This window comes from Hordeum vulgare, chromosome 7H, assembly GCF_904849725.1.
Source record: "Hordeum vulgare subsp. vulgare chromosome 7H, MorexV3_pseudomolecules_assembly, whole genome shotgun sequence".
Taxonomy (NCBI): domain Eukaryota; kingdom Viridiplantae; phylum Streptophyta; class Magnoliopsida; order Poales; family Poaceae; genus Hordeum; species Hordeum vulgare.
Window position 1 is genome coordinate 14,556,846 of NC_058524.1, and position 72,089 is coordinate 14,628,934.

At 47.8% G+C, this 72,089-nt stretch overlaps 2 protein-coding genes across 2 annotated transcripts; one reads left to right on the top strand and one right to left on the bottom strand.

Annotated features, from left to right (window-relative positions):
* The first annotated feature begins 12,241 nt into the window (after positions 1 to 12,241).
* On the top strand, positions 12,242 to 13,684 carry LOC123411321. Its single transcript, XM_045104254.1, has 2 exons — positions 12,242 to 12,784; positions 12,972 to 13,684. Exons 1-2 carry the CDS (start codon positions 12,281 to 12,283, stop codon positions 13,041 to 13,043), a joined length of 576 nt encoding a protein of 191 aa, XP_044960189.1. The 5' UTR covers positions 12,242 to 12,280; the 3' UTR covers positions 13,044 to 13,684.
* A 24,862-nt stretch (positions 13,685 to 38,546) lies between these two features.
* LOC123409715 (probable receptor-like protein kinase At4g39110) lies at positions 38,547 to 41,353 on the bottom strand. The gene has a single exon (XM_045102576.1). The coding sequence runs from the start codon at positions 41,141 to 41,143 to the stop codon at positions 38,609 to 38,611; it is 2,535 nt and encodes an 844-aa protein (XP_044958511.1). The 5' UTR covers positions 41,144 to 41,353; the 3' UTR covers positions 38,547 to 38,608.
* Positions 41,354 to 72,089: the final 30,736 nt, after the last annotated feature.

Here is a 72,089-nt window from a genome sequence, read left to right on the forward strand (position 1 = left end):
CGGTTGGGCCTTCGGTCTCTTCTCACTGGGCCTTGGGCTTCCATGCTGTCGGGTCCGGTAGTTAGCTATGATGGTGGCCCACTGGTGGCAGAGTTGCTAACACCCGCCCCTCCTTGAGTTGCGGCTTGCCCCCAAGCCGTCGCACATGGGAAACGTGATTGCAGTTCATCACGGTCTTCCCAGGTAGGATCAAGGCTATCGCTTGACCATCGTACCAGAACCTGGTCCACCACACGGTTGGCCTTGGTCTTCTGACGACTGTCAAGAACTTCCAGGGGAACAACAAATTGGTTAGAATCATGTGGTAAAATTGGGGAAACTGACACACCTGGCTGCAAAGCTTTGCGGAGTTGGGAGACATGGAACACTGGATGAATCCGAGAGGTCTTCGGTAATGCCACCCTGTAGGCAACTTGACCAATGCGCTCAAGGATGAGAAAAGGACCAAAGTACCGGAAAGACAGCTTGTGGCAAGCACGACGAGCGACAGAGCTCTGGACATAAGGTTGGAGCTTGATGTAGACAGAATCACCAATTGCAAAGGTCCGTTCAGACCGCCCTTTATCAGCTTGGTGCTTCATCCGCGTCTGTGCTCGTAGCAAGTGTTGCCGGATCAAGGAAGTCATTTCCACACGCTCAGAAAGCCAAGTGTTGAGGTCATCGACTGGGGTAGCTGCAGCTGCTTCAATCCCCCAATGCCGCGGGTCATGGCCGTATAGCACAAAGAATGGGGACTTGCCATGTGCACTATGCCAACTCGTATTAAACCAATACTCTGCCAAAGCTAACCAAGAACTCCATTTCTTGGGACAGGAATGGACAAAGCAACGTAAGAATGTCTCCAAACATTGGTACACGCGCTCTGTCTGGCCGTCCGTAGCTGGGTGATAAGGGGTGCTCATTCTCAGAGTTGTGTTGGATTGTCGGAATAATTCCTGCCAAAATCTGCTTGTGAAGATGGGGTCTCGGTCAGATAGGATGGAATCAGGAAGACCATGCAGCCTGTAAACTTGATCAATGTAAGTGCTTGCTACTTGAGACGCCGAAAACGGGTGAGCCAGAGGAAGGAAGTGGTTGTACTTGGAAAATTTGTCAACAACAACCAATATACAGTTATATCTGCCGGACTGGGGTAACCCTTCAATGAAATCCATGGAGACCATTTGCCAAGCACGATCTGGTACGGGAAGGGGTTCGAGTAAACCTGGGTATCTGCACCGCTCCGGTTTGGCTTGTTGACATACATCACAGGCTTGGACAAAGTTAGTAACCACACGCTTCATGCGAGGCCATGTGCACACAGCCTTCAAGCGTTGGTACGTAGCCGGAGCTCCCGAATGACCACCGATGGCAGACTGGTGTCCTGCGAGCAATAGTTGTTGCTGCTGGAGAAGGTTGTGGCCGATCCAAACTCTGCCCTTGTAGCGCAATAAGCCACTCTCAAAGACAAAGTGTTGGTGTGACCGTGGGTCTGATTGTAAATCATCAATGATCTTCTGTGAAGATGGGTCATGTGCATACCCTTGACGCACTTCCTCCAGCCATGCTGGCTGGCAGAGAGATATCGCATAAAGTTCATCAGTTTCAGAAATCGGACGCCGGGAAAGAGCGTCTGCTGCGCCATTGTCGGACCCCTTACGATAACACAAACGATAGCGCAAACCCAAGAGTTTATTGAACGCTTTTTGCTGCCACGGGGTGTGCAACCGCTGGTCTTCAAGATGCACCAGGCTGCGTTGATCGGTCTTGATCACGAACTCAGCAGATTGCAGGTATTGCCGCCAATGATCAACAGCCAACAAAATTGCCAACAGTTCTTTTTCATAGGTGGAAAGCCCCTTGTTGCGCGGTCCCAAAGGTTTGCTTAAGAAGGCCAATGGATGCCCATCTTGTTGCAGAACTGCCCCAACACCAAAATCGCTGGCATCGGTTTCAATGGTGAATTGTTTATGGAAATCTGGCAAGGCTAGGACAGGGGCTGTAACCAATGCTTGTTTCAACGCCTCGAATGCTGTTGTACACTCGCTAGTCCATACAAATGGAACATTCTTCTTCAGCAAATGTGTGAGTGGTTTAGCAATAATACCATAATGACGGACAAATTTACGATAGTATCCGGAAAGCCCCAAGAGCTGCCTGAGCTGCTTGACTGAGTGCGGCAATGGCCATTGTTGGACGCGCATAACTTTATCCGGCTCAGTCGAGACCCCTTGCTCACCAATGATAAATCCCAAATAGGATAGTTCCCGTTGCGCAAACGCACACTTTGATATTCTGATTTGCCATTGATCAGCTCGTAAGAGTTGCAACACTTGAGTGAGATGTTGGACATGTTCAGAGAAGGTCTTAGAGAACACCAAAATGTCGTCAAAGAAAACCAGAGCACAAACTCGTGCAACCGGCTTCAAAGTCTGATTCATAGCACCCTGGAACGTTGATGGGCCCCCCGTGACTCCAAATGGAAGCACTTTGTACTCATAGTGACCAGAATGTGTTTGGAAGGCTGTTTTATATTCTTCACCTTCAGCTAGGCGTATTTGGTGGTATCCAGCACGAAGATCCAATTTAGAGAACCAACTTGCTCCAGACAATTCATCAAGCAACTCGTCGATAACTGGCAGAGGGAATTTCGGAGTCACTGTCAAAGCATTGAGCCTGCGGTAATCAATACATAAGCGCCACTGGCCATCCTTCTTGCGCACCAAAATGGCGGGAGACGCAAACGGACTGGTTGAATGTTGAATGATCCCAGCTGCCAACAGTTCCTCTACTTGCCGCTCAATTTCATCTTTTGTTTCTGGGGAGTGACGATATGGACGGATGCTGATTGGTTGGGCGCCTGGCAACAAAGGAATATGGTGATCGCAGGCTCTGCGAGGGGGAAGACCTTGTGGTTCATCGAACACATCTGAATACTCCTGCAACACCTACTGAATCTCCTCGGGTACAGGTGCATTTGAAGTGGCTGAGTCGACGGTTTTGTTGTCATTGGGCATGCGACAGAGGTACACAACATGCTCGACCTCCCCTTGAGTGCACAACTGTTGTAGTTCCACGGCAGAAATTTGTGGGCAAACACTGTCCGAGAAGTTATGTCCTTGCAACTGAATCACCTCGGAAAAAGTACGGATGGTGATGGTTTTCTGAACCCAATCAATGTCCGGGTTGAGTGCTTCCAACCAATCCATACCCACAATAACATCAAAACCTCCCAATGGTAACACTTTAAAAGATGTGGAGAACTGATGGCTTTGGACTACCCATGGACAATTAGGAATTTCCGATTCACAATGTAATTCAGCACCATTGGCGACCTTGACGCGGGCTGTCTTCATCAATGGTTGCAATCCTTGGAGCCCTTCTGCGTGTCTGGCATTGATGAATGAAGCTGAACTACCCGAATCCACGAGGACTTCCACATTTCGCCCTTGAATCTGAGCACTGAATTGCAGCAACTTGGAGGACTCGTTCCCATTGAATGCCTGAAGTGAAACTGCAAACACAATGTCGTCAATTGCATTGTGATCTTCACTGGTCTGGCCTTCTTCAGTTGGGGTAACACCCATGAAATCCATGAATTCCTCCAAAACGTGCATCTGGATGGTGGCTGGACAAGTGTGATCGCGCCCCCATCGCTCTCCACATTTGAAACATAATCCTCTGGCTCTTCGATATGCACGCAGAGTATTGAGGGAATTTGCCTCTGAAGCCACTTGACGCGGGGAATCAACGGGAGCCGCACGCGCTGCATCGACGCTGCGGCGATCAGCTGCAGCTGGTGGTGCAGGAGGACGCGGTTGATGAAGAGGAACTGCCTGGAGTGGAATGCGCGGTGCAGCTCGGTAAACTTGTTCCGGAAGGCGGATGTTCTCTGGGCGAGCTCCTTTGTGCACTTCCTCCTGGACCAAAGCGAGCGAGCAAGCCGTGTCCAGGTCAGGGGGCGTTGGATCATGACCGCAGCTCGCAAATCCGCCCGCAATCCACCGATGAAGCGTGTCAAGAAATAAAATGGATGAATTTGATCAGAATAAGATAACAAGTGATTCATCAAATTTTCAAATCGCTCAATGTAATCTTGCACGGAACTGGATTGTTTAATGGCAAAGAATTGACGAATTAAGAGCTGGTGGCGGTCGCGACCGAAACGGGTCGACAGAACAAAGCACAGTCCGTCCCAATTCAGGCCTAAGACCTTTTTCCTAACTGACTGTAACCAAACTGCGGTGGTGGGGAAGAAATTGAGGGTAGCCATTTGTACCCAAACAGACTCTGGAATTCCATAGATGGTAAAGTATTGTTCACAGAGATCTTTCCACAACATTGGGTTCTCTCCGTCGAACACAGGTAAAGGAACAGAAGGTGGACTGGGAGCATTTGAGGCAAAAAATGGTGCTAAATTCCCTGAACCCCCGGCTGGTGATAGACTATTGACAGCGGTGGGTGACTGTAGTTGGAATTGGACCGTACCGTTGGCCGGAGGGGCCGGTGGGCTGACCAACAACCCGTCGACCGCCGTCCGTGGAGGTGGTGCAGTGCCGAGGCCATCGGCCCGAGGAGAGATGCGCGCCGAAGGACCGTCCGAAGACGAATTGCTCCTCTGCGCCAACAGACCGGGTTAATCTGTCGCTGACGCCTCCCCTGCGTCCTTCCCCTTGTCGTCCGTGTGCTGCTTCTGGAGTAAGCCGACTGCCTCCTGCAGATCTGCGATCTGCGAGTCGATCTTGGGCCTCCAGGACTCAAACTCGGCCGCGACGGAAGACTTGATGTCCTCCTTCCACTCCGCCCGTAACTCCTTGAATAGATCCTTGAGGTCGGCCTTGGTGACGGGATCCATGGCTTCCCGTTGAAGACGATCCGCCCGCTGCTGCCGGGTTTCGATGATGGACGCCGCCAGGACGGAAGCGAATTTTTGTGGCTGGCTCTGAGTACCAAGTGTTATCAGCTCACTAGTATCTCTGATCTTAAGATAAGTGGCAGTACATGATTCCTCCTTACAAGCACAATTGTGCAGAATCTGAGAGGAAGAAGAAGAGGAAACTAAGGTTCTAAGGTAGCCGCCGCCGCCGAGCCGTCCTGATCGATCTTCGATGCCCTCCTCTTCTCGCCCCCTGCCTCCTTGTGTAACCAGGCTGCGTTCGCCCACTGGCCACCCAGCACTCTTCGGTTGGGCCTTCGGTCTCTTCTCACCGGGCCTTGGGCTTCCATGCAGTCGGGTCCGGTAGTTAGGTGTGATGGTGGCCCACTGGTGGCAGAGTTGCTAACACCGCTCGCTGGGCTCGCAGTGGGAAAAGAAGAGATTCCGGCACGCGTGAGCAAGACAGAAAACGGTCGACGTTGGACGTCGTCGTCGCCGGTCGTAGCCCGCAGTTGCTCGCGCCGCGCCGGTCATCGCCCGCAGCCGCCCATGCCTGCATGCAGATGTAGTGGTTGGACGTGGTGACGTACGTGAGGAACGCCGGTCCAAACGCGTCGCTTTGGCAAAGGACCGAGCGAATCGAGCGACACACACGGAAGCTGCGCGTGGCCTTCGTTTCCCGCGCGACCCTGGCTGCACCTGCCTCGTATAGTATATCTATCTACAAATGCACCAACCGTGTACCCGATGCACTTACTTGCATCCTCCTGGCTAGTCCGGTGCCGGTGCCGGTGCGATCGAGATGGCCTGTTCAAGGAGAAGCAGCACTGACATCAAGCTCACGATGAACGCCCGTCTAACACGCGCGTGGTGCACGCGGAGGCCACGCGGTGGAGTTCCTCTTTTCGCTCCTCACCTGGCCCATACGCCGGCCAGCAACAAACTTGGTACTTTCTATTTTATTTTATTTTTTAACACGGTACACACATAAACATTCGTCCAAACGCACATAAAATCACCTCGATGACCACAAGTACACTCACCTTATCCATGTGAGATTAACGAAGTCACCACAGACGCTTTCGTAGTCGATGAATATTTCATATTATTAGCATTAACTGTTTAGGTCTGGGTGTTTTGGCTCTATATCTTATATCTTGACTAGAGCGAGCAATAGCGGCAAATACATCATGATAGTAAAAAAGGATCGGCAACCAATTAATGGGGTGGTATCAAACATTGGCTGCCATCTTCGCGACACATCATGTAGATATAACGCAACATTTACCGTCGACATAAGTTCCTTGCATCCTCGCAAGTGCCGAGGTACAATGTGCCCTGTGTTTCAACAAAGTACATGGGACGGGGGACAGGACATATGGTTACAAAGCAAGAAACTACAAATAGTACCACTTGTTGATTGAGTTGCACAGAGCCAAATGGCCCTCAAGATCAAGGAACTCTGAATCACCCGAACAATTGCAATAATCTGGTTTAGTGCTTGCGGCATTCTGTATATGAGATACTCCAGAAAAAGTGGAGGTGAGGAAATCAGAACTTCACCCAAACTTGGCACGACAACAAAGTTGAGGAACGTCTTCTCTCATATTCTCCCATGAGAAATGGAGGGGCCATCTATAAAAACCATGTATTAAATGTAAAATGTATATTTAATATGTTCATACAGAATTAGAAAAACTGTATACAAGACAGAGGTAGTACAATAACCAATGTTTTAAATAACGGGCTATTGCCATTTAGTGTCGTCTCGGGCAAAAACTATGAAAAGCTATATCGAAGCTAAGCCTCATTTAGCGTTTTTTTAAATCATGAAAATTTAAAAGAATAATACAATCAGGCATCATATATGATATATTGCATATACATGACATATACACATGTTTGCACATCAAAATCCAAGCACCAGTCAGGTGTTCTAATTCAATAAGTAAGCTTTGCATCATTGCATCATTGCATCGTATATATCAGAAAGAAGAACGAGAAATATTGCAAAATGATGGTTTGTATAGTGGCTTAGCGGCTAAATGACTCCAAATTTAATGTTATAGTGGGAAATAAGGGGCTATTAGCGGCATTTTCAACTTAGTGATGAAAGTGCATAGCTTTAGCACGAGAGCTCTCAAAGGCTATAGTGGTGCTATAGCGGAGCTATAGCCGGCTATTTAAAAATTTGACAATAACATATGAAATTGAGAATTGTTTTAAAAGGAAACCTTCCTCCGATATTAAAATTGCAAGCAATAATTTCTAACCTCTAATATACTAGAAAGCTAAACAGGTGTCAACATGCATTACTAAGCCCTTGTTATTTGATGAAGACGAACTCGCAATAATTTCTAAGTTGTAACCACTGCGGCCATGCTTGCATGCGCGGGAAGATTGCCCACTCAGATGTCGACCACACGTGTCAACATCCCCTCGTGTTGGAGCACGACGATGTGCCCTAGGGACCCTACAAAAACAAGCCAGCTACACTGGAGATATGATGTCGACCAACCTCATAGCAGAAGCAACTAATAGGAAATGTAGTGGAAAACATAAAAAAGATGCCCAACAATCAAGGTCCCAGATCACTATGAAGATGCAAACAACATTATATTGAGCCCTTACCAACTTCGAGTTGCAGCGGAAAAAGAATTGGCGTAGATTGTTTATGTAGTCCCTCGAACAATTCACAAACGACCCCTCAAACCTAAGACCAAAAGCAGGGCGTCACTACAGATTGCACGCGTAAGGGCTTCTTGATCCAGCAGCGCTTCACCGTTCAGAGCTTTGCATCCCTGGAGAATTAGATGAGTGAGGAAGAGAACCACACATGTCTTTTATACTATGAGGACAAGATAAAACTAGAACTATGTAAGAGATCTAGATCAAACTAGAGAGAGGGCACGCCCGGGACAAAAGGACTTGTATGTCTCTAGGGTTGCCCTTTCTCTCATATACATAGGTGGAGGAAGGGGAGGGCCGCCGACTAGGGGAGGGGATCTCACCTTGGTGGCCGACGAAGGAGGACAACTCCTCCTCCAACTCCAAATCGCCCCCTAGATTGTTGGAGAAGCTAAGGGGGCGCCTCCCCCTATTGGACTTCTAAGGCCCATTAGTGTTTCCCTCTCGGGCCTTAATAATTTCCTTTAGCCCATCTCCGGCAAATCAATTCTAGGGGGGCTTCTCTTATTTATATTAGGTCCCCCACAAACATTTTCTGCCTTATTATTACCCGCTATTCCTTGTAACACTTCAGGTATCCCCACACCTTCCGTTTTCTCTCAAAACTGTTTCTTCTATTACCGAAACTTGTTCGTTAATAATTTCACATATTTCTAACTACTATAGAACTCAACAGATCATGATCCCCTTAAGCGTGTGTAGGTTTGGTGAAATATAAACATGGGCACAATTTTCTTTTGTTCAGTGATTAACAGCAGTACCAATGACATCCATGTTGACCCCTGTACTCACATGACTGGTATTCGAGTGAAATTTTGGTTATCACATCCTATTACTTTTGCTTCACGATACTTTACAAAACCCAGGGTGAGATATATCAGTATCCTCATGAATCATGCACATGCTCACCATACTTATATCGTTGTTACCGGTTTTGCATGCTGAAGGACGGCTAACTCAACCTTGGATCAAAGGAAGGAAGAAAGTTGGGGCAGCTCAAAGGCTCTAGTTGGTAAACGAGGAAAGGCAGTGTACCCGTCCAACAAATGGGGAAATATAATTAAGCCGGTCGCCTTGTTGCCTCTTGTAACCGGAACGTTGAGTGCTAATAGCATGGTAGAGATCGAGGCAACAGACAACACGACATGAAGATTTGTACCTCATCAAGATCCATAATTACAAGGCAGACAAGATGGGGCAACCCTGCGATCGAGAGGTAACGACTTCATCAAGATAAACTAGTATTCCATAGGTAGCTCGAACGATTACAACCCATAGAAACAACCCATAGATCATATAAGAAGTTAAGCCCAATGAAGGTAACCCTCCTCTCATGAAGCCCAATGAGAGAAGGTAACCCTCCTCTCATGAAGTTAAGCCCTCCTGAATTTTCCTGTATTTTTTTGGTGTCTCGAAAGTCCTTACGTTAATGTCACATAGACATGCAATTCTACCAAACTAGCAATTTGACAGTAGGTTATTTCAATATAGTCAAAATAATGTAGGATTTCATAAGAAATCATCATGAAAATCTGAAAGTTAAAGATTTGTTTGCGACGTATAAACACTCTACATATGACATGATCGAGTTACACACCTGCTAGCCCATCTTTATAGTATGGCTATCAAACATATAATCCAGTCTCCCACCAAGAACATTGAGATCAGTAAAACTAGGAAAACCTAGCCTAGGCATACCTTTTCTTGCACATTCCACTTGAGCATGATGAACTAAATTCATGCTTCATCAAAAGTTGAATCTTTTACTTGATCACGGTTACTTAGATACTCTCAATTGGCACCCCATAATCCAACATCTAAAGACTTTACTTAAGATCATGTTTACACTCCCATGATCAACAAATGGATGGCAAGCTTCAAGCATATAATTGTTTGGTTGCTTATCTTGAACTTGACCTACTCATCCTTGATGGCCAACTCTACTTGATGTCATCCACACATGGACTATTTGATTTCTTCCTTTATATGCATGCCCATGAGAATTAGGCTATTAGCAAACCCACATCGACATAACTAACAGATTGTACGAGTTAGTTCACACACAACTGCTTAGCACACCACGAGTTCACTTGATCCCATGTGGTAGACCATTTCTGTTTGTGTATTGACCATCTAGAGTCCAATCCTTGGCTTCTACTCTGTCAACCTTCATCATTACTTCATGCTGATCTATCTTGATTTCTTGAAAGCCGCAACGAACTCTTCACTTAGCTTCATTACTTCAAGACCTTACCATGAATGACTCAATTCTTCCATGGCCGTTCTTCGGATTTTCTTAAACACTTCATCGACCATGTCCCAACTCATGATCACACCATGACCTTATCTTGAAGCCATGTCTTGAATTCCCCTCTTTAGTTAATTCTCTTAAGATCTTGATTGTTCTTACCTCAACTCATAAGCGCACTCATGACCACCATGAGTTTCTCCATCTTGGTCACTTCTAGTTCTTCATATGAACTTCATCTTGATCATATTAGGTTTAAATATTGAACTCAATCTTGGTGCCTTCAAGTTCTCATCAGTTGCTTTTACTTGATCATAATGTATCAATCCCTTGGAACTCAAGGATTTTGATGAATATCTTATTAATAATTTGATAGTATTCATGTTGGAACATGTTGATTGGTCTGGCCCTTGGTTGTCGCATGTAAACAAGTTGATTGGTTGAGAAAGCTAAGGGCATCTCCAATGGTAATGTGTCAAATCTTGTTCCTGCCAGGCCCAAAGATGAAAAAGGGGCACCAAGATCATTGCGTGCATAAACAAATGCAAAATTTGCGTTCAGTAGAGGAAAATGGACTAGCCTTGGTCGGAGCAGAATTGAAAAACATTTGGGACCGGCCTTCATATCGCTCTTCAAAACAATGGGAAACTGCCTATCAGTCGAGGAAATGAACTGGCTTTGTCGGACAAGTCACCCAAAATCATTTGGGATAGGTCTTCATATCAGCCTGCAAACGAATGGGAATTGTCGTTCAGTCGAGGAATCTGAGTCCCTTGCTGGTCAAACAGGACTATCGGCGCTTGCTCACCTATACTGAGGGTTGGTAGTCCTACTGGGTCGGACTTTCACCAACAATTGCCATTACTCCCTAGATGCCTCCAAGAGGCCTCCGATCGGAGGACACCACGTCGGTGCAATATTGTTCGCCTATCATCACCTAAATTTTAGATTTATTTGTCTACTTTTTCAAAATTTATATTCTATATATTGTACCAACTGAATACCTATTAAGCATAGGATACCCGATGGTACAAGCATGGATATCATTTTATGCCCATTGATATTGAAGTGGGTGGGTATAGAATGTTTTTATGGGTATGAGTTTGTGTAGAAGAAGGTTGTACCCGCCCATACCTACCTATTGCCATACCTAGGATTAGCTGCACTTGCTAGGAGACATGGACCAGGAAGTGATCGCAGGCGTGCCGCTCAGCCTGGACGGAACGAGCGGTCTTTCGGACCGGCTCGTGGCTCGCTGGGTAAAAAAACCAGCCGGTCGGTCCCTGAAAACCAGCCCGAAAAATCCTCGGTCCGGTCTGGTTAAAGCTCGGACCGACCGAGTGGACCGACGAGCTTCGCCGGCAGCATGGCGAGGACGTGGCCGGGGCGCGGTGAGCACCACATGGGGCTTGGCGGAGCGTGGCGGGGGCGTGGCGGGGCCATGACAGGGACGTGGCAGGTCCACGGCGAGAGCCTGGCAATGCAGGCGTGGCGGGGGCGAGAGCTTGGCAACGCAGGTGTGGCGGGGGCAAGAGCGGGGGCGAGAGCAAGGTGTTCGAGCGCCGGAAAAACTTCTGTGTTTGTCTCCCTCCCTTCCGGTCGTGTTTCCGGCGATCATCGTTCACTCGCGATTTCATTTTCGCGCTGACGACCGTGCCATCGTGTTCAACAACGCCGGCGCACAGTTCTTTGACGCGACGGCCGACGCCGAGCTTGCCAGCAGCCTCATGCAGCTGACCATGGGCCGGGACAAGCTGTTGAACATGTTCCCGAGCTGCCACGGCACCGACGAGCTGCTGCTGCATCCCCACAACTAACAAACATGTCCAGGAGCCTCGCTGACGGCTGGAAGAAGAAGTGGAATCGGTCCACATGGTCCTCGAAAGCCTGACCGAGCCGGCTCCCTTTCGGTCTGGTCCTGAAAAATGAGCTCGCTGGACAGCTCGGTCCGGTCTGGACCGCCGGGGCCGGTCCAAACGCCGGCTCGGACCGGACCGGACCGTGTCCAGGCTGACGTGCCGCTGTGTTTGCGTGAGATGTTGGTCACAGATTGCAACTCTTGCTCTGATTAACTGTGTACTCTTGATCCTTGCGTGTGTAGTGTTTTGCTAGCTAGATCATAACTTGTGTCATCCACCACACCACTCGTGTGGGTTGGTCTGGTCCTTGCCCGAAGCTAACAATGTTGGACGTACGATGCGGCGCCGGTCATCGGCCGCAGCCGCGCGTCCATGCATGCGTGTGTAGACGTGAGGAGCGGCGGTTGAAAGGAGCCGCTTCGGGAAACTCCGGCCAGAAGCAAGCGAGCGACGAATGTGATTGGCAGAGAAGCGAGCGACGTACGTATGTGATTTTGACGTGACCTCACCGCGCGCTACCTTACGCAAGAAGGCAGCTAGCTATATATAGTCCCCCCGTATCTGTATAAATATAAATAGGGCCATACGTGCATTGCATACCGTACCAGACACAATTCCGGTGCCGGCGAGATGGAGATGGTCTCTGGAGGAAGGAGGAGGATGAGCGCCCCTAGAGCAAGGATAAGCCAGCGCACAATGAAGCTACTCGTGGACACCCGCACCGGGCGCGTGGTGTACGCGGAGGCCCGGAAGGAGGTGGTGGACTTCCTCTTCTCCCTCCTCGCCATCCCCATCAGCACCGTCGTGGGGCTGCTCGCCGCGGACCCCATAGGCAGCGTCGGCAACCTGTCCCGGAGCCTCGACGATCTCGACGCCGCCTACATCGTCGATGAACACGCCAGGGACGCCCTGCTCCCGCCCACGGCTGGCGGCGGCGGCCTTCTCCTCCTGCTCACCGCTGGCGGGTCGTCCTTCTCTCGCGGCGTCGTGCAGGGCGTCGTCACCTACACCATCACCGACGACCTCAAGGTCACCCCCATGTCTAGCATCTCTGGGATCACCATGCTCAACAACCACCGTATCAGGGACACCCGCCACCTCCAGGAGAGGACTGTCCAATTTGGCCGCACCGAGGTATGAAACTAGGGCTATATATATATATTACTCCCTCCGTCCTAAAATAAGTGTCTTAAGCTTAATACAAATTTATACTAAAGCTAGTACAAAGTTAAGACAGTTATTTTAAAACAGAGAAAGTACTATTAGTAGAGATATATAGATCGGTTGAATTAATTTTGATGAAGGATATGATGTTTACCAGGGTCTGGAGATACTGAGGGCGTCACTGCAGTCCCAGACGGTCCTCACCGACGTCTTCCTTAGGAGGGCCTAAGCAGCAACCTCAAGCTCAAGAGTTAATAATTCATACTTCCTCCGTTCCAAAATCACTGTCGTAGTTTTAGTTTAAATTTAAACTTAAATCACGACAGTAATTTTAAAACGGAGGGAGTTCTTTCGGTGATTTACAGCAATATATGATCGTGAAGAATATCAAAGGAAGAGTCCGGCTAGTAGGGTTTTTTAGTCCTTGCAAGTGCCGCACTCGGTCCGACTGTGGCGTTTCTTCTTCGAGTTTGTCTTCCGGATTTCGATCCTCCTCGAGTTCGTTCATTTGGTTGTAGTCGACGAAAATCCGGTGTAGATTCCTGCCGCCTCCTTGAGACGGCGAGGCTAGGGTTTCTCGTCATGTGACGAGGTTTGATGTCTAGCGTTCCAGTTCTATGCAAGGGTTCAACGATGACGTATGTGGCTTCATAGCACTTGTCCTTAGAGGCACATGCACAAAGTCTTTCCGTATGTCATCGACAAGGTCCAACCATCTCCGGTAGTGGTGCAGCGAGACTGGCATGTCGGCAGCTCGTTCTGGCGGCAAGTGGCCATTCTGTGATCACGGAATCTTGATGTGATTTTTATTTTGTTTGAGATGCATTGTACTTCCAGTGAGCTTTATAATCGATCAGATATTTTCTATAAGAAAAGAGTTATCATCACGCGTCTATTCAACTAAATGTGACTGTAAATCACCTATCAACTGGTCCCACCGTTTTCACTTGGTCCTCGATCAACTGTGATTTTGCTTCTGTGATGGTGCACTGTGCTATCTTGGTTGGACTTTGGTGTCCTTTTTGATAACAACCTTTCCAGGATTTTGCGATAATGCTTAACTACACGGAAAATTTCCTACGGGTTAATCTCCTGCATGGATATAAAATACTCACCTCCACCTTTTTTTATTCCAATATAGCAGACCTTTATGATTTCTTCTTGGGCCTCCATGACCCCGTAAATTAATTTCTGAAGAAAATCTCCCGTTAGTGTATCATTACTCCGAAAGTTCTATTCTAATCCCAAGATCAAATGCATTTTGATGAACAGTAACATTGATATTCTTATTGGTGAACTTTGATAAGTGCTTCGTATGCTTAAACATTTCAGCACGAAATGACGTTTGTGGAAGTCATGGCAAAGATAACAAAATCAGCACTCCAAAATGTTTTCAAAAGTAACATTTTTGAAGCATCAATTTTTTTTTGCCATGACTTTAAAGAATTTCATTTCGTGCTGAAATTTTGCGAGCATACACAAATTCCATCAAAGCTTACCACGAGAATATTTCAGAATGTTTTGCGAGCTTACTATTGATTTTGCCACAACATCCTCCACACTGACCCGCTAGATTTTCACAACAGCTTCTAACAGCCCCGTAATGCTTCCCGGAGTGCAACGAGCTGACCACAAACATCAACGGTGTCACCAAGCGTCCCATTGGCACACGGACCAAATTAAAAAAAGCCGGAAATCAATAAAAACATAGAAGATTACATAATATGTTTGAAATGCAAGAAAATCCATAACAATAAGTGAAATCAATAAAACCCTAGAAGATTACATAATATGTTTAAAATGCAAATAAATCCATAACAATAAGGGAAATTTGAGAGACAGGTAGAAAGAAAGTACCAAAGGGTTGAGAAAAATGTGAGGAATCGTGTGAGCACCTTATATCCCCTCCTAGGTATATCTTCCTTATTTGCCCTTGTTAGAGTTGTGTTGAATATTGTGTACACGGTAGGTTACAGTTGGACTCTGAGTTGTATTGTGTTTAGATAGGATATGGAGTCGTGTCCAAACAGGACACTTATATCCTAGGCCTCTCAAATATAGCGGGGGTAGACACACGATGTAACCTATGACAACATAATAGCACCAGCGTGCAAGGAGAGCCCGCGGCGTGTGCCGGCGCCCAAGGCGGCCAGGGTGCGGTATTGTGACGGTGTCACGGGGAGGAGCGCCCGTAGTCATGCCCCGGGGATGTAGCCATATCGGTGAACCTCGTTAACAAATCTCGTTGTCGTGTTCGTGTGATTGCTTGGTCCTCGGATGATCTACGGAGTGCCTCGGACTTATTCTAACAAGTGGTATCAGAGCTAGGTTGTTCAGAGGTCATGGATTGTTGATCTTAAGAAAGAAAATAAGCGATCAAGGTAGCCGAGCATCAGATCGGTCTGAAATGGAGCTTTGTCGCGGAAACGCAAGGCGCGTGCGTGCGCCGGCGGTCTAGACAGACAGTCCATGGAGTATGGAGGCAGACGGCCAGGTCGGGCGCGTGCCGCTGGAGATCATGGTCGTGAGCCCACATCATACAATTTTTGTATACATATAAAACAACTTTTATATGTGTTTAAGATTCTCCAAATGCATTATTATATTTTAATACTATTTCTAAATATATTTTATGTTTATTTTTTCATACTTATTGTTAATTATTTATATGAATTTGAAACATTTTTATACACATGTAACATTTTTAAATACATGATTAAGTTTTTTTCGAGCACATGTTTGTGAATATAAGTTAATCATGTTTCAAACACATGATGAAACATTTTTGAATGCTAATTTTTTTTTCTAAAATTAATTGAACATTTCTTAAATCATATATTTTTTTATACAGGCAAACATATTATTTGGAAATGTATGAACGTTTTTTGAGATGTAACTTAGATTTTCGGAATACCACAGACCATTTCCCCAAAATTAAATGAACATTCCTTTCCTTTCCATCAAGATTTTTAAAAATGTGATATACATTTATTGAAACACGTGAACGATTTTTTATGCCACAAACATTTATTTTTTATTTATAAAAAAATTCAGATTACGCCAACAATTTTTCTATACTTGTTAATTTTTTTTAAAAAAGTAACATTTTTGAAGCATCAATTTTTTTTTGCCATGACTTTAAAGAATTTCATTTCGTGCTGAAATTTTGCGAGCATACACAAATTCCATCAAAGCTTACCACGAGAATATTTCAGAATGTTTTGCGAGCTTACTATTGATTTTGCCACAACATCCTCCACACTGACCCGCTAGATTTTCACAACAGCTTCTAACAGCCCCGTAATGCTTCCCGGAGTGCAACGAGCTGACCACAAACATCAACGGTGTCACCAAGCGTCCCATTGGCACACGGACCAAATTAAAAAAAGCCGGAAATCAATAAAAACATAGAAGATTACATAATATGTTTGAAATGCAAGAAAATCCATAACAATAAGTGAAATCAATAAAACCCTAGAAGATTACATAATATGTTTAAAATGCAAATAAATCCATAACAATAAGGAAAATTTGAGAGACAGGTAGAAAGAAAGTACCAAAGGGTTGAGAAAAATGTGAGGAATCGTGTGAGCACCTTATATCCCCTCCTAGGTATATCTTCCTTATTTGCCCTTGTTAGAGTTGTGTTGAATATTGTGTACACGGTAGGTTACAGTTGGACTCTGAGTTGTATTGTGTTTAGATAGGATATGGAGTCGTGTCCAAACAGGACACTTATATCCTAGGCCTCTCAAATATAGCGGGGGTAGACACACGATGTAACCTATGACAACATAATAGCACCAGCGTGCAAGGAGAGCCTGCGGCGTGTGCCGGCGCCCAAGGCGGCCAGGGTGCGGTATTGTGACGGTGTCACGGGGAGGAGCGCCCGTAGTCATGCCCCGGAGATGTAGCCATATCGGCGAACCTCGTTAACAAATCTCGTTGTCGTGCTCGTGTGATTGCTTGGTCCTCGGATGATCTACGGAGTGCCTCGGACTTATTCTAACAAGTGGTATCAGAGCTAGGTTGTTCAGAGGTCATGGATTGTTGATCTTAAGAAAGAAAATAAGCGATCAAGGTAGCCGAGCATCAGATCGGTCTGAAACGAAGCTTTGTCGCGGAAACGCAAGGCGCGTGCGTGCGCCGACGGTCTAGACAGACAGTCTATGGAGTATGGAGGCAGACGGCCAGGTCGGACGCGTGCCGCTGGAGATCATGGTCGTGATCCACCGTAGCAAGGTTCAGGAGGGACCGTGCGGCTGAGGCGCTGGAGTACGTCAGGCGAGCGATCGATCGGCGAATCAGTTGATCGGGCGTGTGCGGCGGCATGTCGGGCGATCGCAAGTGTGCGATCCGGAAGACGCGAGGGCTTGCATGCCGAAGCATGGGGAGCTGCTGCATGCGTTGCTATTCCAAATATGACAAAGGACACGTGATTTGTTTTGCAAAAAAGAAATAGAGGACTGAGTCCTCGTGTTGACGATTCAACGATGTAAAGATCCGTCGTGATACACATCCATCAGAAGGCACAGGCTAGGAAAATCAATTAGCTAGCGTTGGAGGTTGTGCAAGAGAGATCATGTGAAGGCCAAATTTTTGGTGGGATTGCTAGTAGTGCACTAAGGCGAAACCACGTTGGGTTTTGCTGGTGTAATTTGGCGTCACGGGATATCTCTGTTATTTTTCACAGTTAATCGCATGAAGAACCATGGCACCAACAGGTATCGGGTTTGAGGTGAAGAAGTTCACGGAACTGAAAGCCTTGGATTATGGCAGACATGAGATGAAAGATTTGTTGGCACAACATGGATGCTTGAAGGCGTTGCAGGAAGTCGTGTGAGTTGTGGTGGAATTATCGTGTGATGGATGGAAATTTGCGGAAGATGATTTGGGAGCCTGTGTTGGACTGGACAGTCTGACGGATCGACGCAAGTCGGTTGGTATAGAAGACGGTGGTATGATCGAGAGACGACATAGGAGCGTGATGCTGATGGTGACCGACTTCTAGGCGTGGTAACACGCGGCGCAGGCTCTAGGGCTTGTGTGGCTTTAACAAGACTATGGCGCGGGGTTGATTCAAGACGGTGCACATGTGAGCTTGAAGTCGACGGGGCGCAAGGGGTGGACTGATCATCTACCATGGAGTCGTGTTGAAGGGGGAGCTGGATTGAGGGGCTACGGTGCAAGGATTCGGAGAATCGCAACCTATTCAGTGGGAAAAGCGAGTGACACGTGGTTTCGACTGGAGCTCGGTGGTGCGATGGAAACGTGATACTCGTCATCGATCCGTGATGATCGGTGGTACTCTGCAGTGGGGGTTGAGTGGTGTGGGTTCGCGACCCTTGAGACTCGACCGTGACAGCGGAGGCTCGACGCGGTAATAGCGGAGAGGCGTGCGGTAAGCACGGGGCATGGAGACGGGCTAGGGCTCTGGTGGTCATACATGTGGTGAGACAACTGCCAATTTGACTCGGGATGGCTACAAGAAATGATGAAATTCATTCTAGTTTCAGACAGGCGGTCAAGGAAGAGCGATGATGTTGATGTCAGGTAACTCTTATGTGCGACCCCAATATGAGTTGTTCACTTTCACGCAGGTCAATGATCGGTGTGTGATGGTGTTGGATACTCTGAAAGTTGGGAGCGCAACTAGAGTAACGTGGAGCTTAATTTCGTTTGAGCGTTGACTATGGTCAGGAAAAGAAGGAACTACAAGTTGCAAAGTGGAGTCACATGGAGTCTTTGGAGTAGCAGCGGTGCTCATGGATAAGCTCAAGTCCAATGTACATGGAAGTTTGACGCATAGAAGAATTCAAGGTGGTGGAGAATATTCGCCAAGGTGGAGTTTGTTAGAGTTGTGTCGAATATTGTGTACACGGTAGGTTACAGTTGGACTCTGAGTTGTATTGTGTTTAGATAGGATATGGAGTCGTGTCCAAACAGGACACTTATATCCTAGGCCTCTCAAATATAGCGGGGGTAGACACACGATGTAACCTATGACAACATAATAGCACCAGCGTGCAAGGGGAGCCCGCGGCGTGTGCCGGCGCCCAAGGCGGCCAAGGTGCAGTATTGTGACAGTGTCACGGGGAGGAGCGCCCGTAGTCATGCCCCGAGGATATAGCCATATCGGTGAACCTCGTTAACAAATCTCGGTGTCGTGCTCGTGTGATTGCTTGGTCCTCGGATGATCAACGGAGTGCCTCGGACTTATTCTAACAGCCCTTCCAAGAAATTTGCTAGAAACTATCAAATGCTATGAAAAGAGGGGGAAATGCCTTGGAGGTTGAGAAAATTATGGGTACCACTATTTATCCCTTCCCAGAGTTCGGGGACAGGTTTGCTTAAGGTCACACATGGGACGCTAACAGAGGATCATGTGTCTCAACAGCTCAGGAGGCTAGTTTCTGATTCGTATCACTGGGTGCTGGTCAGCTTGGACGATTAGGTGTTCTGGGTGGAATTTCCAAGGAGCGAGGATCTTGAGCGCCTCTTGAAGTTTGCGTTCAGCAAAGTGACCGAAAGTAAGTGTATGCTAGGATTTGACGAGTGCAGAAAACCTGAGCCAAAAGGATCACCTCTTGAGAAGGTTTGGATCAGATTTTCTCGTGTCCCACAGACACTACTTAATGATTTTCTTATTGTGTGGAGTCTCGGTTCTCTGCTTGAAAAACTGATAAGGTCGATATGCCGATTACGTGCAAACATGGGATTGCGAGGCTGCTTGTTGGTGTGCTAGATCCCGAGTTTTTGCCAGATTTTGTTCCATGGTTTTATGATGGTTTGCATTATGATCTTAATGTGGAGGTCGGGGAACCACCCTAACGGGTAAATAATAATGTGAACAATGATGCCGATATAATGGATGGCGGTGATGGGAGCGGAAACCAAGGGGCCAATTGGAAAGTTGGTGATCATGTTTATGGGTCCACAGTTAAGGGACATGGCTCTCAATTTTCAAAATCTGCTGCTTCGCCATCTGATAAGGGTACATATCACTGTCTTCAACGTCGATGGCATCTCTCCATTTTGGTTTGTTTCAGGCGGTGTCCGCGTCGATTTGCCTTTGGGGGACCGGGTGGAGGTGGAGGATATAAACGGAGAAGCGATGTTTGACGCTGCTATGGAGAGTGATCATCTGAGAGAGGGCAGCAGGTCTCATCTGCAATAGACGCCACATGCCGTTCTTCTAATGGAGGGGCATGTGTGGACAGACACGAGCAGGAGGCCGGTTTGCAGCTCTGTCTCTGCCTCGGCCATCCTCTGCAGAAGAGGTGGGGCACGAGGGCTACGGGCAGGAGGCCCGACCGCTCCCACCTCCAGCCTCGCCTCTTTCTTTGGAATCTGTGGAAGGACCGTAGGTCCTCTCTTGCGCGTCATCAGGGGCCGGCGTGGGGCGCCCGTTGGAGGCTGCAGCTTCGACGGATGCGACAACTCACTTTCAAGGTTCACGTGCCATCGGGAATAAGGCAGGAGGCCGAAACCCGACGAAGTTATCCATGAAGGATGTGATCAACTTCGGAGGAATTTCGGATCCTACTTCTGGGGAGCGGCGTTACAGACACTGTATCCAGGGACAGCCAGATGCTGACGACATACAGTTGGGGCGTGCCATGAGGGCCGCCAAGCTTCATGATATCGAGGCAAATACAGGTATGTCGGTTAATACAAGTTGTTCCATACTTCATTTCTCTAAGCATGAAATTGTAGATAAAGCAAGCAACTTAGGGATATCTCTCGGTAGTAATGAAAAAGAAATAGCTAAATCTGTGAATGACATTCTAGATTTAGAAGCAGATAGAGCCATGGAAATTATTACAAACTTAGCAACGGTAAAACCGATGAAGGAGACAGATATTAATAACCTTGGAGTCACAAAACTACAGAGCTTATGTGAGGACTTAATACAAACAGAGGGAGTAGAGTTGGAAGAGGAAGACTTGGGATCAGAGGGGTATATAGTCCCTCTGATGCCCGATAGTCTTACTCACGTAACATCCACCAATGAAAACACCGACATGATAGAGGATAAACCTAAGAGACCCTGGAAGAGGAAATTTTTCCTGTATCAACGGCGGAGGAGCACAAGTGTTGAACAAAAGAAAAAATTTCGTGATGAAATATGAAAGGAATCTTTTGGAATAGCACAGGTCTAGCGGACTTGGCTAAAACGAGATTCCTTAGGGACCCACTAGTAGAAAACGGGTCTTTGGCCTGGACCATTTAGTCCCGGCCTGCCTCTGGGCCGGGACTAAAGGCCCGGCCACGTCGCCCCAATTCTCAATGCCTCCCTCGAGGTTTTAGTCCCGGCCCGTAAGGAGCCTTTAGTCCCGGTTCGTGTCCCAAACCGGGACTAAAGGGCTATGCAGCGGGCAGTGGTGGTGGCAACCGTTCGTATCCCCCTTTAGTCCCGGTTGGTGGCTCAACCCGGGACTAAAGGCCTAACACGTGGCCTGCCATGGTTGTGGCGACGGTTGGTATACCTCTTTAGTCCCGGTTGGTGGTTGAACCCGGGACTAAAAGCCTAACACGTGGCCTGCCGTAGTGGTGGCAACCGTTTGGTATACCTCTTTAGTCCCGGTTGGTGGCTCAACCCGGGATTAAAGGCCCAACGGTTTGCATCCCGCGTCGTTTCGGGTGATGAAAAGCACGAACCGAAGCGCACAGTCGCCATTTCTCTGTTCTTCTTCTCTCTCGCGTCGCCCTCTCTGTTCTTCTCCTCTCTTCTTCCCTTCTCTTCTTCCACCATGCCAACTAGCTTTCATGAGGTGGTGGCGCATGGCACGACGAAGCTCCGTGTCGTGTACACGACCCTGAGCAGGGAGGTGCCGTTTTTCCTTCAACAGTTGAAGGAACGATGGTTTGACCACGCATCGGATCATGAGAAGTTCTTCGGGCTTGATCTGGAGTACACGGCCGATCAACGCGGTGTTGTCGTCATCCAAATATGCTTCGCAAGCCATGTCTTGATCTTCCAATGGGCGAGGTAAGTTTTGAGGCTTTCTTTGATCCAAGATAATGACATTGTATAGGTTTATTTGTTTGTTTCAATCATAGTTGGTTCCCTTCAAATAGTTGTAGTGAAACAATTTTGATTAGTTGAAGGGGAGCACAATCTAATTGGAATAGTCTTCCATAATCTGAAAATCGTATTAGAATCAACTAGTGTTTAATATGTTCCATTGGAATCATAGTTGGTTCCCTTCAAATAGTTGTAGTGAAACAATTTTGATTACTTGAAGGGGAGCACAATCTAATTGGAATAGTTTTCCATAATCTGAAAAATCGTATTAGAATCAACTAGTGTTTAATATGTTCCATTGGAATCATAGTTGGTTCCCTTCAAATAGTTGTAGTGAAACAATTTTGATTAGTTGAAGGGGAACACAATCTGATTGGAATAGTGTTCCATAATCTGAAAAATCGTATTAGAATGAACTAGTGTTTAATATGTTCCATTGGAATCATAGTTGGTTCGCTTCAAATAGTTGTAGTGAAACAATTTTGATTAGTTGAAGGGGAACACAATCTGATTGGAATAGTGTTCCATAATCTGAAAAATCGTATTAGAATGAACTAGTGTTTAATATGTTCCATTGGAATCATAGTTGGTTCGCTTCAAATAGTTGTAGTGATCTCTCTAGGTTCCATTGCATATGTTCTATTTGAATCCTAAAGATAAGTTTCTCTTTAGTTGTAGTGAAACATGTTTCCTTATTGCAGCAGTATGTAACATTTGTTCCATTTTAATTTGTTTCTGTTGCAGGAGTGACAAGCATTGTCCAGGACTCATGGAGTTCCTTCGCAGCGCGGTCACTTTTGCTTCCGTTGACATAAGGAACGACAAGCTGAAGATGAGGCACAGCTTCGGTATTGAGATACGAGCTGGTTGCCTCGTTGATCTCCAAACGATATTCAGGCTTCGACACGACAGGACTTCAATGGCTCATATGGCAGTTGCCTTGATCGACGAGTCATATGGTGATATGAAGACCAGTTTCCCAAAGTATCAGCACAAACATTGGGAGAAGGGCCCACTTGATGATATCAACATTGAGTATGCAGCAAAAGATGCATACGTTTCATACGAGTTGTACCGCAAGATTCGAGTCGTCAACTATGGCCAGCGTCACCTCGAGGAACGTGGACATTCTGATTTAGATGATTCAGACGAGTAGTGTTCTGAACGTCGAACACTTGTATATATATATCTATGGTAGCTATTATTATGTACTGTTTGGGCTAGTATCATGTACTTCTTGGACCAATTTATATATGTCTAGTTTCTGTTTGTGCCATTATAGTTTCCAAATTTGAATGGTTTAGCCCTTTCTAACTTCATTTGCTACTTTTGAATGGTTTAGCCCTTTCTAACTTCATGGTATCATGCATTTCGACCACATATATATACAAAAAGTCTTCAGTTCAAATAAGTTCAAAAAATGAAATCCCTTTTGTAACAGATCTGTTTTTGATTAAAACAATCATTTAAAAATGAAAGACCATTAGTCCCACGTGGCGTGCAGCGGAACCACGTGGCGTGCAGCGGAACCACGTGGCGTGCCGCGGAACCACTTTTCTTGTGGGGGTCGCTTCTCCTTCTTCTCCTTGTGCTAGATATTGGTTATGCACTAGGGGAAGTAGGAGTAGCGACCATCATCGACGGTTGAAAAATCAGGTGAGCTAGTGTCCACCATATATGAGAGAAGAATAAATCCCTTTGTGATGTGCCTTTGAATGGTGCATTTTGAACACACAAAAAGTATTGAGTTCAAATAAGTTAAAAAAATGAAATCCCTTTGTAAGAGATGAGTTCTCGTTCGAAACCCTGCTACTTCGAGAGAGATTGTCAGTTTTGTACATGAACTGCATCCGGTTTTTGTCGTAGCCCTCTCAACTTTTTAACACATGCTATGTGGGTGAAATGATGATAGCATGCCAACTTTCAACATTTTCAGAGTTCATTTGTAGTGCTTTTCAATTTCAGGGTCAACTAGCTCAAAAAAAATAAGTAAATGCACGAAATATACCAACTGAAGTCAGAAATTGTTGAAATTTTGTGATGTGCCTTTGAATGGTGCATTTTGAACACACAAAAAGTATGGAGTTCGAATAAGTTAAAAAAATGAAATCCCTTTGTAAGAGACGAGTTCTCGTTCGAAACCCTGCTACTTCGAGAGAGATTGTCAGTTTTGTACACGAACTGCATCCAGTTTTTGTCGTAGCCCTCTCAACTTTTTAACACATGCTTTGTGGGTGAAATGATGATAGCATGCCAACTTTCAACATTTTCAGAGTTCATTTGTAGTGCTTTTCAATTTCAGGGTCAACTAGCTCAAAAAAAAAGTAAATGCACGAAATATATCAAATGAAGTCAGAAATTGTTGATCCCTTTGTGATGTGCCTTTGAATGGTGCATTTTGAACACACAAAAAGTATTGAGTTCAAATAAGTTAAAAAAATGAAATCCCTTTGTAAGAGATGAGTTCTCGTTCGAAACCCTGCTACTTCGAGAGAGATTGTCAGTTTTGTACATGAACTGCATCCGGTTTTTGTCGTAGCCCTCTCAACTTTTTAACACATGCTATGTGGGTGAAATGATGATAGCATGCCACCTTTCAACATTTTCAGAGTTCATTTGTAGTGCTTTTCAATTTCAGGGTCAACTAGCTCAAAAAAAGTAAATGCACGAAATATATCAAATGTAGTCCGAAATTGTTGATCCCTTTGTGATGTGCCTTTGAATGGTGCATTTTGAAAACACAAAAAGTATGGAGCTCAAATAAGTTAAAAAATGAAATCCCTTTGTAAGAGATGAGTTCTCGTTCGAAACCGTGCTACTTCGAGAGAGATTGTCACTTTTGTACACGAACTGCATCAGTTTTTGTCGTAGCCCTCTCAACTTTTTAACACATGCTATGTGGGTGAAATGATGATAGAATGCCAACTTTCAACATTTTCAGAGTTCATTTGTAGTGCTTTTCAATTTCAGGGTCAACTAGCTCAAAAAACAAATAAGTAAATGCACGAAATATACCAAATGAAGTCCGAAATTGTTGAAATTTTGTGATGTGCCTTTGAATGGTGCATTTTGAACACACAAAAAGTATGGAGTTCGAATAAGTTAAAAAAAATGAAATCCCTTTGTAAGAGATGAGTTCTCGTTCGAAACCCTCCTACTTCGAGAGAGATTGTCAGTTTTGTACACGAACTGAATCCAGTTTTTGTCGTATCCCTCTCAACTTTTTAACACATGCTATGTGGGTGAAATGATGATAGCATGCCAACTTTCAACATTTTCAGAGTTCATTTGTAGTGCTTTTCAATTTCAGGGTCAAATAGCTCAAAAAAAAATAAGTAAATGCACGAAATATATCAAATGAAGTCAGAAATTGTTGATCACTTTGTGATGTGCCTTTGAATGGTGCATTTTGAACACACAAAAAGTATGGAGTTCAAATAAGTTAAAAAAATGAAATCCCTTTGTAAGAGAAGAGTTCTCGTTCGAAACCGTGCTACTTCGAGAGAGATTGTCAGTTTTGTACACGAACTGCATCCAGTTTTTGTCGTAGCCCTCTCAACTTTTTAACACATGCTATGTGGGTGAAATTATGATAAAATGCCAACTTTCAACATTTTCAGAGTTCATTTGTAGTGCTTTTCAATTTTAGGGTCAACTAGCTCAAAAAAAAAAAGTAAATGCACGAAATATACCAAATGAAGTCAAAAATTGTTGAAATTTTGTGATGTGCCTTTGAATGGTGCATTTTGAACACACAAAAAGTATGGAGTTCAAATAAGTTAAAAAAAAGAAATCCCTTTGTAAGAGATGAGTTCTCGTTCGAAACCCTACTACTTCGAGAGAGATTGTCACTTTTGTACACGAACTGCATCCAGTTTTGAAAATAACAAAATAGATAATAGTTTGGATAGTCAAAATTATTAATTATGAAAATAAAAAATAGTTTGCGTTATTTATTCAATTTGAAACACTTTTCATTATCATAGTTTTGTCAAATTCTCAAATATGCAAAAAGAATTTTTAATAAATATAGTTTTTGATTGAGAATAACAAAATAGATAATAGTTTGGATAGTTAAAATTATTAGTTATGAAAATAAAAAATAGTTTTGCATTATTTATTCAATTTGAAACACTTTTCATTATCATAGTTTTGTCAAATTCTCAAATATGCAAAAAGAATTTTTAATAAACATAGTTTTTAATTGAAAGTAACAAAATAAGTTAATAGTTTGGATAGTCAAAATTATTAATTTTGAAAATAGAAAATAGTTTTGAATTATTTATTCAATTTCAAACACTTTTCATTATCATAGTTTTGTCAAATTCTCAAATATGCAAAAAGAATTTTTAATAAACATAGTTTTTAATTGAAAATAACAAAACAAGTTAATAGTTTGGATAGTAAAAATAATTAATTTTGAAAATAGAAAATAGTTTTGAATTATTTATTCAATTTCAAACACTTTTCATTATCATAGTTTTGTCAAATTCTCAAATATGCAAAAAGAATTTTTAATAAACATAGTTTTTAATTGAAAATAACAAAATAAGTTAATAGTTTGGATAGTCAAAATAATTAATTTTGAAAATAGAAAACAATTTTGAATTATTTATTCAATTTCAAACACTTTTCATTATCATAGTTTTGTCAAATTCTCAAATATGCAAAACGAATTTTTAATAAACATAGTTTTTAATTGAAAATAACAAAATAAGTTAATAGTTTGGATAGTCAAAATAATTAATTTTGAAAATAGAAAAAAATTAAAACTGTATGAGAAATCATGGACAAAATTCGACCTGAATTCACTTTGAATTCAGATTGAATTTTATCCACAATTTCGAATATAGTTTCAATTTTCAGTAAGTTTAGGTCCGTAAGCCTGCTTTAGAGAGGAGCTCGATGGACAAGCTGCGACGGGGGCTTATAAACAAGTGTTAGTCCCCTCGCTGGGGCAGGAGATAGGTCCAATGACGGAGAAGGTGATAGCTCCACTGATGGAGAAGCCGGTGAAGAGGAGAAGTCCGGCGAGGTATACATATGAAGTTCGACAATCACTTGTAATATGTGAAAAATATTAGAGATAGCTCTATATTGTATACATATACATTCATTTGACGAATGTTTCTTCCTCTTAGGCCTCCACATCGAGCAAAACTACGAAACGAGGCCCGACTAGAAAGTTGGATGCACGGACGCATTACACATTTGAGGTGATATTTCCTACGGACGAACCCAAGCTTCCTAAGAATGTTGCTGACACATTCAAGAAGCAATGCGGAGTTCTCGTTAGGGATCACGTCCCGATCAGCGTTCGGGAGTGGAACAAGCGCAAAGGGGCAGCCGATAGTGACTATGTCGCCAAAAGGTACAAAGATAATCTTTGGAATGATCTCATGTCACATTTCAACCTGCCAGAATGTGAGAATGAAGATGCCGCAGACAAACTGAGGGCCAAAGTCAAGCAGTGGACTCTGAAGAAGATGGCCGAACTGTTCCGTAGCTGGAAGAAGAAGCTATGGAAAAACTATCTGAAGACACAGAAAGTGCCAGTATTCGAGGGGTATCTAGCCAAGCAGGCGAATCACTGGAAGGCATTTCAAGAGTACAAGGAGTCAGAAGATGCCCATGCATTATCAGAAAAGAACAAGATAAATGCCGACAAGAAGAAATATCACCACAAGCTGGGGCCAGGGGGCTATGAGACTGCCATCCCAAAGTGGGATAAGAAAGAGCAAGATCTGATAGATAAAGGCGTCGTACCTGAACCACTCCGTGATGAGTGGGAATTGAGAGCAAGAAATTGGTTCCTTGCGCATGGTGGGTCGTACGACGAAACAACAGGGGACCTCATCTGCAATGACAATCTTAGGATACCCAGGGAGAATTGGAAAAGGATGGTGAAAGAAATTAAGGAGGGACAAAGAAAGTTCACTGCAGATAGAGATAAAGATTTGCTCACACTGGTCCTCGGCAATGACGAACATGGAGGACGAACGCGAGGCTTCGCTCCTTCTTACCCGTGGTGGCTTGGGTTTGCCAGAGACCAAGACACTTACAGAAGCCGAGAGAGAGCAAAGAAGCGGCAGCAGGATGAGGAGAATGACAAGTTCAACCAGTTGCTTGCCAGGATTAACGAGCAACAGAAGCAGATTGATGAGCTTAGAGGAGTACCGCACCAGGAAGATCCTGCAGTTGATATTACCGGCGCCCCATCTAAGCGGAAAAGCAGCGTGGCTGAATCTGAGGCCCCGCCCGACGATGAACGAAGAATGATAGAGGGCGGTCCCGGCTACCCCGTGGATGGAATCAAGGAGTCAACATCATGTGAACTCCATCAGAAATTCAAGAACATATCCATGAAGGTGGCCGTCGGACAAGCTTTACCTTCTGGCCCTGATGCACGCTGGCATGGCCGTGAGATTTCAGCTGGCTTTGCTAAAGTCGGGGTGGATGAAATCATGACGGGGTTTAATGATATGGAGCTCGACATAGCTGAACCCGAAGATGAGAGGACACTCGGAGAAGTACTGGGTGGAGTCATCCTATGGGACAAGAACTACATCAAGCTTCCAGGCTCGGCCCCAAGGACAACACCGCCTCCGAGTCGTCGCAGGTCACCTACACCTCCATTACCTCCAAGCCCTCCACATGACGTCGGCCAGCACAACACGAGTCCATCTCGATCACCGCCGCCGGACTTGGGTCGTCCGTCTTCGCCGCCGCCCGCACATGATACTAAGCGGAAGCGTGCCAGCAAGAATGCTTCGTCGATGATTTCTAAGGGACGGAGCTCCCCAAAGCGCAAACGGTCGCCCCTCCCAAAGGTACCTCATGCTAATCTTCCTATCAGACCTTATGATCGTACCCCCGAGGAAAACGCCAGGATAGCAAAGGAACAACATGATGCGCAGATGAAAAGGAAGGAACCCGAGCCCCGCCCGAAATACACCGAGAAGAACATAGCATGGGCAAAAGACTTCATAACCACTCCATCACAGTATGACTTACACTATAAGCCTGATGACTATACACGCACATTGCAGAAGGAAGTGAAAAAGAGCAGGTCACATGCAAGTGCAAGTGGGAGCAAATCAAGTTCAACTACAAGCAAGAAAAAATCAGACGTTCCTCAGCTTGGACAACATGCCAAACAGTCGATCCCACCCCTCAAAGTGTTAACCGAGAATGTTCCCCCTCCGGTGCAGGGGCAAGCTTTTGAAAAAGCAAAGGAATTGGCGGATGAATGTGGTATCTTGGTTGAAAATTTGCTGGCTTCCCAAGACGACAGGATACCCAAGGCTGTGGTAGCCCCTAATCCACAGTTTGTCATGGGAGAGCCTTTGGTCAGCAAAGATGATCTCCCAACAAATATGCGTTACTTGCATAAATGGTACTTAAGTGAATCAAAGAATGGGAGAACGATGATCGTGCTGAGTGTCCCACAGGAGTACTACGGCCGCTCCGAAGAAATCCATATCGACTTTGATGAACTCTTCCAGATGTACAATGGCGACGCCCTCGACAAATCGCTTATGAGTTGCTATTGTCTGTAAGTTTTTCAATTCGTTGTCTACATATAACTTGTTTAGTTATTTCAATTCATTGTCTATATATAACTTGTACTCTATTATGCAGAATGAAGATTCTGGAGTGTAAAAGTAAGAGCATCCTAAATATTGGGTTTATTGATCCAGATAAAATACATATAGCGACGCTAACTAATTATCCCAAGGAGACGGAGGAAAACCTTCTAAGGTTTCTAAGAGATCAAAATTTCTGTGACCACATACTGTTTCCATACAACTTCAGGTGAGGGCCTTTACTCTGTTGTGTCCATTCACTTATAAGTGTAATTGATAAGTTACTCACACACACACACACACACACACACATATATATATACATGTGCAGCTTCCATTGGATTCTGTTGGACATTCAAATTGATAAGGGAAGAGTTGATGCCTTCGACCCATTATCGAGACCATTGGAACAGTTCCAAAGCATGCAGGACATGCTTCAAGGGTAATTTTAATCATTCTTGCGCTCTATCGGTCTCTTTCGATGATTTTCTGATATATCAATTAATGAAAAACTTAGCAAATCATTATCCTTGTCGGGCAGGGCTTGGAATCGGTTCAAGTGCGTGACTCCCGGTAACTTTCTTGAGAAGCTGACCTTTAGAGCGGCTCAGGTAAGTAGTAGTATGATATACTTCTATTGATTTTCAATACATTTATGATGCTAGATTATTATTTTGATTATATATATTCTATTCTCGTAAAGTGCGACCAGCAGCCACGGGGAACGCATCTATGCGGATACTATGTTTGCGAGACCATTCACACGTTTACCTCTGAGTTCAAGGATCACAGATTTGACGTAAGCAATGAACATTCACACCTCTATTTTTACCCGTCATTCTTTGTTATCATGATTGATATTCATATTCATCTCATCTTTTTATATAGCACACGACCATGAGGACGAAGGTCCTACCAGAGCAACGCGCGATTGCTGTTGCAGAGGAGCTTGCGGGATTTCTGAGGACGGAAGCTATAGAAGACAAAGGACGATTTAGTGTAGCTAAGGGCCATTACTGATGTTCGTCCATGTAATCGAATAGACGGGCTCTAGTCCCGATAATTCAGATCTCCATATAATTGTATATATATGATCGCTTGTAAGATAAGTTAATCTTATATATATATATATATATGCATAATTATTTCTATTTTAAATTATATAAAAATTAATTCCCGAACACCAAACGAGGCATCACGTTAATCTCCTGAAGACCTAAACCCTAAAACCCTAAAACCCAAAAATAATTTCATTCAAAAAAAACCCAAAAGCCAGCCAAATCTGAAAATCTTTAGTCCCGGACCGTGTAACGAACCGAGACTAAAGGGCCGGCCCCTGGGGTGCTACGAGGCGCCCACGTGGAGCACCTTTAGTCCCGACGTTTAAGAGGGCCGGGACGAAAAGGTTATGCCTTTAGTCCCGGTTGGTGAACCGGGACTAAAGCCCCTTACGGGCCGGGGCTAAAGGTCCCGTCCCCACTAGTGACCCCTCTCTAGAGCATAAGCAGAATTTTATGGCGCTATCAGACCCCTCTCTTTGCTAAAATGAGAAGTTGGATCAGGTTCTGTCTAGTGTAGATTGGGAACAGGAGTACCCGCTTGTCACAGTCCATGCTTTCCAAAGGGCAATTTTGTACCACACACCCCTACTCGTCAATTCTGGGGGAACGACTCATGTGGGTAACAACAATGTTTTCTCCTTCGAATTAAGCTGGTTCGAGAGAGAAGGATTCATGGATCTCATTGCTTCTGAATGGGCAAAGGATTTTGGTGGACCATCTAGTATGTATAGGTGACAAAATAATATTAGACACTTACGTCAGTTTTTGAGAGGCTGGGCCAAGAATCAAACTGTCATTTACAAAGTGGAAAAAGAGAGGCTTATTCAACTCATTAATGAGTTGGATGTGAAATCTGAGTGTACACTTCTTAATATATCAGATCGTAATATTAAGATCGAGGCTGAGAAGAAGTTACAAACTCTCCTGAGAGAGGAGGAGATGAAACGGGCCCTTCGAGCAAAAGTGATGAAGGTGGTTCATGGGGAAGATAACACACATTTTTTCACATGATTGCGAATGGCAAGCATAGGAAGAAGAAAATTATCAAACTAGAACAGGATGAGGGCACAATCGTAGTACAGGAGAACCTAAAATTGTACATATCCGAGTACTATAAGAAACTTTTTGGTGAATCCAAATAGACTTTTGTTTTTCTCGATGAGAAGACAACATGTGACATACCTCATCTCACTTCAGATGAGAATGAGGTATTGTCAGCTCTGTTTACAGAGAAAGAGATATTTGACGCAATAGCACAAATGAAACAAAATATGGCACCGGGACCGGATGGGTTTCCCGCAGTATTTTATAAAAACTGTTGGACTATTATAAAGGGTGGTCTTTTTCCTATGTCCCATGACATGTTTAATGGTCAACTTCAGCTATTTCACCTTAACTATGGAACAATAATGTTGTTGGCAAATAAGATGGAAGCTATTTCAATAACGTGAGTTTCAATTTTTTTACAAAGGTTGGCACGAATAGGTTGTCGCAAATAGCCCACTCAGTAGTCCAACCGACTCAGACAACTTTCATGCCTGGAATACACATCCTAGAAGGAGTCGTCATCTTACACGAAACATTACATGAAATCCATACAAAGAAACTTGATGGGGTTGTCTTTAAAGTGGATTTCAAGAAGGCATATGATAATTTCAAATGACCATTCCTTCAACAAGCCTTGCGTATGAAGGGGTTCAATGATTCCTGTAGGGATCAGGTGGCTGCTTTCATTCAGAAATGAAGTGTTGGGATTAAAGTTAATGATGACATAAGTCATTTTTTTCACACTCATAAGGGATTGAGATAGGGAGATTCCATGTCCCCCGTGTTGTTCAACATATTAGTGGATATGTTGGGAGTCCTTATTGGTCGGCCTAAAGAGAATAGCCAAGTAGGATGGCTTGTCCCACACCTTGTAGAGGGGGAGTGTCCATCCTACAATATGCGGATGACACAATCATCTTCATGAAACACGATATCGCAAAAGCTAGGAATATGAATCTTGTATTGTGCCTATTTGAACAATTGTCTGGACTTCAAATAAAATTTAACAAAAGGAAATTGTTGTACTTTGAAAAGCTAATGAGGAACAAGATGCTTACAGGCAACTATTCATATGCGAAATGGGTGCATTATGTTTAGTTACCTAGGGATTCCCATTCATCATAGATGTTTAGCGAATAGAAATGGGAAATGTATTGAGGATACACTACTAGGAGAAAGCTTGTAGATAGGAAATTAGAGTAGCGTGGGATAGGTATGTGCGCTACTACTAATTAGTAGCAGTGCGAGGTTAGCACAAGCGCTACAGGTACTCTTATAGTAGTAGCGTCGGACAAGTGTCCCACGCTACCGTTAAGTGCTCCCAGCGGCACCTACGAGGACTGCCCATAGTAGTAGCGCGCTTCCGAAATAGGTGCTACTACTATGCACTTAGCAGTAGCGCGAAAGCACGATCAATGCTACTACTAATACCACCTTATCCCCCGCATTGCCGTCGCTGCCCCCCCCCTCTCTCTCACTCTCCCTCTCCCCCCGCGCTGCCATCCGCTGCCGCCCCCCGCTGCTGCTGCCCCACGCCGCCGTTGCCCGCTTCTGCCGCCCTTCACCATCGTTGACCCTCCGGTATATCTCCCTCCCACCCTTTCCCTCTGACTCTCTCCCTACCTCCCGCCCTCCGACCCTCTCCCTTCCTCCTGCATTGTTTTTCGTTTTAGTAATTAGGGTTAGAACTAGGATGGATGGGTAGATGTTAGGGTTAGAACTAGGATGAAAATGTGAAGATAGATTTTTAGTATTTTGCCGGAATGAAAACTAGGGTTAGAACTAGCTTTACTATTTTTTTGAAGTGAAAATGTGAAGATAGGATTTTTTTGAAATGAAAATGTAAGAAACATGACTCTGTTTGAACATGTGAAGAAATAAAAATGAATATGTGAAATGGGAAAATGAAAATGAAAAGGAGAACAAAATTTCGGAAATGACAACGAACATTTTTTTTTTAATCTTGAGAACAAAATTTTGAAAAGGAGAACAATATTGGAAAATCCTAAACAAATTTGAAAGCCCGAACAAATTTATAAAGCACGAACATTTTTTGAATCTCGAGAACAAAATTTTGAAACAGAGAACAATTTGGAAAAGCCCGACCAAATTTGGAAGCGCAAACAATGTTTCACAGCACGAACATTTTTTGAATCTTGAGAACAAATTTTAAAACCAAGAGCAATTTTGAAAAATCCTGAAAAAATTTGGAGCACGGACAATTTTTTAAAGCACGATCATTTTTTGAACCTTGAGAACAAAATTTTGAAAACCCCCGAATATATTTGGAAGCATGGACAATTTTGAACATTTTTTAAAACGGAGAACGAATTTGAAAGCGCGAACAAAATTTTAAAGCACGGACATCTTGTCAATCTTGAGAACAATTTTGAAACCAAGACCAATTTTAAAAAATCGTGAACAAATTTGGAAGTGCGAAAAATTTCTAAACCAAGAACAATTTTCAAATATTCTACGTATTTGAAGAACAATTTTTGAAAATGCAGCACATTTTTTGACAATCCCATTTTTTGGAAAATCCAGAACATTTTTTTAAGAAAAGACATTTTTCGAATTTGAAGAACAATTTTGAAAATCACAAACACTTTTCGAGAATCCAGAACGTTTTTGGAAAATCTAGAATACTTTTTGTAAATTCATAACATTTTTTAAAAATCCAGAACATTTTGGAATCCGCCATCCCCCTCCCCCCGCGTAGGAAAGGGCCGGGATCCCCAACTTGTTTGGTTGGGGGATATTAGAGGTAGTGAATGGGAATTTAAGGGGTGCTTGACATATAATTTATTGTTTGGTTGGAGAGGGCAAAGGAGTTAAGGTGGGATGGAGAAAGGGAATTAAGGAGGGCAATTCCCGCGTATCTCTTTCCAGCCTCGCTCGTGTTAATTCACGTGGGAAGTTATTTTCTCTTCCCCTTTACTAATTCCCACCACACATCAAACATGTAATTGGGACTAAAATTCTACTTCCCATCCCCAATCCTCTATTAAACTTCCACATGTAAACTCCCATTCCCTTACCTCACATGAGACGAGGCAGACCGACGGCGGCGCCGCCGATAGGTAGAAACCCTAGCCGTCCCGTTCGCTTGGAGGAGAGGCGAAAGGGTGGTCGCTGGTTTGTCAAACACCACTATTTTTTGTGGCGGCATTAATTCGGTTGCCTCACGTCAAATTTAAATTATAATGTCGGCAAATTTTATTGTTGGTAGCAGATGATGTACGGACAGATGGATTTTGGAAAGATTGGTGTGATTCGTTGTACATGCATACGGATGTTTTCTGCCGAATCACATCGAGGATAGGAAGCACATCAGAAATATACCATACCAACAATGGACCAATCATCCGATTTACTCTAGTATCATCATGGAAATCATTTATGGCGCAACCTTCGCTCGGTAGTATCAGGTCACGCGGGATCCCCTGGAGAAATCATTCCTAAACAAAATCAAAGACAACTCATATATATACCGAGATGATGCACGCAGTCCTGTACCACGCGCACGCGTTGCACGGTTGCACCATGGACGACCATCCCAGGAGACCATGCCTTCTCGTCTTCCTGACGACCGTCCTCCTCGTCCTCGCACTCCTTGGCTCATGCGGTCTCGCAGATGGCAGCAAAGATGTTGGTATGCTACGCTCCTTCTCCATGCACGGAGCTGGTGTTCGATCGTGTGCATCAACACACACACACGCACACCAAGCGTATAAGACTATAAGTTGAATCTTTTTTCACACGTTTGCTGCATGCAGGTGTTCATAACGCGACCCAGACTCCCGAGGTCGGGCCTGCCAACGTCACCGTCAGGAACGCCGCCGGCTGCGCCCCCGGCCAGCCCGGATGGCACCCCGGACCCGGAGGCAACGGTCCCGGCCACCCCGGATGGCACCCCGGGCAGCCCGGAGGCAACGGTCCCGGCCACCCCGGATGGCACCCCGGGCAGCCCGGAGGCAACGGTCCCGGGCAGCCCGGATGGCACCCAGGAGGCAACGGATACGGTCAGCCCGGGGGAAACGGGTACCATCAGCCGTGGACGCCGACGCCGCAAGTGCGCAACCCTGTCCGGAGCGCTGCCGCCGCCGACCGCCGCCATGGGCATTACACGACGGGCTTCTCTGTTCTCCTTGGTGCCACCGTCAGCTGGTTGCTTCATTTTTAGTTATATCGAGACCCGAATTACTTATCTTTAGACAGTTGCTGTAGATTCCGAGATGCATGCAAAGCAATATATCACGAACGATTTAGATTGAAGAAAGGTCAATCAGGCGATTTGTAGATCAAAACTTCAAAAGGGTTAATTATTAGGCTGAGTCATGTAAGTTAATGCCATCAGAAGATGTAAAAAAAGGGCAGTGACCCGAACTTTTTTGGTGTAAATTGATCTTTTTTTGCCGTCGAATCTTCATGGAACGGCTGCTGTGCGTCTTCTAGGGTTTTTTTTTATTTCAGCTTCGCTCCTCCTGAACCGTCCAGGACCATTGGCCCATCCACCTACCGTCGTCGTCCCCTCACTACGGGGCTTCAACGACCGTCTCACCGTTGTGTTAGGGCATGTACATCAGTTTAGACACCTGCAGTTCGTAATAATCCTTCACGTCATCAATAGATAGCAGTAGAATCATCTACAATCTGCTATCTGTAGCACATTCGATCGTAGGTAGGCTGCAGCATGGGAACGTCTGTTCTCTCCTGCACTTCTTGGCCAGATCATGGGCAGGCCGCTGCATGCAAAGCGCTAATTAACGATCTTCACCTACCTTCCATGGCCGAGCATGGTTCTTCCTCCTCCGCTCCGCCACCTCCTCGGCCACCTCTACAGCTTCCTCGCCGCCCTTCATCTTTGGTACAAACCCCTCTCTCATCAACGGTACCTACGCCACTGTCGGTTCTCAACTTGCCCCCCCCCCCTCCCCCCCCCCCCCCTTCCCCTCGGCTCAGCCGGCGCCGCCGCAGTCCGGGCCCTGCCACCCCATCTTTTTTGAACCCATTAAGAATCACATCAAGTTCCTCCTAAACCATGTCTATCACAACTATTATAAGTGGAAGTCCTTCGTGGTGCTCATCCGCTACAGGCACATCCATTTCACCACTTCCACCCAGATACAATGGGCCCCAATCCGTCCTCATAGAGTTATTCTTAGGTGGTTAATTCTAGTGATATATACATACATCTATGAGGACTGTATTATGTTATATTCTTTTGTCGTGACCAGTACACTGCCCCTCACATCTTTTCCACCTTTGTAATGTTATTTTCTTTCCACGTTCGCAACGATCATATACTTCACATAATTTCACCACACTTTTTTGTGAAATTATGCATATCACAATGTGGAGCTTGAGAAAAGGGACTGTCTTCATGTTCTGTCTATTCTACTGTCGCACTATTTTTGCATAGTACAATAGTGCTTAATGAACAATATTTTGGTACGAACATATGCTTGAACCCATGGATAGAATATCACTCGTAAATTACTCCCTCTGTTTATCGATTTTTGTGTACGCCAAACTTGTGTATGTTTCACCAAGATCATAAAATAAAATATCAACATCTAGAATACAAAATCATCAAAAATAGAAATAAATACTTTTCGTGATGGATCTAATGATACAAATTTGGTCAAACATGCACATATTTGACTTTTGAAAAAACTAATGCACCTTATATCTTAAGACTGAGGGAGTAATTGTTATCATCATTCGTTGGAATATAATTATTATTTGAACTATAGTTTACAGTTTAGTTCTGCATTATTTTTGCACCCTCTCCTCTTGAAGACGGTATGTATACGGTGCTAATTCGACTTTCCAAACCTTATCAAATGTTCCTATTGTTCAGATTTTCTGAAATATTTATATCTTTCTTTCCACACAAAACAAGCACAGCAATACACACCGTCATGTGCTTCATATACTGGAGACCTTGCACAAGCGCCGGCATGCCATAGCATCTGATTAGAGACCAGCTACAGATTAATAAGTCGAGGAATATGTGATTAGATAAGTGATAGGAGAAAATAGTAAAATTGTCAAACAATCCAAATCAGAACAGGAGAAGCATTGGTCATACGTTTTGTATTTCACTCTCACCCACAACCTACACACATATGCCCCATCACAAACTTCAAGATGTCATAATTTTCTCCTCGAAATTACCAAATATTTCTATCATTCTATTTTTTTCTAACAGTTTTAAAAATTTACCCTTAAGACAGATGGGCACGGCAACGGCACATTTATGTTCTAGTGTTTTGTTAAAGTCCACTTTGAAAAGCACATCAGACTGTTTTTTTAGCATGTATAGTGTTCAAGGCTTCATGTAGGATCAGGACCCTTCCATGATATACATGTCTTTAATGAAATCAGTTTGTACAATAGAAGTGGAAGAACACACCACCCCATTCAATCTATTCGTAATGATTTTAGTGAAATTTTGAAACTAACATTCAAGAGGGAAATGTGCCTGAAATTTTGGATTTGTTTAGCAAAACCGATCAAATTCCATTATACTATGTGGTAACTCGATGGAAATCCTATTGGCCCCATCAATATTAATTACTACCTCTCATCCATAATAAGTGTGGCAATTTTTGAACTAACTCCAGTTCAGTTTAAAACTGCATTATTGTGGATCGATGGGGGTAAGAGAAATGAGCTCTCTTTTCTTTTGCTGGAGAAAGAGAAATGAGCTCCAGCTGAATGCTAACAAATTTTACACTTTTTGTGAGACAAAGTTTAATTGACACCATGATTTTACATACATTTGCGGTATACATTTTGGAATTTTCTGCATCAGTAAACGCGATTGAGACACACACATACATTTTTTACACACATATATACTCTTGGATGGATGGACCTCGGTTGGTTTAATTTGAGTGTTAATCGGATCCTTCCTTGGCTTCCGTTCCACCATGGACGATGGACATGCATGCAGAAGGCGCGCGCCGGGATTGATGAACTAGCTAGCTAGCTAGGGGGCGGTGCTGCTGACGGCGACGCATGCATGGCTGGATGTGATCGATTCAGATTTCACAAGTCGGATGGATCACCTCCCCTTCATGTCTGCGAGCTGCGCGAAGAGCTCGTTGGCGGAGGTGGTGGACGCGTCGGGCACGGTGCTGACGCCGCTGGAGGAGGAGACGATGGAGGCGTCTGCGTCGTCGGCGTCGGTGGCGCCCTCGGGCGGGTTGGCCTCCTGCAGCTGCAGCGCGTACTCGAGGTTCCAGAGCACGTCGCCCATGGAGAGTCGGTCGCTGCCGAACTCGCAGAGGCACTTCTCGGCTGTCTCGGCGAACTTGGCGAGCGACTCCGGGTTGACCTTGCCGGCGAGGTTGGGGTCCATGATCTTCTCGATGAGGCCCTTGCGCTTCCACTGCATGCCCCACTCGGCGAGGCTGACCTGCTCGCGCGGCAGCTGCGGGTCGATGGGCGCCCGCGCGCACAGCGTCTCGAGGAGCACCACCCCGAAGGAGTAGACGTCCGACTTGTCCGTCAGCTGCTGGCACCGGAAGTACTCCGGGTCCAGGTACCCGAAGCTGCCCTTCACGGCGGTGCTGACGTGCAGCTGGTTCATCCCTGGCCCGTCCTTGGAGAGGCCGAAGTCGGCCACCTTGGCGACGAACTTTTCGTCCAGGAGGATGTTGGTGGTCTTGACGTCCCGGTGGATGATCCCGTGCGCCGTGCCGGTGTGCAGGTAGTGGAGGCCCCTGGCGGCGCCGATGCAGATCTCGAGGCGCTGCTTCCAGGAGAGCGTGGGCAGGCCCTCGGGGCCGCCGTAGATGTGGTCGCGGAACGGCCCGTGCTGCATGAACTCGTAGACGAGGATCATCTCCTCGTTCTCGTCGCAGTAGCCGATGAGGGACACCAGGTGTCGGTGCCGGAGCTTGGACAGCATCTGGATCTCCGTGTTGAACTCGTTGATGCCCTGCTCCGACGACGGGTTCCCGCGCTTGATGGCCACCTTGATCCTGGACCCTTCCTCGTCGGGGTCGTTGATCTCCCCCACGTACACGTTGCCGAACCCTCCCACGCCGATGATGGCGCTGTCGTCGAAGTTCTTGGTCGCCTCCTGCATCTCCGCGAAGGAGAAGAAGTGGCCCAGCCCTGCGGTGGAGGAGACGGTGTAGCCGCTCTTGGACCCCTTGCCGTTGGTGAAGGACTGCCCCGTGTGGATGGGCAGCAGCCAGGACGAGAAGCTGTTGCGCCGCTCCCAGTCCTGCGGCCGCCGGTGCCACTTCACCACCATGCACCCCAGCCCGGCGAACGCGCCGAACATCATTGCGAACCCCACGGCCGCCACCACCTTGCGGGTGCCGCTGCCGTCGTCCACCATCCGCCCGTCCACGCCGAACTCGCCGTCCAGGCTGCCCACCGAGTTGCTTATCCTCAGCACCTCCGCGCCGTTGAGCAGCGCGTCGATGCGGCCCGTGTCCTGCCCCATCGGCCCCACCGCGAAGATAATGTGCCCGTCGGTGTCGACCGACGAGTTCACCACGAAGTCTTTGTAGAAGGGCGCGGCCATGTCGCCAGTGATGGTGGAAAGGTCCAGGCCGGAGATGGCCTTGCGCTCGTTGATGTACACGTTGAAGTAGAGGTCGTTCATGGTGTCGCTGATGATGTCGGCGAAGAAGAGACGGACGAGGTAGTCGAAGGAGGCGTCCACGTCCACTTTCCACGACACGTTGAAGTTCTGGTTCGCCACGCCGGAGTTGGCCATGTGGCGGGCGGTGGTGTACACCGCCGTGGGCGCCACGAGCTTGGACACCGGGTACGTCTCGGGGTACTTGATCACGTTCGGCGACACCGACACCTCCACCCCGGCCTCCTTGGGGTTCAGGTACGGCCCGTCCTCGTCCCACTGCCGGCCGAGCGTGTCATTCACGGGGCCGATGACCGGGCCGCCGACGTTGAGCCGACAAACCACCTGGTATGCGGCCTCCGACAGCCCGCTTATCTCGGCGAGCGGCGACACCGTCAGGGCCTTGTCGTTGAGGAGCTGGTCGGGGGCGTTGACGACCTCGATTGCGTTGATGAAGGCCGCCGACCCCGACGCCGGGGTGAACTTGAGCTCGAGCTTGTTCTCGGTGGCGTTGATGACGTACTCCTTCATGACCGCCTTGGCCTCGGCGGTGAAGCTGTGGAGAAGGACGTTAGCAGCGGTGGTGACGTCGAACGTGGCCGCCGCGAGGTCGGCCTCGCCGCTCTTGATGGGGAAGAAGTAGAGCCGGATGAAGTGCCAGCCGGGGGCCGTGAGCGGGAAGTTGTAGATGGCCTCCGCCTTGAAGACCCGCGCGGTGCGGTAGAGGTGCGACGGCACGTCTGCCTTGTCGTCGGCGACCTTGATGGCGTCCTTGGCGGAGAGCAGGTTGTTGGCCTCCGCGTCGGTCTTGAAGGACTTGCCGTCCTTGGTGTCGGCGGCAGCCGTGCCGCCGCAGTCGATGTAGAAGGCGTCCTTGGGCGTGAACTTGGCCTGCGACGAGCCGGCACCGTTGTCCGTCACCGGCTTCCCTTGCCCCGACACGGCCGTCAGCGTCGCTAGCGCGGCCAGCAGCGCCAGCGGGAGCGCCCCGCGGCGCACCATCTTGGGCGCGGTGCTGCTCCTCGTCACCTTCGCCGGCGAGCTGCTGTTGTGCCTCCGCCGCTCACGTCAGGGCCGCCGCCGCCGCTGCCGCCACCTCGACGCGCAGCACCGGACGCCCGGGACACCGTGCTAATTGTTTTTGGTATTGTGGTGGCCTGGCCTGGCTGGGGTGGCGCCCTCTCGCCCTCTCTCTGGTTGGGCGGGGCCAATCGGAGGAGAGGGAAGGGGGCGGAGGAGACTTGAGGGGGAGGGAGAAATGGGCGGGGGTTAAGCGGTGGTGGGTGGCGCCATGCCAAGTTTAACCCGGCCGTTGGCGCGCTATGTTTGGGGGCTCGTTCGTCCACCATTGACGCAACTCATGCTGCACGAGACCGACTCGACATGCCTATTCTTGGACCTTGTCGTGGTTGCTGCATGCTGCCTCGACGATCGATCCACGGTGCGGTGGCCATGCAAGATTGGAGCGTGTGCTAGTTGCATGCCAATGGGAGAAGAGGAAGATAAAAGATGCGATCGATGTCGCAGATCTTCTAGAGCCACTGGGTCTAGTTTTGAGGTTATCTTCCATCACACACATCGTGAAACAAGCAAATTCATCAATAACGTCAAAGAAAAAATGTTGCAATTAGCAATCTGGCTAACTCATGTAGCTGAATTTTACGTCGCAGATCTTGTAGGAGCCCCTGGGCCTAGTCTTCAGTTTTGCTAGAACTCCTATAGCTGAGTCTTAATTATGCCTTATTTACATTTTATATCCAGTGATGTGATACTTTAGAGCATCTCCAACAGCCGCGCTACGCGCCGCGCCTAAAAACCATGTTTGCCGCGCGTTGGTCGCCTGGTTTGGCGCGTCGCGCAGTGCTGGCTCCAGCAGCAGCTTTAAAATGCAGCGCGCGCGTTCTGCTCCAGCAGCGCGCAAAAATGCAGCACGCATGGGACAACATAAAAGATGCGATCGATATGTTGCAGATCTTGTAGGAGTCACTCGGCCTAGTTTTGAGGTTATCCTCCATCACACACATCGTGAAACAAGCAAATTCATCGATAAACGTCAAAGAAAAAATGTTGCAAATAGCAATCTGGCTAACTCCTGTTTGCTGAAGAATATCTTGGATTCCAGTTGATGGACACATTATAATCTTCAGTTTTGCTAGAACTCATGTCGTAGATGAGTTTTAGTTATGTCTCATTCATTTTTTATAGCCAATGGATATATACTTTAGGATACGTATGTGCTGATGCGATTGTATCTGTTTTTGTTGTTCATGTGAATAAGACCAAATTATGGCTCAGTTCTTTTGCCAGAATTGGGGATTCTTCCAGAATCCAACCCCTCCCCAGCTTCTTCCAAAATCTTTGAGTCCCATTTGTTTTACAATTCTATCTAGTTAGGGTCTAATTAGTTAGGATTGTAAATTAAATGGGGGTACAAGATTCTGAAAGAAGGTCGGGAGGGGTCAGATTCTAGGAGAATCCTGAGATTCTGAGAAAAGAACTCGGCCATAATCTCATCTGAATGAGTTCTATGCACTCCCGGTAATCTTTGTATGAATAAACTAATCTTAACCAAGGTCTCCCTTAGTTCAATTTAGTTTTTTTTTTCTTCATTTTTTGCAGGGTAAATGAATAATTCATTTCTTAAGGAGGCAAATCAGCCATGGCCAAGTATACAATGTCAATATCTCATCCAGACCTGAACCCAATCGCACTATGGTATCAGGTGTGCTACGGCCATGCGCAGCAAGTGTGTGATCGAGTATAAGAGCGTCTATAGCCAGGCTTAGCAAATCCCATCCATCCAACGCCGGGTGACCAACCAATTCTTAAATTTTCCTTCTTACAATCGGATACCTTAATTAGCATATCTTAAATCCATACAAAGTTATGCAATTACACAAATGATGCAACCCACGCCGTCCAGTTTTGAACGTGCCATCGGACTATCAAGATTTAATACGTTTTTCCTGCATACTAGGTATGGAGTAGATCATCCACGACTGCTCTTACCCTTCCCGACGCCCTTTGCCGTCCATCTCGTGAAAAAAGCGTTTAAAAACGTAGTATGAATCAAGCAGGATCTGCTTTCGCCGGAGTTGTGCGACCCGTCGCTCTGCTACTTCTCCTCCTTGGTGGCAGTCCGGCCATGGCACGGACAAACCGATTCTGCTTTAGGGAAAGGACGCGCGTGTTTCTTCGCTGTCGCTTCTTCAAGATGCGAGCGCATACAACTTCCTCTTCTGCGGTAGTGCGCGCCGCCACATCCATCATCGCCATGCCGGTGAGGCGGGCCTTGGCCACCTTCATCCTCTACCTTCCACGGTGGGTACACCGGTCCCGGTAGCACTCATACTCCGACGGATTGGTGTTGGGGAAAGGTAGATTGAAAGGCTCCTGGGAGGACCGTGAAGATGCATCCCCGGAGGATCCGAGCGCCCGATGCGTCGACGCAATGGACCTGTGCCAGACAGATCCTACCGTCGATCGAGCACAGCCCCCAACCACCCCGAGAGTGACAGAGTACAATGTGGACGGCTATTGCCTCCACCCCGCATGGGACAACACCCTAGTAGATGATACGGACATGTCGGAGTTAGATGTGTACGGCCAGCCTGTGTACAAGTCCACTGGCTATGTCTCATCTAAGTTGTCTTCTTCCTAAAGACACTTGATTTTTTCCATTGTGATATGCTAATTATCATCTAGAAGAGATTTAGCTATGTCTCATCTAAGTTCTCCATAACACAATTAGAAGCGTAAAACTCGTATCATTTGATCCTAAAGACCTTTGATTTTTCTGCTAGGATTTGCTAATTCTTACCTAGAAGAGATTTAGCTATATATGTCTCATCTAAGTCACTACAAAAAACCTGTTAATACATTACGGATTTCGCTTGACGTTTTCAAAAACTTTCATGGACGTCCTCCTACAGCAGCCACGAGCCCGCGCAAGCCCGCTAAACAGAACTGAAAAAACCTGGAGCCGGAAGCATGATTTTTTCCGCACTTCGAAACCAAATTTGTGTCTTCATGACAAGAAAATATGTACTTCTGGTGGGAGATCAACATGCGTAGCAATGTGGTTATGATAAACGGTCCGTGCATGCCAATTTGTGTTTTATAGAAATACTAGCAAAAGGGCCCATGCGTTGCAATGGGAGAAAAAAAACCACCATCTTCAATGACGATGACCATATTATGTTCATATCTCATCGCATTATTTCGAAAACTTGTTCACAAATGCAAGAAAATATTTCTTTTTTTAATTTTATTCACAATTCACAAGTTGAAACATTTTTTCAAAATTCCAAATAATATTTTATATTACAAACTGTTTTCAAGTATTTTCTCGTCAATTGGTGAATAATTCATTTTTTGAATTATCAAACATTCTTTTAATTGCATTAAAGAAATTTCTAAAAATGATGGACTTTTTTATTCACGAATGGTTTTTCCAAAATTACAATTTTTTAATATGCAAACATTTTTACAAAAATCCCGAACAATTTTTGAATTCGCAAACATTTTATGTTTTATCAAACGTTTACGTAATTTGTTTTTTGAATTTCTCTTATTTATTTGAATTACAAAAAATAAAAAGGAACAGATAAATAATAATTATAAAACAAAAAAACAGTCCCCCGCCCATGGGCTGGCCCAAATAGGTGCGCTGTTTATTTTCCAGCGAGCAGAGTGTAGTATAGCTGGTCTCTGTGCTTGGGCTGGCCCATGCGAGAATTCCCTGCAAAATGTTTTTTATAACTTGTAGATGACATTGGTGGATAATATTAGAGAATTTTGAATGCAATTTTAATGACGTACCGCAGAAACAATAAGTGCTTTATTATTAAGAATAGATTAGGGATAGATATAGCAATTTAATATGGAGACGCTAGGCGTCAGCCGGCTGATTCTTAGCTCTTATCCGCCAGTCTAACAGCCGCTTGATTAGTCCCTTTGATTTGTATCATGTCCGTTTAATCTATTTTATCTTTTATTTAATTTTTCCATTTATTAAGGGATGTGCTATGCGTGCAAGCCGTCACATTTATCGCATTGTATGAGCTGAACATGTCTTCATCACTGAACCCGCGTCTTGTTGCAGAATTATTTTTGTAACACATGGCTTGTTGCAAAATTATTTCCGCAATATAGGACTTGTTGTAGATTTTTTTTTGCAAATTTGGTTTTGTAACATTTTTTCGCAACAGAGATACTGTTGCAGAATTTTTTTGCAACACAGGTTTTGTTGTAATATAGACCCATCGTAAACATTGTAACACCATATATGTTTTAGGAACATAGTCCCGTTTACAGAAGTGTGTTCGACGAAAGACAATATGTGGATCCTTACTTGGACATGTGTCATGCAGGGAAGGTGACGGAGGCGCTGCTACACGTTGGTCGATGGATCTTTTTAAAAGATCCGTCACCTTGGAAGACATATGATTTTGTGGATTGGGTGGCCGAGCATCACCCTCTGCCATTGCAACACAAATTGTGTTGCAGATTTTTTCTAAAACATGAATAGTGTTGTACAATTTCTCCGCAAAACACCTTAAGTTACAGAAATTTTTACAATATAGATTAAGCTATAGATTTTTTTTCAACAATGGTCTTGTTACAATTTTTTTCTTGCAAAAGGTCTTGTTATAGAAATTTTCACGAAAAATGTCTTGTTTGTAGAAAGATTACAGAAGTACAGAATATTTTCGCAACAACGGTCTTGTTGCAGAATTATTCTGCAACTGAGCTATTGTTGCAAAAATTTATAGGCGTCTTTTCACAACACACGCTCATGCAAGCTAAAACTCTACAACTATCTTAGGTATTTTTCTGCCGGGCATCATGAACACATAAGTCTACATGGACACGTTGTAGAAGGTGGAGGCGGTTGATGTTTGGGAGAAATCCACCGATGGATGTTACTCATTTGCCATTCAATATATAAAAACTACCAAAGCACAAAATATGATGGCTTTGTAAAAAAAAATTCTCCTCACAATCCAATATACAAAGGCACTCGAAGATTTACCAATATTCATTTTACAGGATTGTTACATTTTGATTCCTAGTATCCACTATGTTCCAAGATTGATGTTGCCACTATTTTGCTATGCTTAATGCTTGTCACTAGGGCCCGAGTGCCATGATTTCAGCTCTGAACCTATTATGTTTTCATCAATATATGTGTGTTCGTGATCCTATCTTGCAAGTTGTAGTGACCTACTGTAACAACCTACTATGTGTTACGAGCCGGCAACCCCGGAGTGACAATAGCCGGAACCATTCCTGGAGATGACCATAGTATGAGGAGTTCATGTGTTCACTATGTGCTAATGCTTTGTTCTGGTTCTCTATTAAAAGGAGACCTTAATATCCCTAAGTGTCGGTGAATGCTCACAACATATGCCATAGGTAGGCTAAAGTCGGTGAGAACCGAAGGGACAAAGGTGGACGCTGGGAACGAGGTTGGTACACGCATGGGACGCACGATGTACCCAGGTTCAGGGCTCTCCATAGAGATAATATCCCTAATCCTGCCGGAGTGTTTGATGTATATGAACAGAGTACAATGTCGCTCCTGGAGCTGAGTTGGGAGGAGGAAGAGGAGAGAAACTGGCTCGTCTCTGCCTCTCTCTCTGTGGTTGGTGAAGGTGTTGTGTTGTATGACTGGTGAATGATCGGCCCCCCTGCATGGAGGGCGACCGGGGGGTTTTATAGACGAACCCGCCGGCCTACAATATGGATAAAGGGTACAAGTGTGGGACCCGGCTGGCAGCCTCGCCGGCTGGCCAGGGGCCCACAAGAGTCTTGTCTTGTCTCTTGAGGGGCCCGCCGGCTGCATGGTCTCGATTGCCCGTGGGACCCGCCGGCTGGCTAATGAGGCTCTCGCGTAACGTTGACGCCGAGCACAGCGCTGTACGTCAAGCGTCGCCCCGCGAGATTCTTCATGGGTAGGTAGTACGGCCGCCTCCACTGTTTTCCACGCCGAGTGCAGTAATGGAGTGGGAGTGTGACGGTCCGACACTATGCTAGGTAGGTCAGAGCCGGGGTAGGTCAGTGGCGTTGTCGCCGACGCTCGTACCTGTCGGGCGCCCCGATCCAGTACCTTTGCTCACGCGTAGCTACCTTTAATCGTGAGGTCTTATCCTGACCTATGATCTGATGTGACCTGTGATCTTCGGCCGTCTAGCCTGCTTGGCTAGCCGGCTTAAGTGCGGCCGCCTCCTCCCCAGTCCGGCTGGCGGGACCAGGCCGGCTCAGAAGAGGAGGCCGCCTTGACTCAAGCCGGCAGGGGTTGCCTGGCCGGCTAGAAGGATGGCCGCCTTGTCCTCTAGCCGGTAGGTGATGCCTAGCCGGCCAGAAGACTTGGGCCTTGGGAATCTGTATACGTTCATGTCCATCGGGCCGGAAATGAAGGAATATGCTTGATGAGGCTACCCCGGGGTTATCCCCCGACAGTAGTCCCCAAAGCTGGTGAGGCCTGCTGCCTGCGGGCGGGCGGCCTCATCGGCTTGTTGATTTGTCTTGATATTTTGGCCGCTATTCGCAACGAAGGATGCCGGCTTCGAAACCAGGTGGCTTCGAAGCGACGCCTCGGTCTAGTCGTAACTTGCTCGGAGAACGCCACGTGCCAGGCCCCGCTTGGCGTAATGATGGCGATTACTGCTGACGGGACCGGGCCTGGGCCCTGGGTCCTGCCACGACGCCCCCTCGGCCTCCGCACGGGAGATCCTCTACGGATTTACTCCGCGGCGGTTGGGCTTAGGGAAGCGCTACCGCCCGTAATACACGGGGTTAATGGGGCCCGGTGCGCACCGAATCCCCTCTGCACGACGCTTCGTGGGGGTTTAAATGGGATGCAAGGGTTCCGAGGAGGCCATTCGCCCCCCCTTCTTGCCCCGCATCCGCGCTCTCTTCCTCCCTGCGCTCTGAGAAGAAGAGCTCGCGCCCTTCGTCTTCTCCATCTTCGTCGTCGCGACATTGCCGACCACTTCGGGCTCTCGTCACCCACTGCCATGGCCGGCGGTTCCTCCTCGAAGAAGTCCTCGGTGCAGAAGGCGTCCTCATAGGGAGCCTGGTTGGGAAGCGATGTCGGCGAGGGGCACATCGAGGCGCTTCATCACCATCGACTGCTGCCCCCGGCTTCCCAAGTACTGGTGCGCCTCCCTGGCACTGAGACCGCTCCCGAACCCGCCGCGGGAGAGGTCGTGGTCTTCGTCGAGCACTTCTACCGGGGCTTCGGGCTCCGGGCTAGCTCTTTTTTCGCCGAATGGCTCCATTTCTTTGGCCCGCAGCCGCATCATCTGGCGCCGAACACCATAGTGCAGCTGGCTGCCTTCGTGGTCCTGTGCGAGGGCTTCATGGGGATCGAGCCTCGCGTCGATCTGTGGTGCAACCTGTTCTTCTTCAAACAGCAATCCATCGCCATGGAGAAATCCGAGGTGGAGAAGCTCACAGGGCCGCGCCCAATGACGCCGTGCGGGGCTGCTTTGGTGCATCACCGCTCGAAGTCCGGTTTCCCCCAGATGCCTCTACAAGAATCCATCAAGCATTGGCAAAAGGGTTTCTTCTACGTGAAGAGCGCTGACCCGGCCCAGGACGCCCTCAACATGCCCCCGTTCACCATCGCCCCGCCGACGCGGCGAAACTGGGATGCGAAGACTCCCAAGCCGATTCCTGAGGTAGCGCTTATCTGCGCCCACCTCGACATTTTGAAGAAGAGCGGCCTCCTTGGCCGCGACCTTCTCACCACCATGGTGGTCCGCCGGATCCTGCCCCTGCAGAGGTGGCCGCATCTGGTTTGCCAGATGGGCGGCCGGCATGATCCATGCCGGCTATCCACCAAGAGGTTCACCCCAGACGCTGTAGCACGAAGGGTGAACCTGATCTCCATCGCTCGCATGGATGAGAGCGGGGAATGGATGTGGGGGATGTCCCCATTCAACAGGGCTCATCCGCTCCGATGGTAGGTGGCTTCTGCCTCCTTTGTTGTTTGCCTTGAAGCCGGTTGTTTTGCTGAGCCGTTGGTTGAATCCTTTTCCGTAGTTGTTTGAGAACCTGCAGGGGTCCCTCCGTCCGCCCCGCTCCCGATGTGGAGGTGTCCGACGCCTCAGAGATTGAGGACGAGGGCGTGATGGAATCATGCTCGGACTCCTCCGCCGGCTCGGAGAATCTCCTGGAGTCGGAAGGGACAAAGCCGTCTGGTGAGTACACACGGCCCGCCGTTGCAGACTGGACGGATGACGATGAGATAGCCACATTCTGTTCTGGTTCATCCTTCGAGGAAGACTCTGATGAGGTGGAGGAGGTCACCAGCCTGCCACTGATGCACGGTAGGCGCCAAAGGGGCGGGGCGACCGTTGCTGATGAGGCAGCCGGGAAGAAGGGCAAGGGTGCCACAGCTTCCCGGCCGGCTTCTAAGCGGCCGACGCCGGGTCCTCCAACCGGTGCTGGCCGGAGGCAGGTCCCTGTGGTAGCGGGGTAAGATTTCCTCCTCTTTTTCTTCGTCCATCTTGTGATGAGCTTTGTTCCTTTGGAGTTTTGCTTGACAGGGAGGTGGAGGATGTGGATGAAGACACCGCCTCCACAGCCGAGCGAGCTGGCTGGGCAGCAACCGATGCTGCCCAGAGGGAGCTTGAGACGGAGTCCAAGCGCCGGTGGGACACGGCTGCGGGGAAGGCCGCCGTGGACTAGCCTCGCCCCAGCCGGGTCGAGAGGCCGTTGGAGAAGCGTGCGAAGGCTAGATGGGACCCCTCCACACATGCTCGTGCGGAGGAGCCAGCTAGCGAGGCCACCTTCAGGCCGGCCCCAAGGGCTGAGGAGGCCCGACCATCAGGGCCGGAAGCCTCGGCGCAAGTGGACCTGGAAACGGTCCCTGACTCTCCCAGGGCCGAGGCGGCACCCGACGCGCCAGAGTTGGACCTAGACACGTCAAACACGGCCCCTGACGCCCCAGGGGCAACCATGGATGCACCGGACGCGGCCGATCCGCCTCCCGCGGAGGAGGTAGCGCCAGCCGGGATGGCGCCCGAGCCGGCTGCCGAGCCGGCGCCATCGTCATCCCCCAGCACGACCCTGTTGCACCAGGAGCTGAGGGCCGGGCTGGGGGCCGACCCATGAGGATGTGGCGGGCGGCAAACCTGGCCCACCCGCGACTGCCCGCTGGCACCGTGCTTTCCGACGTACCGGAGCTGGTGACGCTATTTGCCAGCAGCCGGTCGAAGGTGGAGCAGTCGGCCCGCGTGGTGTGCGGTGACATGGAGCGCCTGGAGGCCCGCACCCAGGTAGGTGTCTCCTTCTTGGCTTTTTTGAACATTTTTTTCTCTTCCTCTTGTGCTGGTGGGGGCGCGACAGCGCACCCACTGGGTGTAGCCCCCGAGAATTGGGCCGGTCGATTGTTGACCGGTCCGAATCTCTTGGAGGCCCTTATCTCTGTATGGTTTCCTCAGTGGGGGCGCGCTAGCGCACCCACTGGGTGTAGCCCCCAAGAATCAGGCTGGTTAAGACTTAACCAGGCCGAATCTTAATCTTGTTGCTTTTTCCTTTTTGGCAGGAGCTTTATGATGCTTAGGCGTAGGCTTACAACGAGCTGCGGAACCAGCACCTGGGGGCTGATAGCCGGATCGCCGAGCTCGAAGGCCGGCTGGGCGAGGCCGCCACGGAGCGGGATGCCCTACGCAATGCCGGCACCCGGCTCCAGGAGCAGCTGGACCTTCTTCAGACGAAGAAGAAGGAGCTCGAGGCGGCCGACCGGGTCGAGCTGGAGCAGCTGCGTGCCACGTTGCAGGAGAAGGAGGCCTCCTACTCTGCCGACGTGGATCGCCTCGCGTTGCTCCATCTCAAGGAGATGGACCTCAAGGACGCCGCCTTGAGGGAGAAGGAGGAGGCCCTTGTCCAGAAGCAGACGCAGCTGGCCAAGGCCTTGGAGTCTGCGGCGACTCTCCAGGAGGAAGTTGCCCGCCTTACTCATGCGAGTAAGGTGCGGGAGCGCGAGGTCCTCGAGGTCTCCCATGAGACCGATGACGCCTTCCATCGTGGGTCTCCCTTCCTTGTCTTGTTTTTGATCTTTTTGGCCGTCTCCTCTTTTTGCTGTGTTCTTACGCCCTGGCTGCCGCCATTCCAGGTCTCTTTCCTGAGACCCAAATCGCGGCCGACACCGCCGTCAAGGTGAGCCACGACCGGGCAGGAGGTAGATACTAACTCCGGCTGGAGCGTGGAGGAGATCGGGGTGGGCCTTTGGGCCCGCCTGCGTGCCCTGGGCAAGTCTGTGGCTCAGCTCCAGGTTGCAGGCTCTTCGATGGTGGCGGCCTTGTGGCCGGAAGGCGTGGATCTGGCATCCATGAGCCGGCTCGCCCGCTGGCTTGCAGCAGGCGGAGAACACCTGGATGCCAGGCGCGCCTCTGCTGCGCGGGCTGGGGCTTACATGGCCCTACGCTTGGCCAAGTCCTGGTATCGGAACCTGGACTTGGGCAAGCTTGCCGCCTAGCGTGATGGCTCGGAGGCGAAGCTGCAGGGCATGAAGGAGGCACTTCGTGTGAGGGCCAGCACCGTCGCCGAGTACGCAGCCTGGGACGACTTCGTTTTGGAGCGGGGTGAAGATGGCGGTGTGATCGTTGAAGATCTGCACGGCCTTCAACCCTATGACGCCGACGGCAGCTCCGACGAGGCGGCCGAGGCTACGGACTCTGCTGCCGCCTCTAGCGATGCGGCGTATGCCGACTCCGGTGCGGATGGAGCCGGGAGCCCTTGCGAGGAAGACGGCGCAACCGCCTCGGGAGCACCCGGAGATGGTGATGCTACCGCATCAGGAGCAGCGACCGGGGTGACCGATTAGGCCGCAGCCCCGTAGTCGGTGTCCTTTTGTGTTTTGTTCTACCCCCGGAGGGATGTAATGAACGTGGGCCATGGGCCAATGCTTTTGTGAATGTATATATTCATCATTATATTCGTATGCCAAGCGTGTTGTCTTATGACCTTGTCTTTTGATTCCTGGTTGACTCCTTTTTCGAAGCCATGAAGACTTAAAGAACAAGGCATAAGCCAATCAGAGGCCGACTTGAATGAGATCGTATATATGATCGAGCCAGCCCGAGCCGGCGACCCTTTGTAGCCGAACTTTGCATGTTTCCGACCTGACATGGCGTCACCTCGCAAACCAGGCGGCCGGAGCGAGCCCGCAGGCTCGTACGAGGTGACCAGGGATCAGCCGATTACACTATGTGTTCATTTACAATAGGGAAGGCGTCCGAGCGGCTAGCGAGCCCCCGAGCTTGTTAAAGCCAGCAAGGGGCATGCGCTGCGTAGCCTCCGAGCTTGATTAAGCCAGCAAGAGGTGTACGCAGTGTAGCCCCCGAGCTTAATGAAGCGAGTCAGAGGGCGTACACTGAGTGAAAACTCTCAATAAAAAGAAACATGAAGCATGCTCTTTTTATTGCATTTGTTGTTGTTCCCTGAAGAGGGAGAAAGATACATGTGCATGCTCCTTCCTTTGCTTGACTTTTGCCTTTAGCAATAGAACGGGCGAAGCAACGCCGCGTTCCATGGACGTTTCATTTCTTGGCCGGAGTCGTCCCTCTTGCGCTTCCTTGGCTTTTGGGCGTCAATCAGGTAGTAAGAGTTATTGTGCAACGCCCTACTGATGATGAAGGGTCCCTCCCATGGGGATGAGAGCTTGTGCTAGCCGGCAGTGCGCTGGATTCTTCTGAGAACCAAGTCTCCCTCCCTGAAAGAGAGAGGCTTGATCTTTTTGCTGTGATAGTATCTCAGCTTTTGTTGGTAGATGGCCGTCCGGCTCAAGGCCAAGTCCCTTGCTTCTTCGAGGAGATCCACAACGTCTTCTCTTGCCTCCTTCGCCTCCGTTTCTGTGTACAGGGTGACCCGAGGCGAGTCGAACTCGATATCCATGGGAATAATAGCCTCGGACCCATATACTAGAAAGAATGGAGTGAAGCCGGTCGACCGGTTGGGCGTGGTGCGGAGGCTCCATAGCGCAGCCGACAGTTCTTCAATCCAGCAGCCGACTGACCGGACTAGTGGTGCCACCAGCTTGGCTTGATGCTGGCCAGAATCAGGCCGTTGGCCCTCTCTGCTTGGCCGTTTGAATGAGGATGTGCCACTGAAGCCAAGTCAAGCCGGATGCCTACCTTGGAAGTGTAGAGTGCCAGAGCACCCTTGGCGAACCTGGTGCCATTGTTGGTGATGATGCTGTGGGGAACGCCATATCGGACAGAGATGTGTGTGATGAACCTGACAGCAGTGGGGCCGTCAAGCTTTTTGATATGTCTGGCTTCGATCCACTTGGTGAACTTGTCGACGGCCACCAAAAGATGTGTCATCCCTTCGCAAGCCGTCTTGAAGGGCCCTACCATGTCCAGTCCCCAGACGGCGAATGACCATGATAGGGGAATGGTTTTGAGGGCCGAAGGCGACATGTGGCTCTGCGCGCTGAAGCGCTGGCAACCTTCGCACTTGTCAACCAGATCCACGGCCTCCTTGAGGGCCGTGGGTAGAATCCATGACGGAATGCTTTGGCCACCAGGGTTCTGGAGGCGGCGTGATGCCCACACTCCCCGTGGTGGATGTCTCTGAGGATCTCCTACCCTTTTTCTGATTCGACACAGCGTTGAAACACGCTGGTCGTGCTGCGTCGTACCAGTTTGCGATTGATGATGGCATAGGCAGCGGACCTGCGCTGGATCTGTCTCGCCTCCGCCTCGTTCTGAGGAAGTTCGCCACGAAGAAGGAAGGCCAGAATGGTTTGAGCCCATGATGGAGCCGACACGAGGGTTGCCTCTGCTTTGTCTTGACTGTTGGGGGCTTCTGCAGCCCCCGAGCTTGATGGTGTCTCCGGTGCTGTCACGGCAGCCGGCTCACCGTCTACCTCCATGACGTCCACCCAGTGGGAGGATTCGAGCCCGGGCAGAGCTGGGGTTGTTGTCGTAGCCGGCGCCGCCATTGGAGTCGGTGAGACCAATGGAGCCGGCATAGGAACTGCAGCCGGCGTAGTTGGTGGATCCGACGATGCTTGCACCGTGGATTCAGTCGGTGCCACTTTTGGAGTCGGTGGCGTTAGTGCATCTGGCATGGGGTCCGCAGCCGGTGTAACTGACGGAGCCGACAGCGCTTGCATCATGGAGTCGACCGACACAAAGATTGAGGCCGACTCGGGAGACAGATTGATAGACGGCTTATGGAGTTGCTCGAGGGAGACACCGGCTGGAATGGCCTGTCTCGTGGAGCCGATCTTCGCCAATGTATCGGCCGCCTCATTTTCCGCCCTTGGAACATGGTGAAACTCACAACCCTCGAAAGGACCGCTGAGCTGTTGGATGAGGAAGCGGTAACTCGCCATGTTGGCGTCCCTAGCGTCCCATTCGCCAAAGACCTGCTGCACCACTAAGTCTGAATCGCTGACGCATATGAGCTGCCGGATGCCGATCTCCTTGGCAAGCCGGAGGCCATGAGCCAGTGCTTCATACTTGGCGACGTTGTTGGAGGCGGCGAAATGGATCTGGAGAGCGTACTTGAGCTGGTCCCCTTTTGGATACGTCAGGACGATGCCGGCTCCCAGTCATGTCCTCATCTTCGAGCCGTCGAAGTGCATTCGCCAATGCGTGGAGTCTGGAGGCGGTGGCTCAAACTGGGTCTCGGCCGAGTCGACTAAGAAGTCGGCTACCACCTGTGATTTGATGGCGATGGACCATTTGGCAATTCTGCCCGTGGCATCACAGTTGCCCATGATCTCTGAAAGCGGAGCGGTGCTCACCACAATGATGGCATGCTCTAGGAAGTATTGCTTCAATTTCTTTGCAGCAAGGTAAACACCATAACACATTTTTTGATAATGTGGATAGTTCTGGTTAAAGGCGGACAAGATCTCGCTAAGGTAATAGACAGGGTGCTGCACTGGCAGGGCCTTGCCTTCCTCTTTACGCTGAACTACCAACACTATGATAACCACGCGAGTGGTCGCCGCGATGTATATGAGTATGGGTTCCCTTTCAGACGGTGCTGCCAAGATCGGTAGACTCGAGATTACCCGCTTGAGGTCGCGGAAGGCTTCGTCCGCCTGGTCGTTCCACTCGAACTTCGTTGTCTTCTTCATGAGCTGGTAGAGTGGAAGGGCCTTCTCGCCAAGCCAGCTGACGAACCGGCTGAGGGACGCCAAGCAACCGGCGAACTTCTGGACGTCGAGAATTCGAGCCCGCCGCACCATCCGCTCGATGGTGCCGATCTTCTCGGGGTTCGCCTCGATGCCGCGGGCGGACACGAAGAACCCCAAGAGCTTGCTGCCTGGAACCCCGAAGACACACTTCTCAGGGTTGAGACAGATCTTGTACTCGCGCAGATTGGCAAATGTCTCCCACAGGTCGTCGAGGAGGCTGAAGTGCTGCTTCGTCTTGACGATGATGTCATCCACATAGATGTGGATGTTTCTGCCAATCTGAGGCAGTAGGCACTGCTGCATGCATCGTCGGAATGTCGCACCTGTGTTCTTTAGACCGAACGTCATGGTGGTGTAGTAGTAGGCCCCGAAGGGCGTGATGAAGGAGGTCTTCAGGCGATCAGCTGGATCCAGCTTGATTTGATGGTAGCCTGAATAAGCATCCAGAAACGACAGCAGTTCGTAGCCTGTAGTGGAGTCGATCACTTGATCTATCCTAGGCAACGCGAAAGGGTCTTTCGGACAGGCCTTATTCAGGCTAGTGTAGTCAATACACATTCGCCATGTGTTGTTCTTCTTTAGCACCAGGACTGGGTTAACCAGCCAGTTCGGGTGGAAAACCTCCATGATGAAGCCGGCTGCGAGGAGCCGGGTGATTTCTTCTCCGATCATGCGCTGCTTCCCCTCGGTGAAGCGGCGCATGGGTTGTTTCACCGGCTTCGCATCCGGTCTCACGTGAAGTTTGTACTCGGCGTACTTCCTCGGAACACCCGGCATGTCCTTGGGGGACCATGCAAAGATGTCCCGATTCTCACGGAGGAAGTCGATGAGCTCGCCTTCCTATTTGGGGCTGAGGCCAGCCCCGATGGTGACGCACTGCTTCGGGTTGGCAGGGTCGAGTGGGACCTGCTTGGTCTCTTTAGTCGGCTTGAAAGAGCCCTCGCCGGCCGATTGGGACGGAGGAGAAGGAATCGCCGGCTGCTCGGTAGCCTGGGCCACGAGCCGGTCGATCTGCCGCTTCTCCTCAGCAATCACCAAGGCGTTGGCGAGGCGGCTGCTATCTTGGGCACACTCGAGCGACTTCTTGTAGTCGCCAACCATAGTGATGATGCCCTTGGGACCCGGCATCTTCATCTTCAGGTAGGCGTAATGCGGAATAGCCATAAACTTGGCCAGAGCCGGTCTTCCCAGCAGCGCGTGATACGGGCTACTGAGATCCACTACCTCGAAACATATGGACTCATGGTGGAAGTGGGCTTTGTCGCCGAAGAGGACGTCCAGCTGGATCTTGCCGATGGGCGAGCAGGACTGCCCAGGCACGATGCCGTGGAAGACAATACTGGTTGGTAGGACGTCCGTCTCCTTGAGCCCGAGCTTGGGGAGAGTGTCGAGGTAGAGGGTGTTGATGCTACTGCCGCCGTCGACCAGCACCGGGGAGAATCGGCAGGTGAGCCTCTTGGAGGCGAAGGTGGGGTCGAGGATGAGTGCGTATGATCCCAGGTTGGGCATCACCGTAGGATGGTCCACCCGGCTCCATGTGATTTGTTTGTCGGACCAATGCATGTACTGGGGAACCGAGGGGACAGTGGCGTTTACCTCGTGCCGCCTCTGGCGCAAGCTGTGCTTGTCGTCGCCTTCGCTGGTGAAGACGACGAACGCTCTGTCTTGGTGAGGGTAGTCGTCTTGGTGGTGACCGTCGTCGCGAGGTGGCGGCGGCGGAGCCGAAGCGTGGTTGGGAGCCAGTGCACGAGGGGCCGCTTGCGTACCTGGAGGAGCCGACAAGCCATCTCCTTGCGACAGTCGGCGCGCAAAGATGCACTGTCGAAGGGTGTGGGTAGACGGCTGCGCCCCAGAATGTATCTTGCAGGGGGCGTCAAGCAGCTGCTCGAAGGACTGCTTGGGCAGCCGGTTGGTGTTGCTTCTGTTGGGACGCTTTCGTGGAGGGCCGGCTTGAGGAGCTGATGCTTCGCCCTCCATGCTGGCTACCAACTTGCTGTTAGAGCGGGGATCCATCTGATCCGCCTTGCGCTTGTAGTTGTGCTGGCCGCCTCGGTTGTCCCCAGCCGGCTTGGGAGTAGCCGACGTAGGCACAACCTTATCCGAGGCAGTCACCTTGACGCGCATCGCTGAGTCGGCCGTGGCGTATTTGTCCGCCTTGGCCATGAGCACCGCCAGAGAGGTGGGCTCGGTGCACATGAGCTTGTGCTTGAGGAGGGTACCGTCTCGGCAGCCATTGATGAAGTACTGGATAGCTTGTACCTCATGCACCCCCTCGCAGGAATTATGGAGCTCAGTCCACCGGGTGACGTAGTCGCGAAGGGGTTCGTCGGCCTTCTGGATGCACATGGCCAGCTCGCGGGGTCGACCAGGGTGCTTGTAGGTGCCAGTGAAGTTGCGGACAAACACCTCCTCGAAGTCCACCCAGGGGTTGACACAGCCGGTCGGGAGGCTGTTAAGCCAAGTCCGGGCCGAGCCAGTCAACATGAGTGGCACGTAGCGGACTGCTACGCGCTTGTTGCCCCTGGCAATGCCGACAGCCGTGGTGTAGTCAATCAGCCAGTCCTCTGGCTTGGCCGTGCCATTGTACTTTGGCGTATCCCGAGGTAGGGTGAAACTGTTGGAAATATGCCCTAGAGGCAATAATAAAATGGTTATTATCATATTTCCGTGTTCATGATAATCGTCTATCGTTCATGCTATAATTGTATTAACAGGAAACAGTAATACATGTGTGAATGAATAGATCACAATGTGTCCCTAGCAAGCCTCTAGTTGGCTAGCTCGTTAGTCAATAGATGATCATGGTTTCCTGATCATGGACATTGGATGTCATTGATAACGGGATCACATCATTGGGAGAATGATGTGGTGGACAAGACCCAATCCTAAGCCTAGCACTAGATCGTATTTTTCGTATGCTAATGCTTTTCTAATGTCAAGTATCTTTTCCTTCGACCGTGAGATTGTGCAACTCCCGGATACCGTAGGAGTGCTTTGGGTGTATCAAACGTCACAACGTAACTGGGTGACTATAAAGGTGCACTACGGGTACCTCCGAAAGTGTCTGTTGGGTTGGCACGAATCGAGATCGGGATTTGTCACTCCGTGTGACGGAGAGGTATCTCTGGGCCCACTCGGTAGAACATCATCATGAGCTCAATGTGACTAAGGAGTTAGTCACACGATGACGTGCTATGGAACGAGTAAAGAGACTTACCGGTAACGAGATTGAACAAGGTATAGGTATACCGACGATCGAATCTCGGGCAAGTTCTATACCGACAGACAAAGGGAATCGTATACGGGATTGATTGAATCCTTGACATCGTGGTTCATCCGATGAGATCATCATGGAGCTAGTGGGAGCCACCATGGGTATCCAGACCCCGCTGATGGTTATTGGCCAGAGAGGTGTCTCGGTCATGTCTGCCTGTCTCCCGAACCCGTAGGGTCTATACACTTAAGGTTCGATGACGCTAGGGTTATAGGGAATTGTTATACGAGGTTACCGAAAGTTGTTCAGAGTCCCGGATCAGATCCTGGACGTCACGAGGAGCTCCGGAATGGTCCGGAGGTAAAGATTGATATATAGGACAGATGGTTTCGGACACCGGAAGTGTTTCGGGCATCACCGGTAACGTACCGGGACCACCTCTCCGTTTCCCCTATATATAGTGGGCAATTTTGGCCTTTGGAGGACACGGTTTTCCCTCTCCCTCGGCGCAGCCCTGCACTTCTTCCTCCTCCTCTCTGCCGGCGCTTGGCGAAGCCCTGCCGGGAGACCTCGTCTCTCCACCAACACCACGCCGTCGTGTTGCTGGTCTTCTTCCCCAACCTCTCCCTCCTCCTTGCTGGATCAAGGTGCGGGAGACGTCACCGGGCTGCACGTGTGTTGAACACGGAGGTGCCGTTGTTCGGCACTAGATCGGAATCGCTGCGAGTACGACTCCATCAACCGCGTTCTAGCAACGCTTCCGCTTAGCGATCTTCAAAGGTATGAAGATGCTCTTACCCCTCTCTCGTTGCTGGTCTCTCCATAGGAAGATCTGAACATGCGTAGGAAAATTTTGAATTTATGCTACGTTACCCAACAGAAACCTCGTGGGAATGGCTCCCCTCGGATCCAGGGGCCGAAGCATGCCGGACCGACGGGTCCGTCTTCCTCTAGGAGGGCTGACTGGGCCAGGACGATGAGACGCCGGCGGGCGTCCCGCTCATCCTGGGTGGCGTGAGCGCTAGCCCTGGTGGCGAGAGGGGAGGCGCCTCGTGAGCCAGAGACGTGAGTTCTTCGCGGGGGAAGAATCTCACACTCCGAATCGCCCTCGTCACCTCCGCGACGCAAGCCCGAAGTGTGCTCGTTCTGGCGTTGAGAGCGCCGGTCGTGGCTTCCCTCGCCCCTCCGGCCGGAAGGGCGATGCGAGGAAGACCCTTCTGCATGATGCTGACCGCTAGGGTTGCGGCGTGCCTCTAAGTTGGGTCCCGGGGACTCCAACTGAGCTTGACTGGGGTCAAGCCGAGCGTGTTGCTGGTTGGCGGCGTCAAGGAGGTCCTTGACCCGCTTCTCCTGGAAAGTGCGCTCCTCGCCTTCCAGTCTTGCCATCTCCTCCATGGCCGCCTGCGCCGCTCGCATGTTGGCCGCACGAGTCTCGTCGGTGCGCAGATCGCCGCCTAGAACCCCGGCGATGAACCGGCCGCGGCTGCGGACCGATCCAATCCGGCTAGGGGCCTCGGTAATCGTAGTGAGGCCGTATGCGGAGTTATACTCGCGCTGCATAGCCTCCAACCGACGTTTCTCCGAAGCTACGACGATGCCCTTCTCTAAGATACGCTTGCGAGCTGATGACCCACAAGTATAGGGGATCAATCGTAGTCCTTTCGATAAGTAAGAGTGTCGAACCCAACGAGGAGCAGAAGGCTCTGATAAACAGATTTCAGCAAGGTAATAAGTGCAAGCACTGAAAGTAGCGGTAACAAGTGATTGTGTAGCGAGGTGAAACATAGCAAGCAAAGAGTAACAAGTAACAAGTAGTAGCAACGGTGCAACAAGTGGCCCAATCCCTTTTGTAGCAAGGGATAAGCGTGAACAAAGTCTTATAGGAGGAAAAACGCTCCCGAGGACAAACGGGAATTTCTGTCATGCTAGTTTCATCATGTTCATATGATTCGCATTCGATACTTTGATAGTTTGATACGTGGGTGGACCGACGCTTGGGTACTGCCCTTAGTTGGACAAGCATCCCAATTATGATTAAACTCTCTTGCAAGCATCCGCAACTACAAAAGAAGAATTAAGACAAAGTCTAACCATAGCATTAAACTAGTGGATCCAAATCAGCCCCTTATGAAGCAACGCATAGACACGGATTTAAGCTTCTGTCACTCGAGCAACCCATCATCTACTTACTACTTCCCAATGCCTTCCTCTAGGCCCAAATATGGTGAAGTGTTATGTAGTCGACGTTCACATAACACCACTAGAGGAAAAGACAACATACAACATATCAAAATACCGAACGAATATCAAATTCACATGACTATTATTAACATGACTTATCACATGTCCTCAGGAACAAAAGTAACTACTCACAATACATAATCATAATCATGACTAGAGGTGTAATGAATAGCATCAAGGATCTGAACATAAACTCTTCCACCAAATAATCCAACTAGCATCAACTACAAAGAGTAATCAACACTACTACCAACCTTACAAGTACCAATCAGAATCGTGAGACGAAGATTGATTACAAGAGATGAACTAGGGATTGGAGAGGAGATGGTTCTGATGAAGATGTTGATGAAGATGCCTCCCCTTCAACGAGAGGAGTGTTGGTGATGACGATGGCGACGATTCCCCCCTCCGGGAGGGAAATTTCCCCAGCAGGATCGTCCCGCCGGAGCTCTAGATTGGATCTGCTCAAGTTCCGCCTCGTGGCGGCGGCGAAACCACGAAAAAGCTCCCTATTGATTTTTTCCATACCAGGACGCTGCATGTAGCAAAAGAGGGGGGCTAGTGGGCCTTCAGGTAGCCCACAAGCTTGTCCACCGCCACCAGGGGGGTGGTGGCAGAGTGGGGGCTTGTGGGGCCCTGGTGGCCCCCCTCCGGTAGTCCTTTCGCCCAGTATTTTTAATATATTCCAGAAAAAGTCCACGTAAATTTTCAGGGCATTTGGAGATGTGCAGAATAGTGGACTAGGATTTGCCCCTTTTCCAGTCCAGAATTCCAGCTGCCTGAATTCTCCCTCTTCAAATAATCCTTGCAAAATAAGAGAGAAAAGGCATAAATATGGTACCACAAGTAATATAATAGCCCAAAAAGCAATAAATATCAACATGAAAGCATGATGCAAAATGGACGTATCAACTCCCCAAACTTAGACCTCGCTTGTCCTCAAGCGAAAACCAAGTTCCATAAACATGTCCACATGTTTGGGGACGAAGTTGTCGATAAAACATAATACGAACATGAGGGCATCATGATCACACTATAGAACAACAATACATCATAAAGATTCTTATGGGAAAGTAACAATTCCTTCACAAAGCAAAGCATGAAGCAAAAACCTTACCGAGAAGTAACCAACAATAATCCATAGTCATTGAAGCAATTGCAATTTATCACAACATCAGAAAGAGTCAAATAAGAGCTTGTAAAGCAAACCCACATACTTAATCATCTCTTTTTGTTTTCCACAATTGTTACAACTCACGTGGTACTCATGGTGTCAAAGTTTCAGCTGGACACAGAGGAAGATAGGGGCTTATAGTTTTGCCTCCCAACGATTTACCTCAAGGGTAAAGTCAACAATAATAAGGCATGATTACTCAACTCCAAGTTGATATATGAATATAGATCTTTCCCAAGCATGTGACGGTAGCCAAGACAAAGGCAAAAAGGAATTGGTGATGATCACCATGACTCTTACAAGGGTAAAAAGTAAAGGTACAAGATAGGCCCTTCGTAGAGGGAAGCAGAGGTTGTCATGCACTTTTGAGGTTTGAATGCGTGTCCTCTTAGTGTGGAGGAACGTCACTTTATATTGCCTCCTGTGACAAAGAACTTTATTATGCAGTCTGTCGCTTTTATGTCTTCCTCATCACAGGTTCGTACAAAGCTTATTTTCCACACACTAATAGATCATACATATTAGAGAGCAATTTTTATTGCTTGCACCGATGACAACTTACTTGAAGGATCTTATTCAATCCATAGGTAGGTATGGTGGACTCTCATGGCAAAACTGGGTTGGAGGTTTGTGGATGCACAAGTAGTATATCTACTTGGTGCGGGAGTTTTGGCTAATATGAGGTGGAAGCAATCGTCACATGCTAAGGGATCTCTAATCATATAACATTGTTTGGAACCAAGCAAACACAATTCATTATGTCGTCTTCCTTGTCCAACATATACTCCTAGGCATGTAATAGTTTGGTGAGTGCTCACAATTTTAAAAAGTGTCTAAGATGATATATTTATATGTGAACCTCTCTTTCCTTATTACTTCTTATTAATTGCAACAATGACTGAGGTCTATATTGATTTATTCTCAACAAGTTTCAATCATCATATGTGTCATAAGTGAAGTTATCACCTTCCATAAGATCGTCTCATGGTCTTTCATGCTATCATTCTTTTCATACTTTTGATCATGGCACAAAGCAAAGCCCTTAACTAAGACACTCTTTATTATATAGCTCGTAAGCTCGAATACATCGGGGGAGAGACAAAAGCAAAAGACTCAAACTAAAAACTAAAGACTTATTCCTCTCAAAGAAGAAATAAAAACTGAAAAGGAAAGAACTAAAACAAAGGTAAAAGCAAAACATATAAAGGTGATACGATACCAGGGCAACTCCCCCAAGCTTAGCAGAAACCAAGGGGATTGCCCATACCAATGTTTAGTTGTCTTCCTTTGGTGGTGATGGCGGTGTTGTTGCAGTAGTCTGATCCTCCATCTTCCAAGGCATATGTGCTCCATCATGGCAGGATGAACGAGTCGCCGGAATCCTCAAATCTGCAGCCAACCTTACTTATTTAAATCTGTACTCATACTCACAGTTTTGATTCTACAGGTCATAGATCTGGCCCTGAAGTTGGTCAACCCTATCGTAAAGCCTGGAGAGGTGTTTCCCAATATCAATGGCATCCATCTTGTGATTGCTAGTGAACTCCGTGATCATCGTGTGGTTGGCGTTGAGTCCACACTCAACCATCCCTTGGCACTTGAAGACTTGTTGCTCCATTGCTTCGAGCCTCGTCTCCACGCTTCCGGTCTTCTTAGGCCCCTCAACATCACGGATGTGCAACATCCCCTCGCTCATCTTGATAGATTGAGGGTGTTTCAGCACTTCCGTGAGGTAGGGATTGATGACCTTCTCGAAGATCTTGTCCTTAGGAGCGTTTGGGGAAGTCATGATGATCTAGATCTGCGGCAGAAACAAGCTCGAAACGAAAATAGAGGAAAACTGCGTGATACGGAGATCAAAACCTTCGGGGGACTATACATTGATTTTTTCTGGGCCAGAAGGAGTCCTCCGAAAGAAAATGGAGTCCGGGAGGCACACGAGGTGCCCACAAGCTTGCCCACCGCCACCAGGGGGTGGTGGCGGAGTGGGCCCTTGTGGCTACCTCGTTTGCTCTCTGGACTGCTTTTTATTTTTCTAATTTTCCAAAAATTACAAAACTGAGGAAATTTCCTATTGGAAAAGTGTCGGAGTCCAATTTCTTGCCGAAACAGATACATCTCCGTTTTCAAGGTCTGAAACAGGCTGATAAACATCCCTTATGTACTCCTCTGGAGTTATGACATTGATGATATTGGTCTCAACATTTATGGGAGTACCAGAGATGTAATGCTTGATTCTTTGCCCATTTAGCACTCTAGGAAAATTTCCTTCTGTGTTATTGATTTTGATGTCACCGGAACGATATACTTCCTCGACAACATAGGGTCCTTTCCATTTAGAGAGAAGCTTGCCTGCAAAGAATCTCAAACGAGAATTGTATAGCAAGACATAATCACCTACATTGAACTCTCGTTTCTGTATTCGTTTGTCGTGCCATCTCTTAACCTTTTCCTTGAACAACCTGGCATTCTCATATGCCTGGGCTCTCCATTCATCTAACGAGCTGATATCAAACAACCGCTTCTCACCGGCAAGTTTGAAATCAAAGTTGAGCTCTTTGATCGCCCAGTAAGCTTTGTGTTCCAGCTCAAGAGGTAAATGACAAGCCTTACCGTAAACCATTTTATACGGTCACATGCCCATGGGATTCTTATAAGCAGTCCTATAAGCCCATAGTGCATCGTCAAGTTTGCTAGACCAGTTCTTTCGAGATCTATTGACGGTATTTTGTAGGATCAACTTGATCTCCCTATTACTCAACTCCACTTGACCATTAGACTGAGGATGATAAGGAGATGCAACTCTATGGTTGACATCATAATTAGCTAGCATCTTGCGGAAAACACCATGAATGAAGTGTGAACTGCCATCAGTCATCAAGTATCTAGGGACTCCAAATCTTGGGAATATGACTTCTTTAAGCATCTTAATAGAGGTGTAGTGATCAACATTTTTAGTGGGGATAGCTTCTACCCACTTAGTAACGTAATCCACATCAACTAATATGTGAGTGTACCCATTGGAACTCGGGAAGGGTCCCATATAATCAAAGCCCCAGACATCAAATGGTTCAATGACAAGTGAATAGTTCATAGGCATTTCTTGACGCTTACTGAAGTTCCCTATCCTTTGGCATTCGTCACAAGACAAGACAAACTTACGGGCATCCTTGAAGAGAGTGGGCCAATAGAAACCTGATTGCAATACCTTATGGGCAGTTCTATCTTCAGCATGGTGTCCTCCGTAGGCTTCGGAATGACACTTCTGCAGGATCTGTCCCTGTTCATGTTCAGGCACACAACGTCTAATAACACCATCTACTCCTTCCTTATAAAGGTGAGGATCATCCCAAAAGTAGTGTCTCAAATCAAAGAAGAATTTCTTCTTTTGTTGATAGGTGAAACTGGGTGGTATGTATTTGTCTACGATATAGTTTGCATAATCGGCATACCACGGTGCACTAAGTGAAGTGCGGATGACATTTAGTTGCTCATCAGGAAAGCTGTCATCAATTGGTAGTGGGTCATCAAGGACATTCTCTAGCCTAGACAAGTTATCTGCTACAGGGTTATCAACACCCTTTCGGTCAACGACGTGCAAATCAAATTCCTGTAGCAGGAGAACCCATCTGATCAGCCTAGGCGTAGCGTCCTTCTTCTGCATAAGGTACTTAATAGCAGCATGATCAGAGTGAATAATGACTTTGGAGTCAACTATGTAAGATCTGAACTTTTCAGATGCAAACACGACTGCTAAAAATTCCTTCTCCGTAGTGGCATAGTCTCTTTGGGCACTGTCTAGAGTTTTACTAGCGTAGTGAATGACATTCAACTTCTTGTCAACTCTTTGTCCTAGAACAGCACCAACAGCATAATCACTAGCGTCGCACATGATTTCAAAGGGCAAGTTCCAGTCAGGTGGTTGAACAATAGGTGCGGTTATCAAAGCCTTCTTAAGTATTTCAAAGGCTTCCTCACAATCGTCATCAAAAACAAAAGGAACTTCCTTCTGCAAGAAGTTGGTAAGAGGCCTAGAAATCTTAGAGAAGTCTTTAATGAACCTTATATAGAAACCAACATGACCTAGGAAACTTCGTATACCTCTGATATCTGTGGGGCAAGGCATTTTCTCAATTGCATCAACCTTAGCCTTATCAACTTTAATGCCTCTCTCAGAAATTTTGTGTCCTAAGACGATACCTTCATTAACCATAAAGTGACACTTCTCCCAATTCAAGACGAGGTTGGTTTCTTCGCATCTCTGTAAGACTCGATCAAGGTTGTTGAGGCAATCATCAAAGGAAGACCCGTAAATGGAGAAGTCATCCATGAAAACCTCGACAATCTTTTCACCAAAGTCAGAGAATATAGCCATCATACATCTTTGGAAGGTGGCAGGTGCATTACATAAGCCAAAAGGCATACATCTATAGGCAAAGGTACCGAAAGGGCAAGTGAAAGTGGTTTTCTCTTGATCAGATTGTGCAACAGGTATCTGTGAGAAACCTGAATAACCGTCTAGAAAGCAGAAGTGTGTGAGTTTTGACAGCCTTTCTAGCATTTGGTCGATGAACGACAAAGGATAATGATCTTTCCTGGTTGCCTTGTTCAGTTTCCGGAAGTCTATCACCATTCTATAGCCGGTAATAATCCTTTGTGGGATTAGTTCATCCTTATCATTAGGAACGACGGTGATACCTCCCTTCTTAGGTACGCAATGTAGTCGACTTACCCAATCACTATGAGCAATAGGATAAATGATTCCTGCTTCCAGAAGCTTTAATATTTCTTTTCTAACGACCTCTTTCATCTTAGGATTTAATCTCCTTTGATGATCAGCAACTGGTTTAAAGTCAGGATCGGTTTTAATCTTGTGCTGACATAGAGTAGGACTAATACCCTTAAGATCATCAAGAGTATATCCAATAGCAGCGCGGTGCTTCCTCAGAGTTTTCAGTAACTTCTTCTCTTCGCGCTTTGAGAGGAGAGCATTAATAATGACATGATATATCTCCTTCTCATCAAGATAGGCATACTTAAGAGTATCAGACAACTGTTTAAGCTCGAACACAAGATCACCCTTTGGTGGGGGAGGATCCCCAAGCAGTTCAACAGGCAGATTATTCTTGAGAATAGGATGTTGTTCTAAGACAATTCTATCTATCTAATCTCTCTCCTCCATATGCATATCATTTTCATGCTCAAGCAGATATTGCTCTAAAGGATCCGTAGGAGGTACGGCAATAGAGGCAAGAGCAATGATTTCATCCCTACCAGACGACTCTCTTTCATGGGGTAGTCTTTCAAACTTGGAGAAGTTAAATTCATGAGACACGCCCTCGAAACTTACTGTGAAAGTGTGCTTAATGCAATCAATGTGAGCATTGACAGTGTTGAGAAAGGGTCTACCAAATATGATGGGACAAAAGCTATTTTGTGCAGTACCAAGGACGAGGAAAACACTAGGATACTTTGTCTTACCACATAGGACTTCTACGTCTCTCACAATTCCCAGAGGGCAGACAGTGTCTCTATTAGCTAGCGTAATAGTGACATCAATGGGTTCTAACTCAGCAAGTGCAATCTCATCTTTGATTTCATCATATAGAGAATGGGGTATTGCACTAACACTAGCTCCCATATCACATAAACCATGGTAACAGTGATCTCCTATCTTAACAGAAACAACGGGTAGGCTAACTACAGGTCCGTGCTTGTCTTTCACGTGAGGTTTAACAATTCTAGCGGAGTCCTCACAGAATTTGATAACATGCCCATCTATGTTTTCGGCTAAGAGATCTTTGATAATAGCAACACTAGGTTCAACTCTAATCTCCTCAGGGGGTGCAAGTGGTCCAATGTAACCCCTACGTATCACAGTTGGAGCTTTAGAATAATCCTTCATCCTAGCAGGGTATGGTGGTTTCTCAGTGTAAGCACAAGGAACAACAGGATCACTAAAAGCTATGATTTTCTCCTCAACTAGATTGGTTTTGGCTATGTTGCTTTCTACAGGAGGATGATATTTAAACCACTTCTCTTTGGGAAGATCAACATGAGCAGCAAAAGATTCACATAGAGAAGCTACTATCTCAGAGTCAAGTCCATACTTAGCGCTAAAATCTCTAGAAGTGTTTGTCTCAACAAAAGATTTAACGCAATCAAACTGGAAATTCATACCTGAGTCCTTACCTTCCTCCAGCGCCCAATCTTCAGAGTTGCGTTTGATTCTCTCCAATAAATTCCACTTGTGATCAATATCCTTCTTCATAAAAGAACCGGCACAAGAAGTGTCGAGCAAGGTACGATCTTCATGAGAAAGCCGAGCATAAAAGTTTTGAGTGATGATTTCTTTCGAGAGCTCATGATTGTGGCATGAATATAGCATTGATTTAAGCCTCCCCCAAGCTTTATCTATGCTTTCCCTGTCACGAGGCCAAAAGTTATAAATAACATTCCGATCACGATGTACTAAATGCATAGGATAGAATTTTTGATGAAATTCCAATTTCAACCGATTGTAGTCCCATGATCCAGCATCATCACATAACCTATACCATGTCAACGCCTTATCCTTCAAAGATAAAGGAAAGACTTTCTTCTTTACCTCATCCTCGGGCAAACCTGCAAGCTTAAATAAACCACAAACTTCATCTACATAGATTAGATGAAAGTCTGGATGTGAAGATCCATCTCCTGTAAAAGGATTAGCCAGCAGTTTCTCTAGCATACCCAAAGGAATTTCATAAAATATATTTTCAGTAGGTACCTCAGGTTGAGGAGCAACTCCTCGTGCTTCCGTTCATGGTGAAGATACCCCGAACAAACTCCTCAAACGAAGAGTTTCCATAGTGACAAGTGACAATAAGTTTCATCACAGTATATAAATGTTTCCTTACCAATTTCCACATACCAAAGGCGCTTCACTCCCCGGCAACGGCGCCAGAAAAGAGTCTTGATGACCCACAAGTATAGGGGATCAATCATAGTCCTTTCGATAAGTAAGAGTGTCGAACCCAACGAGGAGCAGAAGGCTCTGATAAACGGATTTCAGCAAGGTAATAACTGCAAGCACTGAAAGTAGCGGTAACAAGTGATTGTGTAGCGAGGTGAAACGTAGCAAGCAAAGAGTAACAAGTAACAAGTAGTAGCAACGGTGCAGCAAGTGTCCCAATCCCTTTTGTAGCAAGGGACAAGCCTGAACAAAGTCTTATAGGAGGAAAAACGCTCCCGAGGACACACGGGAATTTCTGTCATGCTAGTTTCATTATGTTCATATGATTCGCGTTCGTTACTTTGATAGTTTGATATGTGGGTGGACCGGCGCTTGGGTACTGCCCTTACTTGGACCAGCATCCCACTAATGATTAACCTCTCTCGCAAGCATACGCAACTACAAAAGAAGAATTAAGACAAAGTCTAACCATAGCATTAAACTAGTGGATCCAAATCAGCCCCTTACGAAGCAACACATAGACTCGGGTTTAAGCTTCTGTCACTCCAGCAACCCATCATCTACTTACTACTTCCCAATGCCTTCCTCTAGGCCCAAATATGGTGAAGTGTTATGTAGTCGACGTTCACATAACACCACTAGAGGAGAAGACAACATACATCATATCAAAATATCGAACGAATATCAAATTCACATGACTATTATTAACATGACTTATCCCATGTCCTCAGGAACAAAAGCAACTACTCACAAGACATAATCATAATCATGACCAGAGGTGTAATGAATAGCATCAAGGATATTAACATAAACTCTTCCACCAAATAATCCAACTAGCATCAACTACAAAGAGTAATCAACACTACTAGCAACCTTACAAGTACCAATCGTAGTCGTGAGACGAAGATTGATTACAAGAGATGAACTAGGGATTGGAGAGGAGATGGTGCTGATGAAGTTGTTGATGAAGATGCCTCCCCTCCGACGAGAGGAGTGTTGGTGATGACGATGGCGATGATTCCCCCCTCCGTGAGGGAAATTTCCCCGGCAGAACCGTCCTGCCGGAACTCTAGATTGGATCTGCTCAAGTTCCGCCTCGTGGCGGGGGCGAAACCACGAAAAAGCTCCCTATTGATTTTTTCCAGACCAGGACGCTTCATATAGCAAAAGAGGGGGGCTAGTGGGCCTTCAGGCAGACCACAAGCTTGCCCACCGCCACCAGGGGGGTGGCGGAGTGGGGGCTTGTGGGGCCCTGGTGCCCCCCCTCCGGTAGTTCTTTCGCCTAGTATTTTTAATATATTCCAGAAAAAATCCACGTAAATTTTTAGGGCATTTGGAGATGTGCAGAATAGTGGACTAGGATTTGCTCCTTTTCCAGTCCAGAATTCCAGCTGCCTGAATTCTCCCTCTTCAAATAATCCTTGCAAAATAAGAGAGAAAAGGCATAAATATGGTAACACAAGTAATATAACAGCCCAAAAAGCAATAAATATCAACATGAAAGCATGATGCAAAATGGATGTATCACGAGCCTCCTCCAGCGAGGCCCGAGCGTCAGCAGGGTTTGCAGAAGCGGTGACGGGTGTCTTCAGGCCGGCGATGGCGTCCCGAAGAGTATCGACGGTGGCAGCAGTAGGCTCGCCAGCGCCTGCGGAGGCCTTGCTGGGAGCCATGCTGGTGCCGGCGCCGATAACCATCACCTCCACGGTGTTGGAGACGACAGCAACATGGTATGGGGTGAAGAACCCCACCGATGGCGGAGGGCCGTCGAAGATGAGGATGTTGCTGGGATATACGTCGTGGGCAGGCATCTCAGCGATAGAGAGCCTGCTGAAGGTGGCGCAGAGCGCCTCAACGTCGAAGTCTTCGCTGAAGTAGCGCGGGCCGTCGTTGAGACGAAGGTCGCTGAAGAGAACGCTGAGGTTCTCCATAGTAGTGACGATGACGCTAGGGAGCGCCTCGTCATCGGAATCTTCGTCCGAATCCGCATGGCGGACGGGGACATCGATCATCATGGGTGTTGCCTCATCGAAAGTGGGCTCCACGGGCATGCGAACTTATCCGGACGCGATGCATCCGGTGGTGTAGGTGCGGGGCCCCGCCCAGCGCGTAAAGCCAGCCGATGTCGCGATCGGCCCCACGGTGGGCGCCAAATGTCGGTGAATGCTCACAACATATGCCATAGGTAGGCTAAAGTCGATGAGAATTGAAGGGACAAATGTGGACGCTGGGAATGAGGTTGGTACACGCATGGGACGCACGATGTACCCAGGTTCAGGGCTCTCCGTAGAGATAATACCCCTAATCCTGCCGGAGTGTTTGATGTATATGAACAGAGTACAATGTCGCTCATGGAGCTGAGTTGGGAGGAGGAAGAGGGGAGCAGCCGGCTCGTCTCTGCCTCTCTCTCTGTGGTTGGTGAAGGTGTTGTGTTGTATGACTGGTGAATGATCGCCCCCCCTGCATGGAGGGCGACCGGGGGGTTTTATAGACGAACCCGCCGGCCTACAATATGTATAAAGGGTACAAGTGTGGGACCCGGCTGGCAGCCTCGCCGGCTGGCTAGGGGCCCACATGAGTCTTGACTTGTCACTTGAGGGGCCCGCCGGCTGCATGGTCTCGATTGCCCGTGGGACCCGCCGGCTGGCCAATGAGGCTCTCGCGTAAGGTTGATGCCGAGCACGCGCTGTACGTCAAGCGTCTCCCCGCGAGATTCTGCATGGGCATGTAGTATAGCCGCTTCCACTGTTCCCCACGCCGAGTGCAGTAATGGAGTGGGAGTGTGACGGTCCGACACTATGCTAGGTGATGGATCAGAGCCGGGGTAGATCAGCGGCGTGGCCGCCGACGCTCGTACCTGCCGGGCGCCCCGATCCAGTACCTTTGCTGACGCGTAGCTACCTTTAATCGTGAGGTCTTATCCTAACCTACGATCTGATGTGACCTGTGATCTTCGGCCGGCTAGCCTGCTTGGCTAGCCGGCTTAAGTGCGTCCACCTCCTCCCCAGTCCGGCTGGCGGGACCACACCGGCTCAGAAGAGGAGGCCGCCTTGACTCTAGCCGGCAGGGGTTGCCTGGCTGGCCAGAAGGATGGACCCCTCGTCCTCTAGCCGGTAGGTGATGCCTAGCCGGCTAGAAGACTTGGGCCTTGGGAATCTGTATACGTTCATGTCCATTGGGCCGGAAATGAAGGAA

Bases quoted from the DNA above. Each gene is read 5' to 3' on its own strand.
- LOC123411321 (XM_045104254.1), top strand. From the start codon at position 12,281: ATGGAGATGGTCTCTGGAGGAAGGAGGAGGATGAGCGCCCCTAGAGCA. The intron at 12,785-12,971 runs GTATGAAACTAG...GATGTTTACCAG, and splicing joins TCCAATTTGGCCGCACCGAG to GGTCTGGAGATACTGAGGGC.
- LOC123409715 (XM_045102576.1), bottom strand. From the start codon at position 41,143: ATGGTGCGCCGCGGGGCGCTCCCGCTGGCGCTGCTGGCCGCGCTAGCG.